The sequence below is a fragment of the Phragmites australis genome, chromosome 13, assembly GCF_958298935.1.
Source record: "Phragmites australis chromosome 13, lpPhrAust1.1, whole genome shotgun sequence".
NCBI lineage: Eukaryota > Viridiplantae > Streptophyta > Magnoliopsida > Poales > Poaceae > Phragmites > Phragmites australis.
This window is the reverse complement of record NC_084933.1, coordinates 1032087-1104175: the sequence shown is the minus strand read 5'-3', so window position 1 is coordinate 1104175 and position 72089 is coordinate 1032087. Positions and strand designations below refer to the sequence as shown.

Genomic DNA, 72089 nt, shown 5'->3' with positions numbered 1-72089 from the left:
TACATAAAAGAGCAAAAGAAAACACAATTGTACACAATATTACAAAAGAACCAAAACTTCCCGACTCAAAATGGGAAGCAATTGTGAGAGAATGACTTAACACTGGGGTTAGTGAAACATGGAGAACACCAGTGCTGAGTCACTCAGGATTAGTACGATGATACTTATCCTTTCTCATAGGCAGGGAGCGAGCACCACGATGGGGAAAATGTGGTTCGCCAAAGCCTTGAGACTCAAAGCCACGGGCACGTGAGCCATAGCCATATAGAGCACGACTAGGTCCCCGCTGGGCAAAAGCACTACCTGCAAACATGTGACAATTTCTACCACGAGGAGACTGAGCATCTTGGTTATGGTTAACCTGGTGAAAAGGCTCATGTACACCATAGGCAGGGTAGTACATGTCCTGGTTGTTCTACTCAAGCTCACGTCTCTCGTGTCTCTTGCGCCTGAAACAAAACTCTACTAGATGACCCTCACGGTGACAGTACTCACAGTGATATCTAACTTCTCTCTTTGGTTTGGGGTTCACTCTAGGAGGCTCTTTTGGCTGTTTAGGCTTGCCTTTGTCTGGAATTGGTGGAACGGTGTTAAGCCAGTTTTGATACTTGTTAGGCTTAGGTGTCCATATATGTTTCTTGGGAGGAATTTTGGGTGGCTCAGCTGGGATAGACTCACACTGGTCCTGGGTGTTGGTGGCAGTGGATTTCTCACAAGCACTCACTCCAGAGGCACCACACTCCCCAATCTTCTTATACTCGTAAGGCACTTTGGTGCAGTCATGCCCAACGCCAGCCCTATCCTCCAATCTAAGCATTTCAGCTTGACAAGTATGCAATTCTGCCAACAAAGAGGAACATGTATCACAAGCAGGAATAACAGCCTTAGAGCTAGTAGCATTAGCTAGTTTCTTCTCGAAATCCTTAAGCTTAGCACAGTTCTCAAAAAGCTCAGATTTCAAGATTGGGCAATTTTTGCAAGCTCCTAGCAAAACATGCCTAGATTTATATTCTTCTAAAACAAGCTTAGCTTCTCAAGTTCATCTACCATAGAAACATGCCTAGTTTGTAGATTAGACATTTGAATCATGTAAACACAACAAGCATCACACTCTGTCTCATCTACAACTGTGGGAGTAGATTTTAGCAATTCAAGTTCCGTGGTAGCATTTTCAAATTTCTTTTTGTATTCTCTAAGCTTCTTGTGGAAATCCTTCTTGCGGAAATCCTTCTTGCGGAAATCCTTCTTCAAAGCCTCATGATCAAAGTGCTTCATCTTCTTGTACTTGGGCTTGTCAGCCTCGGCCTTCTTCTTCTTCTTGGGGGAGTCGGCGATGAAGTGGTTCAGATCACCGCACTCGAAACTACCCTTGGTGTTGCCTCTCCTTCGGTTCCTTCTGTTGTCGTAGAAGCGGTTAAACTTCTTTGTGATCAGCGCTAGCTCCTCATCTTCAAGAGTATCCACCTGTTCTCCTGTGATAGAAACCAGAGATGACAAAGCAAAACTAACATGTGAGATGTTAGCAAAATCAGAACTATCACTCGACTGGTCACCTCCCGAAACCAAGGCTATACTCTAGTGGTTTGAAGGATTTTCATATTTGGCTCTAGTCTCATTGTCAATCTCGGTAGATCTAACCTTGCTATACAACTCATCGACAATGAGAGTCTCGTAGTTGGGGGACTCAATGATAGCAGTGACTTTGACCTCCCAAACCTTGCGATCTAGACTGCAAAGCAGTTTTATGGCTCTCTCATGATCATCATAGGGAAGTCTACCATTCGCACTCATCTTGTTCACTATCCCCTGAAACCTACTAAACATGGACTCTACACTCTCACCAGGCAATTGTTGAAAGTTCTCATACTCTCTTCGGTATGTATCAAACAACCTAGCCTTGACCTGTGTAGTTCCCTCATGGAAGTTTTGCAATCTTGTCCAAATTGCATAAGCAGTAGTAAGATCAGAAACACGATCAAACTCAGAGCGGCTCAAGCTAGAGAAGAGAATGTTTCTCGCCTTGCTATTAGCTTCAAACTCATCAACTTGAGCTTGGCTAATATGAACATCGAGAGCCACAAATTGAGCGCTCTAAACTATGCTCCACACTGCAGACCCTTGGCTTTTAAGATACGATCTCATGCGAGTCTTCCAGTAGGCATAGTCGGAACCATCAAAATACGGAACTTTGCTTCCTCATTGCATTGTCACCTTCTTGAATCACAAAGCAGATAAAGGTATGGTGATCCTTGACCAAACTCTGGTACCAATTAAAGGACCGGAACGATGACTAGAGGGGGGTGAATAGGAGCCCTTTAAAATTCTTTTTGAAAGAACAAGGCCTATGTCCAATTAGAAGCCAACACACCTTAAGAACGAATCACAACTAAGCGCAACACAATTTACAGCGAAAACAACACAAATCTTCACTCACAGCGAACCCCGAAAGTTTCGATGTGAAGAAAGAACTAACTACTGAAAACACTGTTCACCGGAAGTTCCAATACTGTTCACCGGAAGTTTCGATACTGTTCGCCAGAAGTTCCGATCAATCGGAATATCCAAAGATCTCAAAATGTGAAGCCTCTGTTTGAGAACCTTGATTTAATTGGAAGTTCCAATTATGGAACCGGAAGTTCCGATCCAATTGGAATATCTGAAACTCTCACAATTTTTAGCCTCGGTTTGAATACACTGATTTAACCGAAAGTTCCGGTATTGTTCACCGAAAGTTCCGATCTATAGGAATGTCCGAAAATCACGATCCAAAAAACACAAAACTTGAAGTCTCTGGTTACTGATCGAAAGTTCCGAGTTTATGATCGGAAGTTCCGATCAGTGCAAAGTTCCAGCAACGAAGAACAACGCTGAAAACAGCAGCTTAAAAAAACCAAACTCCAACTTGAAATCCAATCAAAAGGCGCTCGTGTGAGGGAGTTTATTTGGGATCACCCTAGATGTTCTCACACATGTCTCAGTGACCTTTTGACCTAACAAATTCACTCAAAATCACTGCCAAAAGCGAGGAGTGAAAAATTGACCAAAATATCAGGATAAAGAGGCTAAATGGAGGGAGATCAAAAGTATCACAAATTTGCTAAACAACCATGGAATAGAATTAAGATCTAGCAAGATTCATGGATACATATCTTGGAAGCCGCCCTTCATCATCCCATTCTTGATGAGAAGTCTAGAGCCTTAAACCCTAACCTCTCTCTCTTCTTGAAACCCTAATCAAGCCAAGCAAAAGGCAAAATGAAATTAGATCTTTGGGAGGTGTGTTTACACCAACCCTCTCCCATATATATAGGCAAAATGGATGTTTCCCAAAATACCCCTAAAGTCTAGTACAAGATTTACATCCCTGAGGGGAAAAATGGTCCAACTCTTTTGTTATCCATCGGATGGACTTGACGCCTTCACGACTTTGCTTCGTCTCCATGCAAGCTTCGTGATGGTGCCACTTCTGTTACACATAGCAGCTGGACCATGTACCATGAGCGGAGTATTGGTGGTGGAAAGGAAAGTGCCCGACAAGCGAGAGAAGAGCCAGTGACTAGTGTACTATGTCAATGAAGTACTCCACGGTCCTAAAGAGCGCTACCTGCAAGTGAAGAAGCTAATATAGACATTGTTGATGGCCTCTCAAAAGCTATGACACTATTTATAGGCTCATAAGATCACCGTACCATCAATATTCCCACTCAAAGAAATCCTCCATATCAAAGATGCAATTGGCCAAATCAGGGATGCCGAGCTCGAGGAATTTGACATTCGCTTCATACCTTGAATATCGATCAAATCACAAGTACTCGCTGATTTTGTTGTCATATGGAAAGAACTCGATCAACCCCAAGATAGTTGTGGTGACTTATCTGATGTATGGACTCTTTTCTTTGACACATCAATTATGCTTCAAGGCGTGGGGGCTAGAATTATACTTATATCTCCCATAGGAGAAAGCATGTAATATGCTTTGTAGATTGACCTCCCGGTCACAAATAATGTAGCCGAATATGAGAGTTTGCTCATCGGACTCCGAGTAGCTTCTGCTCTTGATATCCACCACTTCTTGTGAAAGGGGACTCACAGTTGGTGGTGAAGCACGCTAGAAGGAGTATCAAACCTGGGATAAGACCATGGAACACTACCTCACAGAGGTGAGAAAGCTGGAAAAGAAATTCATCAAACTCGAGGTGAAATATAACCCAAGGAGTATAATTGTCTCACCGATAGTCCTGCCCGCCTAGCATCCTCACGATCTCTAGGATAAACTGGGATTTTCATAGAGAAACTCTCAAAGCCATCCATGAAATCATCAGATGATACGGCCAAAGGATTGGTGGTCCACAACATCTATAGCCAGCTTGGGCGCTCCCAGGAATTGACACTCCAAAAGGAGTCGTGGGGGAACTCATGGCCTATGTTGCACGGATACTTCCTAGATGTGTCGTATCACCGTCCAGAAAGCGGGGATAAGGGGATACGTGGGGATATAGTGGGGATACGTGTATCCCCATGTATCCCTTACTTTTAATTTAAAATAAATACAAAATAAATGGGATACTTCGGGGATACTCCGTCGGCTTCAGGAGATCATGGTGCATCTCTCCATGGTGGGTGCATGGACGGAGATGGTCGGGGCCAGAGTTGTCGATGGTGGCTCCTCATGGTGGTGCTTCAATGGGGTTGATAGTGAGGAATCCCGATCTTACTCGATGGTTGTGGATCCACAATAGCAAGCGTTTAAAAAAGTGAGAGAGGGTGAGTTTTAGAGGAATTGGGTAGGGGCCTACCATGTGCAGTGAATTTTTTGTGATGAGGAGATTATGTCCAGCCGCTAGCACCAGGGAAGAAGATGCTGAGCCCAAGCTTTGCGGCTAGGAAGGGGGTGAAGGCGGTGTAGAAGAGCTCTAGGCATGCTGTGCAATGGCACTACCCTGTTCGTGCTCTCCGGTGACGAGCGGGCATGGGCCTCGGTCAGAGGAGGGGCGGGGAAGATGCAGCACATCTCAGGGCAGCTGTGCTCAAGACGACAACAAGAATGTGGAAGAAAGGAGCAGCTACTGCTCCTTCATTCCTACTTCTGATCTTCTAAATTTTAGGAGATATTAGGAGGGGAAGATTGAGTTCTTGTCACTTCTTGATGAGCTTAGCATGTTTCTTTATCCTATATTTCTATGATATTATTATGTTATATTGTTATGTAATGCACAATTCGACTATGGTTATAGTATTATATTTAGAGTTTACCGTATCCCCATATTGCTATTTTTTGAAAATGTCATATCCCTGTATCCTCATATCCGTATCCCCGTATCTGTATCCCCGTACCATGCAACATAGCTGATGGCTCAGCTCAAAATCGAAGATTCATGGATGATCCAATCCGCGGGTACCTTCAAGATCACTATGTGAATAAAGGCCATGTGTGACGGGTGGTAACCGTCATTAGTTACGGGTCTTGCACCCGTCACCCTGAATGCATCACAGAAGAGTCGTCATTGGTGACAGGTTTAAACCCATCACCAATGAGGTTATAGGTGACGAGTCATAACTTGATCCATCACTAATGAAGGTCATAGGTCACAGGTCGTAACTATGACCAATCACCTATGACTGAACATAAGTGACGGGTTATAACAGTGACCCGTCACTTATGACTGATGAATATTTTTTGTACTTTTAAACATGAAAAAAGTGAAAAAAAAAATATTTTTTTCACCCGAGGCACCCCAACACAGGAACCCATCGCATATGCCCCACAAGCCATGCTATTTTCAAACTGGTTTCAGTCTTAGCGTTCCGTGGGAATCGAACCCACGACCTCCCCTCGCGCGCAAACTCCCTTACCACCTCAGCTATCACATCATTATGATGAAAACTAGATATTTTATCCTTTTAACCTTCATTGCTGAAGGTCATAGGTGATGGGTGACCCGTCACTTAAGACAAGTCATAGGTGACGGGTCACAGTTATGACCCATCACGAATGACTGTTTTTGCCGAATTGTTGATTACTGAATTATTTGATACTAAATTTGGTGAATTGTTGATTTACATATAAATCTTTTCTTCATCCAAAGTTGTATAAATATTTTATTAATTTCTGAATATCTCATGCCAACTATCACAATTTGATAGGTAATTCGGAGTGCCTTCGGTAAAATAGGCATAACTTTCGCATACGGACTCCGATTTTGATGTTTTTTTTACTCTACGGATATTTACAGAAAAAGTTATATCCATTTCTCTCCGAATTTGTTGGGTTTGGTGAATTTTTTGAGGCAAAAGTCGACCTGAAAGATTAAGTTCTCACCCCTTGAAGTTTCTTCACCATTTTTGGAATGCACGTTTGTGTCCATAGCCCCCACACCTTACAAACTTATGTAGAAATGTACAATGTTTCCTATTCTAGTGCTGCTGAGGTGAGAAAAAATAAGAGAAATTTAAAATAAAAAATATATAGCATAATGCTTATTGTTCCTATTCATGTCAGAAGCTCTGTTCAAGTTGGTCATTAGCGACAGGCACAACTTGACCCATCAGTAATAACTAGCCTAGTATGACCCATCACTGATGAGTTGGTCATTAGTAACGGGTCATATCTTAACCCGTCATTAATGACTGGCTAGGATGACCCGTCACTGATGACCCATCATAGGTGACAGTCATAACCATGACCTATAACCAGCTAGGATGATCCGTCACTAATGACCGTTACCTATGACTGGCTTAGGATGACCCGTTACTATTGTCACAAGTGATGGGTCATGTTATGACCTGTTACTAATTTCGTTTCTCATTTATCTATTTTTTACGTAGTGGATCAAGTTGTGCCTAGAGACGATGCACTATCCAAGCAAATGTCACATTGATCCAGGATGTATACCCTGGTAGACAACATTCGCTATCAACAAGACACCCACAAAGTACTCATGAAGTGCATCTCTCAGAAACAGGGTAGAGAACTACTAGAGAAAATCCATGGAGGGGTGGTCAGAAAGGCCTTGAGACAAGGACTCTATTGGCCTACAACTCTCCATGATGCAAGTGAGTTGGTAAAAACATGTACCGGCTATCAATTTCATAGCAGGTGCATACACCAACCAACCCAAGCCTTACAGATGAAACCCTTGTTGTGGCCATTCGTGACTTAGGGGTTGGATATTCTGGGGCCCTTCCCGGTAGCATCCAGGGGCTTCAAGTTTCATTTTCATCGCAATCGATACCTTCACCAAGTGGATTGAAGCTGAGCTAGTCAGCAAAATCATCTCGGCGGAGACCAAGAAGTTCATCATGAAAAGCATCATTATAAGATTCGACATCCTGAGTTGGATTATCACTGACATTGGTACCTAATTATCAAGTGTGGCGTTCATAGATTACTATGAAGTACTAGGTACTATGGTTTGCTTTGCATCAATAGCTCATCCGTGAAGCAACGAACAGGTCGAGTGGGTCAATGGTCTGGTGCTCCAAGGAATCAAGATCCGCGTCTTCAACCGCTTGTTCGCCCACGCTAAAGCCTGGACCTTAGATTTGCCTAACATACTCTAGGCTCTTCGGATGACATCCAGCATTGAGACAAGTGAAATACCTTTCTTCCTAGTCTACAGGGCCAAAGCCATGCTACCCTGTGAACTAAAGATAAAATCCCCCAGGGTTGAACCATACGTTGATAAGGATGAAATCCCAAGAAGATAGGATGACCTTAATGTTCTCAAGGAAAAAAGGACTCAAGTATTGATAATATCAACACAGCACCAGCAAGCTCTACGACACTACCATGACTAGAACGTCCGAAAGAGATCCTTCAAACCTAGAGATATGGTTGTACAACTCATACAGAGCTAGAAAAATAACAAGAAGTTGTCTCCGAAGTGGGAGGGTCCTTATAGGTTGGTCGCATCTAATTGACCAGGGTTGTATAGGTTAGCAATGGAAGATGGTTAAGTCCTTAAAAACTCTTGGAATATCGACCAGCTTCGTAAGTTCTATTTGTAAGTACTTACGATATATTTTGTGATACCAGCCATCACATTATTGAATAGATCACTATGACTCATTATTTTCTATTTCAATCAAATGCCTTAAGCTAGGATAAGTCACTATTCTGGTGCTTATGCCCATGAGCAGCACTCGGTGTTTTAGATTGTCCATCCGAGAATTTTTTTTTCTGATAATCAGTTGGGGACTTCATATGTTTTTGGGGCCAATGGCTGTAAATACTTGTCAGGCGTGCAGCAAAATGTTTTCTGACGAAAAGGGATGACAATCTAAAACCACTTATTTAGGGACCGTGAAGATCCTTGTCGAGTCCACGAGTGCCTAAAGGCTACAACGCTTTTCGCTCAAGTCTGACCTAGGGTAATCCATGATGAATATCCCAACAAGTGGTTGCAAAATTCCCCAAACTAATCAGGAGACATGATTCAAAAGACAAATGCATGTTTGCAGTTCCGTCTATTCATGAAGACCCACAATCGTACACATGCAATGCAATAGAAATAGATTTTTTTTTTCATTTAACAAGATTTTGAGCGCTTTTTTTAGATATGCATAAGAGAATCGAGAAAGCCTAAAAGAAGTCCTATGACCTAGCTGGATGTCAGGCAAGTGGAGGAAGAAAGAAAACAATCAGGGAAGCCTCTCCTTCCTCCTTTTTCTCCTTGATCATTGCCGTCATCGTTGACATCATGGAGGATGAGAATGGAGTGGAAGTTCTAACCCCCCCTCCTTAGCCATCATCGTCGGTGTTGCTCGAGGATGAAATTGAAGAAGTCGAGACCTTGCTGTCTATAATAGAGACACTGCATTTGGTGGCCTTCTCCTCCTCAGCAGCCACCTCTTCTTCCCATATCTCTTCCTCCAAGAGGTCCCAGTCCACCTCCTCTTGGCATGGGGAAAATCCCTCGGGAGCCAGAGCCCTACCATCTTTAACAGAGACACTGTTGTCTGCCTCTTCCTCTTCTACCTCCTTGTCGGAAGAGATGTTGAAAACCTTCACAACGGAGTCAGACTTGTTTGGAGATGGTGGTGGCACTAGGAGGAGATATTTTGGTGGTGAAGGTGGAGGATTTGATGAGGACGGAGGCTCCACAGCTAAGTTTGGAGCTATTGTGGCACAGGTTTGCAACTCGTGGCTTATAAAGGCCTCAAGTCATGCGGCAACCGTGCCTTTTGTCTTCAAGCGTTGAATGGTGGATGAGGCCACATAATGGTTCGCAGTAAACCAAGCACCCATCAGCCATCAATGTCATGTCTTTTGGGCTGGCTCACGGAGACAAAGAGGCAGCCTCTCGCTGTCAACATCGCGTTGGTTTGACTGGCTCGCGCAGACAAAGAGGTAGCCTCTCGTTGCATTCAAATAACTGGTGTGTTTTTTAAAGAATACGGGGCAGTTGAGAAGACGGAACACTACCTTGCCATACTCACATAGTCCCCAGGCATCATCATAATACTTTTGTCAGTCAAAGAATCTATTCACCTCCACGTAAAACCTCTATTGCGATGATTCAAATTTGAAACCTGGTTAGTGGTAAGTCCTCCCCCCCCCCCATCTTTTCGAAAGATTGGGATGATATTTTTTGGGAAAATTAGAATTCCTACTTAGAGGGAATACCTTCTCGAGGGCTCACTTGATTACTTGAAGATATTGGGAAATCCTGAGTGGATGACCTGAGGGTCCCGAGAACCCAGTTAGATGTATCACCCCAATCGAGGATTCGAGTTCTACTCAAGGACGTGGTCGGTTAAAAGGTTTATCTTTGTTGACCAAGCCTTTGATCCGTCGAAGACTCATTTCACGTACTGGTGGGGGCCTTGACGATAGGTAGTGTAAAACTACCATATTCGGATACCCTGGGCTTTCCCTACATTCTCGGGGCATATCTTTATCCCTCGGAAGGAAATCCCTAGATGCATGGAAACTGTCTGCAGATATCCAGAATATCTCATAAACAAGGAAGTTTATCAAGAATAAAAAGGAAGGACTCCATAGGTCGTACGATGACCCTCCTATATATATGAAGCTAGGAGACCCCGAAGAGGACAAGTCCATACAAGTCATTAGAAGAAGACACAAACCATTAAAGCCTATGGAAGCTCTAAATCCATGAGCCTTCTACAGTTTAGATCTGTATTAGCATCTCTTCTTGACTACACACAAGGGAGCCATCCGACTAGGTTTATATCCATCTAGGCTAGCCACGACCCCTTGGTAACAGTCTAAGAGCATAATACAAGACCGACAAGACGTAGGGAAATTATCCTAAGGGAGACCTGATCCTGTATAAAAACTCTCTTTATATTCTATGATTCATCTACTCATAACATCCTTTACTAATTCTACAAGTTCGTAAGATTGGTGGTTCACTAATCGTCAACACTGTCAATTTTGATTAAGCAGCAGTGATAATCCATGATTATCACTGCCGTGTTCGGAACCGACAATGATAGTACTTATCATTGCCGGTTCATGGTACAAACCGGTAGTCATAACCCAACTATCACTGCAGTGATGTGAAGGGTCTCACTGCCGGTTCTATACTACAATCGGTAGTGATATCTGTTTTTTACAGTTTATTAAAATAGTATTTAGAGGCATCTTTTAACTTTATTCATGCAATTTATTAAATCATAGTATTTACATTAAAGCATGTCCTTAATATTTTGTACCATATTTTTTACAGTATTCATATAGTTTGCTAAAATATTAGTTATATTAAAGCATATCCTTAATTAACACAAAACAACATGGCATTAATTAATAAAATTTTTAGTAAATCCTTAATAAATACATTAAAGCTTATTTAAGTTAATGATTAGACCTTCGTTATGATCACGGTGTATGTAAGTAGCTTCCTCGGTGTCTTATATTTGACTTAGGTCGACGTTCTCTCCAAAAGGAGGGAGGTCGTCGAATTTATTGTATTCTTTCTCGTTGATGACATTTTTAACTCTGACAATCCTTCTTTTTCCTTGAAGAACTACGTTGCGCTCCTTGTCAACCAGGTCCTTTACACAGTAAACTTGTGTAACATCATTGGCAAGTACAAATGTTTCTTCTATGTAACCGACGAGTTTGAAGCCAACGATAGTCATACCATACTTGTCGATGTTCACTTCTCTTGGGAGTTTGACCCATTGGCACCGAGAAAGAGAGACATTCAATGGTCCATACTAGAGCTCCTAAATCTCCTCTATGAATCCATAGTAGGTCACCTTATTGCCATTGATGTTGTAAGCATTGATATTTACACCACTATTTTTGGTTGATCCTCTTGTTATTTTGTGCTCTCATATAAAATCTATGGCCATTCATGTTGAATCCTTGGAATGTCATAATTGTAGTCGATGGTCTATGAGCAAGCAGTTTCAACCTAGCGTCATCTGTATCCTTACCCATCATGTGTCTACATGACCAAACTCCGAAATTATCTCTATGCTCTCTCACGATCCAATCATCTGATTTCGTTAGGTTTGTAGTGCACAGCATGTTCACGTGCATATTGACATATGAGCCCACTACAACTGATTGTTGCAGACCCGCGAAATGTGCTTGAGTGAATGAAACACGATCATCGGTAAGGACTGATTTCTCACCTATTGTCCATATCCTATGTAGCCTCCTTTCATGGCAAGATACATGCACACCAATTTGTTTGAGATTCATATAGTTGACATAGAACTCAACAACCTCCTCTATTCCCCATCATATGGCAATACAACTTTCCGACCGACCTTGGTTATGAACATATTTCTTCAGAACTCCCATCAACCTCTCAAAAGGGTATATCTGATGAAGAAATATAGGACCAAGGATCTTTATCTCTCTTACAATGTGAACAACAAGATGTGTCATGGTATCAACAAAGATAGAGGAAAACACATCTCAAGTCGGCATAGAGTATGGACGACGTCATCCTGCAGCTTTTCTAGTTTTAATGAATTGATGACCTCCTATGAGATCGTGTTGAAGAATGAACAAAACTTTATGATCAGGTCTCAGACTTTCTCCGGCAGAATACCCCTTATTAGAACTGCAAGCAATTGTGTCATTATCACGTGGCAGTCATGAGCCTTAATGCCAACTAATTTCAGATCTTTCATCGAGACCAGTCTCTTTATGTTAGCGGAGTAACCGAACGGAACTTTGACTTCATGGAAGCAATGGCACAGGCTGAGTTTCTCATCCTTGCTCAGAGTGTAGCAAGCCGTAGGAAGCTGCTTTCTCCCATTGTCTAGTTCTTTAAGATGCAGGTCCTTCTTGAGTATCATATTATTCAGATCCATCCGTGCTTGGAGTGTATCTTTTGTTTTGCCTAGTATATTGAGTAAGGTACCAATCAAGCTATCAAACAAGTTCTTCTCGATGTGCATGACATCGAGTGCATGTCAAACCTCCAGGTCATGCCAATAAGGTAGGTCCAAAAATATCGATCTCTTTTTTCACATAGGAGTTCTTTTTTCCACTCGGGAATTTTTTACTGCCTCACCCCTTTTCAAGGAAAACTTTAATATTATTTACCATATCAAATACATATTTTCCTATGCAAATCTTCGGAGCTTGACCAGTCTCCCTCGTCCCATCGAAAGATCTTGCCTTGGTGCAGTACGAGTGAAGCAGATGAAGGACCCTACGGTGACGCATGTAAACAATTTTTTGAGAGTTCTTCAGCCACCGACCCATTGTATCTTCCAAGCACTGGATACATCTATTATATCATTTTACCGTCTGTCCCAATAGGTTACCAAGAGCATGCCAATCTTGAATTGTTATGAACAGCATTGCGTGTAGGGTGAAGTTCTCACATTTGTACTCATCGCATACCCTACGACATCATTCCACATTATAAGAATCTTCAACCAATGGTTTGAGGTACACATAAATATCCTTGCAAGGTTGACATCATAAGGTACTTCTGCTTCATACACATATAACATGGAAGGTTATAGATATATAGAATCATATGCCAAGTGATATGACTATTGTTTATGTTGTCAAAAGAATTTATCTCATCTGTACCCAACCTGAACCTTATATTTCTCATATCATGTGTGAATGTCTTCTTGTATTTTCTATCATTGTTCCTCCATTATATGCCATCAGTAAGGTGTCTGAGCATTTGGTCTTTCTTACGCCCTTCGGTGTGCCATCACATCAACTGAGCATGCCTTTTGTTCGCAAACAATCACTTCAAATTCGGGATTATAGGGAAATACCACACCACCTTAGTGGGGGTCTTACTTCATATGGTTAATCCCCACGTCATCATCATTGATGCACCGCTTGTACCGTGCTGCTCCGCACATTAGACATGCATCCAATTTTGCAAAATCTTTGCGATGCAGTATGAAGTCATTTGGACATATATGTATTTTCTCTACTTTCAATCCCAACGGGTATACAACCTGCTTGGCCTAGTATGTGGTTTCAGGTAACACGTTCCCCTCTGGTAGCATGTCACCCAAGAATTGTAATAACTTGTTGAAACTCTTATCTAACCAACCATTGCTAGCCTTCAATTGCAATAGTATCAGCATTGTATGTAGCTTTGAAACTCTTATCCGACCAATCATTGCTAGACTTTAATTGCAACAGTGTCAGCATCATATGTAGCTTTGTGTGCTCATCCTTACAGTTTGCGAACAAGGGTGTTTTAGAGTCCTCAATCATACGCTAGAACTTTGGATGTTATCTCCCACTAGTGAAGTCCTCCTCCCCATCACGCGACATCTGATCTATGTAATCTTCATCATCATGGACCAAAGTATCTTTGAACATTGTCATATCATTGTCTTCATCAGCCATCATATCATTGCCTCTGTCTTCTTTGACAGTGGATTGCCCTTCATGATCAATCTCCTCATCTTCACTGTGTTTGGTCCAACGGGTATAGATAAGCTTAAAATCCCTCCGAAGTAAGTGTGCATGGATCTGCTCTATGCTTGAAAATTATTTCTCATTTTTGGCATTCAGTACATGGACAACATATATAGTCACAATTATTTGACTTGTACGCCACGGCAACACGCAAAAAAGCTTACATGCCATTAAAAAACATTGGGCTACTACGGACATTATTGTACATCCATAATCGGTCCATCTGCAATGTTATCGATTAATATAAATTCATTGAATTAATATGAAATAACTATTAATTTAATTAATTGTTACCAAAAAAATAGAATATAATGATAAATAAATTCATACCTAGAATATGAAAACTTAAAATTGATTATCCTAAATTCACTAAGTCAATTGGAGCTCTAGCTCCTTTAAATTCATTATGGGATAAGCAACTGTTTTTAAAATCTAGAGCAATCTAACAAGTAAATTTAAGTAAAAATGAAATATAGATATCTTACTAACCTAGATAATGTATACTAAAATTGATTATCTTAAATTCACTAAGTCAATTAGAGCTCTAGCTCCTTAAAAATTTACCATCATGGAATAAACACCGATTTTCAAAATCTAGAGCAATCTATCAAGTAAATCTAAGTACAAATGAAATTTAGATGAACTTATTAACCATGGAGCACCTAGGTCACGTGAATTCCTCCAAATTTTGAATCCTCGCCGCACAAGGTTGCCACAAAGAGTCAGCGCCGAGCAGAACAAAGGAGCTCCGGCTTGGGAGCCAGACAAGTGATTATATACTGTAACATATCATTGCTGGTTCTAGGAACCAACCAGCAATAATACTTCTTTATCGTTATCGGTCCACGACACCAACCAGCAGTGCTTCATCACTGCCGGTTTTAAGAACCAAATGGTAGTGATAACAGAAGTATCACTGTCGGTTTTTAAGGACTCAATGATTGATCGGTCATTGGAGCTTATGAACCGACAATGATATCTTATCATTGATGGTTATTTTCAAATCGATAGTGAAAAAGAAGAACGGATGACTCATTCTATAGTAGTGTGTTGTAAACATCACAAACAAAGAAAAGGTGTGGCATGCGTCTGTCACGCTCCATTCAGAACTTTGGGGGGAAAAACATCTGATCTCCAGCATTGCTAGCTCGGTCTTTTTGTAGCTCGACCTTTCCTAGCGTGGACAGCTACAAAAAGGTGGCCAGCAAGCACGAAGATATGTACTCCGTGGCTGCTTCGTTTCCTCTATTTTTTTATCCATCGCAATGCACCATTGAGATCTGAACAGTAGAAGCTGGCAACAAGGTGCGAGGATGCAGGACAGGGAAATGGCCAGGCCTTCACATTGTACGCCTGAAAAAGTTTTGCTGGTAATTACTGACAGGTTTGTAAGAAACAACTGTATGCGAAAACATTTAGATAGAATCGTTTAAATCTATACTTAGTTCATCCCGTTAAACATTTTAATATATAACCTTGCTCTCATCTTGACCTTGCAGAAAACACATCGTAGAGTATCTATTTCATGGTGTTTTCTCTTCTTTCTTCCTTTTAACTATTAGGGCCCGTTTGGCTCCTCTTAATTGGAATAAATATCTAGAAAGTGTTTCCAATTCTATTTTAAAATTGAATCTGAATATAAATCTAGCGAATTTAAATTCCATTTTTCATGTTTGGGGCGCCATTTGGAATTGAAAGTTTCCCCTGAAAAATCAATACGGAATACGCAAATGACCTAATCAAAAGCACTAACTAATCTATTCTATTTATTCCCTGATCAACAAACACAGCCGAAATCCCGAACTAATCTGAAACAATGAAACTCACCAAAGTGCACGGCTGCACTCCAGACTCCTGCGGTTGCCGAGTGCCAACTTGCCGTTCCTCCAACTCTCCAAACTAGGTGAATCGCCGCACGCCGTGAAGCCGAGACATCGAGTCACGGAGTCAGATTGGAGTGGCGAACTGGCGGTGCATCATGCCATGCTGCTGTGGGTGGGCTATAAAGTACACCGTGTTGTTCAGTTGTTGGCCTCTTCTGCTGGTTGACCTGATGGCCCAATCAGTTCATCGGTTGCCTGGTTCTCCAGCAGCTGTGCAGTTCGCCAGCTGATACATACTATATACGAATCCCCCCCCCCCCCCCCCCCCAAAAAAAAGGTATTGAGCTGAATACCCTTGAATCACTGTAGAGATCATTGATGCATACTTCATGAAACAATGGCTCGTACACAGTACACACTGCCACATCTGTTCTAATTGGCCGGAGATATCATTGATGCATGTACTTTACCACATCAGGAATTGTAACCTTCTGATAATCAAGAATTGGTAGCATACCTTGATTTAACAGACCAAATAGAGTTGTGAAGCAACACTTTAATTAGGATGCAAAACAAATGTTGTGCTCCAGCATGTTAGCCTTAGTATATAGAATAATAACAAATCATATTGTTGAAAAGAATGGCTAAGTATTGTCTGGAAAGTCGAGTATATCTTATATGAAATCTATTTGGTAGCATATTTCAGCCGATATACCTCACTAAGGGTATAGTCACAGATGTGTTGGAACCAACAGTTTATTTCAGCAAGGTATGAATCTAATGCAGGAGTAAATACAGGAATCTAAGGTAAGCTTACTATAGGTATGATGCAAATGGACTGATCTGCTTGTGGAATCACTTGGTAAGATGTTGAGGGGTCGCCATCAAGGACCCTCGACACCTCCTTGGCTCCGTCAGTCTACGTCCAAAGACCATCAGACTCAGGACCCATCTGGGACCCCATGGCTCCGGAGGGGTCCTGGAGACCATGCCTTCGAAGCCCTCCAGACCCTCGGAGCCATCGGCCCTTTAGAAAGATTAACCAGGAGGGGGCTCGCAGGTCGAACCCCATATGCAGTGTAACACCCTGATTTTCAGATTTCTCAAATTTCTAAAAAAAATTAAAGTATTGAATAGCTTCACTAGTAGTATAGGTTTAAAACCTATTTTCTTAATCAATCAATCAATATAGGTTATTATTTTCTGTACATTGCATGCCGAGTTTTGTTAGGAGCCAGGTAAATGCATTAGAGTTCCTTTTCTTTTTCTTTCTCTTTGGTGTTGTGAGTGAAAAAGATTTTGAAAAGGTTTTTACAAAACTCAGTAGTGAATAAGTTAAGGATCTTAATGGTTGGAATTCAAAGTCTTTGAATTCATCATCTATTCAATCTTTGATCATACCCAATCCTTCTCCAGGTCGATTCAAATCTTATCCAAATCCTTGTTTGAAGTCAATCTCTTCTCTTTCTCAAATTCTACCCAAATTTAAATTCAAATTCCTTATCTACTTCTATTCTTGTTCAACCTCAATTTTTCGTTTCTCTAAATTAACTCCAAACTCAATTCAAATTCAAACTTTATTCAAATTTCTTTGAAAAAGTTCTTTTCTAAACTCTAGATATACCTAAAGTATTTTTGGGCTTAATCTTGCTCAAGTCCAAACCCTTAGCCAAGTCTTCTAGATGGCCCAACAAAGGATCCACAAAATCTACAAATTTTTGCGGAGTTCTGGACAGCCTCATCTTCTCATGACGTTTCGGAGTTCAAAACGTCCTCAAATGCAAATCTTGACAATACCAAAGTTGTAGGTCGCGTCAAGAGCTTCGATTTGAAGCTATGGAAGTCCTATTTTGGATAATGGAGCTAGGAGTTATGGCCCTCGAAATCAGTGCTGCGAAGAGAAGTCCGAGTTCAAACAGTTTATCTTGTGACGCATTTTTGGAAATCAATATGACATTTTCAGAAGATCCAATGACTACCAAAGTTGTAGATCTTTTCGAGTACTACAATTTAGAATCAAGAAACATCAAATTTGGAGTTCGGAAGATAGAGATATCTTCCTCGGAATACAGAGCTGCGAAAAAGGAAATCGTAACCGACTCAAACTCGAATCCGATTCGTGTTCGGTTTGGACTCCACCTCAACCAGCCGCCCCAAGCCCTATATATATGAGTTGCACGCCCTCTCCTACCTCTATTCCATGCCCCCAAGCCCTAGAAGTTGCTACTGCCATGTCCGTGTGTCGCCGGAGTGCCGCCGTTCGCCGGAGCTGGAGCCGCCGCCGCCCGTGATGCGCTACATCATCTTCTCCGCGAATCCTTCTTCCTCGACCATCAAAGCAAGGTGAGGACCCCTTCTTATCCTCTCTTACTACTGTTTTAGCATCATACAAAGTCCCTAGCCAAGCCCTAGCCCCGGCCAAAGCCCGATCTATGCCGCCACGGTCGTCGCCATCACGGATAGTCGCAGAACAGCCGCGCTGTAGCCGATTGGCATCGACGTTTCCGACCGACCAGAGGTCAAATCACCAAGCCCTTTCACCGGTGCATGTCCCATGATGTTCCCCACGCCCTCACCAACTGGTTTGGCCAGTAGATTAGCCAAACTATCGAAATCAAGGTCGACATACCCGCTGTCCGGTTTCTGGACGCGTTCTGCGCGCGCACCGGATGTGCATTCGCGTCCCCCATCAATCCGAAAGCCGTATGGATGCACCAACCACGTCACAGCGTGTCCCATGGAGTCTTCTACGTTACCCTAGGAGCCCATCCCCATTTGTGCAGCGACACGACCAAGACGTCATTGCTAACCACAGCATGTCGCAGCCATCACCCGTTTCATCTATGCTGATCGTTCTTCCTCTCAATGGATGATCTACCAAAACTCATGCTATAACATTGTGTTCCTGGGATATATGAACATCTCTATTCAAATGGTTCCTCAAATTTCATAGCCAATCTCTGGGAACGCGAGCATCTTTATTCCTGCATCTATTCGCGGTCACCACCAAACCTAGAAGCAATCATCGCTGTTTTTCCGCTACCTCGGATGACCCCTTCCAAAACCAACCATACCACTGAGTTAGTCTTTCCGCGTTCTACGCTATGCTTCCCTCGTTTCACTAAAACACCACTGAAGCCGACATTGATGCCTGTGGTCATGTGCCCGATCGCCATCTTCGACGAAACCCGAACCACCACCGCTACATAGAGTGACCAGTAGTATCCTTATCCTAGAAGCGCAACCTTCGGCCTTTTTGATCCATCATAGGTGGTCGATACTAGATCTCCACGTATCCCTTCTTTAATTCAAGATGGTACTTGCATAGCATGTCAAGTCAGCACCACATCATTCTCCTTTGCCTAGTTGGTGAAGTCTAATCTGCCCTACACTTCTTGAATCTTGCACAATGATGTTGTCAAGCCTAACACAGTAATTGTGCAATAAAACATTTTCCATAGGTAGATAGTTCCGGAAAATCAACATTTCCTTTTTCAGTCTAATCCATCTCTCGAAAGCTGTTCTCTTTTCATCTTAACTCTGATTTAGACAATTCTTGCGTCTAAATGTTTCTAAAATCATCCCTATCCAACCATAGTGTTTTTAAAGTGTTTTGATGATGTTTGGTATATTGTTCTTAGTGTTTTCCTTTGTGTTGTTTGTCGGTAGTTCTCGCGATTAGTCGATATCGTTCCGGAGCAGTTCGCGGGACTTCAAGATCAAGATTTCGACAACACTGAGCAGCATTGGGAAAAAGGCAAGTGCCCTTGATCATATTGAACCTATGTTTTTAAATGTTTTGTATTACAAAATTGCATGCAGAGTCAATATGATGGGTAGTCACCTATGTTTTTTCCCTAGATTTTCCCTTATCATCCCTTGGAACCTAGATGGTTTATGGTTAGGTGTCTTTTATGGGTAGATTGCTTAGCCATGCTTTTGGGATGTTGAGAAGTGTCATAATCTTGACTAATGAACATATGCAACAATAGTGGTTAATGTGATAATGATTTAGCAACATGGAACCTTAGGTCTTGAGCATAGGGATTTTGCTGATAGTTGTCATGGTTATGACGTTGGATTAGTGTTTGCTCAAGTAACCTAAGTAAGGACCGGTTCGTGGAGCGACAACCCAAGAAGTAACGTACCAACCACGAGGCTGATATGGGTAAGGCGTGACATACTGATTAGAGTCTATCCAGTGTGTGTTGGGTCAGCACAAAAGGGGGCTTCTGGGTAGGAGCTTAGCTTGCGTAAAGCCTGGCGATGAAACCTAGTGGGCAGATACATACTGGATTAGTCTCTGGTTAGTGGAAAGTGTCATACAGTGATTCTTGGTGACACACCACTGGCGTGTGTTAAGTGTTTCGCGAACACGGCAACATGGAATTCACTGACTCGTGGGGAAAGCTGGACAACCTCTGCAGAGTGTAAAACTGTTATAACAGCCGTGCTCACGGTTATGAGAGACTTGGATCCTCACATGATTAGTGGGTTCTGATTATGGGTTGTGGTTATGAGTTTGGTTGAGGTTTTGGTTATAGTACAGGGAGTACTAGACGGTTATGGTATGCAAGGTGGGGAGCCTTGTATGCTAGGTGTTGGACTGTATGGGTTACATTCACTTAATAATTGCTTAATGCTTTTGAGTCCAAATATATTTTCATTACTCATATTTACGTAAATATACCATGTGTTAGCCTATTCTTGATATAAGCCTGCATATCATTACTTTCCCTCACTTGCTAAGTACTCTATGTGCTCACACTTGCTATTTTCCCTACACCATGCGACATGTATGCTGCTGCTTAGTGAGTAAAGATGTTGAAAACTATCAAGACGAGGTTGTGACGTTCTAGGCGCGTGTCTCCCGGTCAGTTGCCTGTGGTGTTGTTGGGCACTAGTGCTTCTGTTCCGCTACAGATATCTTCATAGAAGACAATATATGTCAATTGCTGTAAGAGTTTAATGTTATTTAATAAAAGTATTGCTTTTGTTACTTCACCTATGACGTCCTTATGTGTGTTAAACATCCTGGGCACACATAAGCCGCATCTGGTTTTGGCCGTTAAAATCGGGTGTGACATGCAGTGAAGTGACCGGCATTTAATAGCAGTTAAGTGGTGGCCGCCTGACACATTGGTGCAATGCAGCACCGAAATAGACAACCAGCCACTAGAACATCACCTCACCAGCCAATGATTTACGAGGCTGCTGTCGGAGGATTAACTCCTATCGCAGGGATCCCGAGAGACCCCTTTTTAGAGATTCGGCCGGGGGGATGATCCTGAATAAGTTCGTCGGAGAAATAAATGGAAGTGAAAGTAAATGCAACGGCCGGTGGTGGGGGATGATCGACCTAGTGCAAAGAGAAGTAAATGCACCGGAGTTTAGACAGGTTCGGGCCGCACGGGGGCGTAATACCCTACTCCTGTATGGATGAAATAACTGTCCTGAGGGAGGTCCCCCGAGGATGTATCTTGTTACAGGAATATTGTGTCTAACTAAGAGCTTGATGCTCCTTGTTTCTCGGCAGGAGCTCTGCTCAGGCTAGCTCACAATGTCTTCGTCCGTTGGCTTGGTTCGTTGTGGGGTTCGTCTTCTTTGTCTGTTGCGGCACGGTCGACTGCTTGGGCTTGTTGGTCTCTCTCTTTTTCTTCCTGTGCGCCGACCCTTTTATGCACTCGCCGGCCGCGACATACCCCGAACGGGAAGGAAGGGGCACAAGTTCCAAGACGCCACGACTGAGAAAGGCATCATCATTTCCTCTGGGCGAAGTGACTGGGGCGGTCGAAAAACGCGGCACGCGTCTGGTCACTTGTCATTGTGGACGCCCTGGCAACGGGCGCCATTGAGAGGGCCCACCGAGCAGCCACAGAGCCACCCAGCGTGCCCGCCCTATCTTGTTCCTCTGCCACGGCAGGGCGGCAGGCGGAACGCCTTGATACTGGCAACGTTATCCCAAGATACACCGGATAATACGGGACGGGACCCGTGCAATTAATAGCCCCACGCCCCTCTACCAAAGCATGGCAGGAACTGACGCCGCGGCGGGAGCAGTTGGATATGTCAGGCCACGCGCGCTCATTTAATGCGGCCTCGAACCTCTGACGGGCGGACACTTCATCTGTGGGCCCCTTGGGGGCCTTTCTGGGTCGCCGGGGCACCAAGTGCTCGGGGGTACTGTTCGCCTCCCCGAGCACTCTCTCCCGAGCACTCTTGCACGAACCTTCAGGGAACCGAGTGCTCGGGGGCTGCCACGTGCAGCCCCGAGCACTCTCTCCCAAGCACTCTTGCACGAACCTTCGGGGAACCGAGTGCTCGGGGGTTGCCACGTGCAACTCCGAGCACTCTTGTACGGATCTTCGGGGAACCGAGCGCTCGGGAGCTGATGCACGCAGCCCCGAGCACTCTCTCCCGGAACTTGGCTCTTTTGATCGTCGGGGGACTAGGGTGCTCGGGAGTGAGCGGACACCTCCCCGAGCACTTTCTTCCCGGTACTTAGACTCCGTGGATCATCGGAGAACTGGGGTGCTCAGGGACCACTGATTGTGGCCCCGAGCACCTTCTCCCGTGACTTGATCTCTTCTCATCCCGCAGGAGGGACCTCGCGGGATGGTGACATGTGGCAGACGGCTGGCCTGGCCTCAGGACTCAGGGACCCCCGGTTCCTGATACACCGACAGCTGCCCCTATGCCTTGTGGTAAAGTAAAGAACTTGTATCTCTACCAGCCTCATATGGGCATATTTGTACATTTACACTCTGAATATCAGTATAAATACAGATCCTTAGCCACCAAGCCAAGCGGGGCAGATTTCCTTGAAAACTCGTGGTGTTCTATCCATCTCCACTTCTCCTCCAAGCTTGAGTCATTCCTGTGAATTAGCTCTCGCCGCACTTTATTCGTGGAAGGCATTTTTTTTAACCAACAACTGGTGTCGTCTGTGGGCAGAGAATACACGTAGAAACACTAGGAGAGTTAGGATGCCACCAAAGAAGAAAATGGTCAGCGTGGCGGCCCAGGCGGGCAACTCCCCGGCCATGCCTGTGCGAAAGTCCACACGGCTGCCGCGACCAAGCTCACGCTACGCCGACGCCAACCCCTCAACTAGCTGAAATGAAAGCCCCATGGCCATCGACGATCCAGCCACGACCCTGGTTGTGGTTGACGCTAGAGGCCTCGCTGTTCCAGAGGCCCTTCAGCAGCAGCAAGGTGAGGACCTTGTTGTGTCCCAGGGGGTTGTGGCCGAGGCCATAGCTACACAAGTTGCCGTGACCAGCCAGCAGACGCACGTGGTGGCCCTCTGAGCTAAGCTGGAGGAGCTGCAGGTGGCCCTGCGGGCCACATAGCTGCCTACCGACATGATCGTTGTGGCACTTTTAACAACCAACGCTGCGCTAGCCCAAGCTCTGCAGGTCAGCGAGGGCTTCGTCTTCATGATGCATCACCATCGCGCGCCATCCGCGGTCGACCAATAGGCAACAGAGCCCCTGGCCCACTCCGACTCTCCTCTTCAGGTAGACCTATAGGCCGTACCCTTCCCGAAAGGGTTTCGAACCCCCAAGCTGCCTAAATCCAAATGTGATTCCGACCCGGAGAGTTCACTCACGAATATGCCCTCGCCATCGAAGCCAACGAAGGTAGGGTAGGCCACCATGGCCAGGTGCTTTCTTCTCGCTCTAGAAGGAGTAGCCCTCTAATGGTTCTAGGTGCTAGAACCCGAGTCTATTTACATCTAGGCCCAGCTTAGGGACACCTTCTGCAACAACTTCCAGGGTACCTTCATCGAGCTGGTGACCTCTGGGAGCTTGTATGCCATTAAGCAATAGCCAGTGAGACCCTCCGATAGTACTTTTGGAGGTTCGCCCGAACCAAGGCCCGGGTAAAGGGCATTTTTTAGTCATTGATCATTGACGTCGCCACCCAAGGTCTGGCCTCCGGACCCCTCTTAGATCGACTACATCTATGCCTGATGCACTCAGTAAGCGGCCTCATGTGCATGTTTGAAGAGTACGCACGTGCGGAGGAGGAGCGGCTTCGTTGGGGGGTCGTGCATATCACCACAACCCCCTGCGTCGTGCTCAAGAAAGATGCTCCACAGCCTTCCCCGAATGGCAGCGTGCCCAGAGCCGGTAGCCAAAAGATGGATACTAGTGCACTATGCATGGGGCGGGATGTGCCCACAGCATTGAAGGCTGTCGGACCCTCATCACCTTCCGAGAGGAGTACCTCAAGAGGCAGGCAGCACGCACGGCAGAGGATAGGGCCGGTGATGAGCAGCGCGGGGGTCGTAGGCTAACTACAGGCCACCAGATTAATCACCTGGCCCTACCGAATCCTTCCCCGCTAGCTCTACCTCCTCCGCCGCCGCTACCCATGGTACAACACGTCAACAAGGGGCACCATCCTAGGCAAGTGGTCTTGGCCATAACAGGAGGAGGACCCACCGGTGGCTCCTCAAAGCGGTAGTGGCGAGACTATGCGTGTGGGGTCAACCATGTCGGAGCCACCAACATCCACCACCAAGTCCCTGGATGGGCTGAAGCCCCTGTAACCTTCACCCATGGCAATGCTATGGGAGTAAACTTCCCCCATACCAACGCGCTGGTCATCACGGCCAACATCGCTGAAGTCGAAGTCCAAAGGTGCTAATTGATGGAGCAAGCTCCGTGAATATCCTATTTGTACATGCCTTCGACTAGCTCCGCATTCTATGGAGCTGGCTCTCTCTAGCCCGAAGGCCCCTTCAAGGGTTCAATGGGGCCCCCCTCGTTGCCTTAGGCTGAATAGAGCTTTCAGTCGCCTTCGGCGAAGAATCCACTATGCGGACCGACCTGATCACCTTCAACATCATAGACATGCCCTATACATCCAACGTCATCCTAGGCTGGGGAACTTTAAACAAGTTCAGATCAGTCCCCCATCACAATTACCTCTGCATGAAGATGCCTGGGCCCTCGGGGCTAATCTCCGTGCATCGTGGTCACTTGGCTAGGCGCATCGAATATGGAGACACTGTCCCACTCGATAGCTGCCACGTGCATAATGAGGTTGAAGGCCCCCTCGAAGACCCCTCTCCGTCGTGCCTTGAGCACCGGGCCCCTCCCAGGCCACAACTAGAGGGGGACGTCAAGCACGTCCCATTGGGAATGGGGAACCCTGGCCAAACTTTCCAAATCAAGGCAGACCTCACTCCAGAGCAGAAAACCCAGCTCATAACCATCCTAAATGACAACTCTGATGTATTTGCATGGTCTCCACATGACCTCCCCAGAGTCGATCGCTACATCATTGAGCATGCCCTTTGGGTCAAGCCGCAGGCTCAGCCTATGTGTCAAGGGCAGAAGCCGCGAAGGAGTAAGTCTGGAAGCTACTGGAAGCTAACGTCATCCAGGAAGTAATCCACTTAGAGTGGCTGTCAAACCTCATCCTGGTCAAGAAGCCTAATGGGAAATGGCGCATGTGCATCGACTTTACGGCACTCAACAAGACCTGCCCTCGGAACCCTTACCCGCTCCCCTACATAGACCAGCTGGTGGACTCCACAGCTAGCTGTGAATTGTTGAGTTTCCTAGACGCATATTCCAGATAGCACTGGGTGTGGATGATCGTGGAGGACGAGGGCAAGACTAGCTTTATTACCCCCTTTGGGGTATACTGCTATGTTCAGATGCATTTTGGCCTCCAGAATGCTAGAGCCACCTTCTCCCGCCCGGTGCAAAAAATCCTAGAACAACAGTTAGGCCGCAACATGGAAACCTACGTTGATGACATAGTCATTAAAAGCAAGCTTGAAGCCGACCGCGTTGCCGACCTTCAAGAAACCTTCAATAGTCTCTCGATCACTAGCGTGTGGCTCAACCCAGTGAAATGCGTCTTTGGCTCAAAAGTTGGAAGATTACTGGGGTACCTCATCTCTAGGCGTGGCATGAAGGCTAACCCCAGCAAAATCCATGCCATCACGGAGATGGCAACCCCCCATCACCTCAAAGGGAGTCCAGTGCCTGGCCAGGCGTCTGGCAGCCCTCAGTCATTTCCTTGCCAAGTCCGCCAAGCACAACCTTCCATTCTTCAAAATGTTAAGGGGCTTCGAGCCATTCACGTGGACAACAAAATGTTAGGTTACCTTCGAAGCCCTCAAGGCTCACCTTTCCGACCTCAAGACACTCGCTATACCCCCTTCCAGGCAAGGGGCTAATCTTGTACTTGTCCGCCTCCACCTCCGCTGTAAGTGTTGTACTCGTGTGGGAGGAGGAGAAGGAAGGCCACTCTATTCAGAGGGTGGTCTACTACATTTTGAAAGCCCTAGTCAAAGCCAAGACGCACTACACGTAGCTCGAAAAGGTGGCATATGCCCTTCTGATGGACTCCCGCAAGCTCTAGCATTGCTTCCTCACCCACGCCATCACCGTACCAACCTCATACCCTCTATGCGACATGTTCTGGAATCGAGAGGCAAGTGGGCAGTAGAATTGGCACCCTTCGCGGTGAAATTTGTGGCCCGTATGGCCATTAAGTCATAGGTCCTGCCTGACTTTGTCGCCAAATGGACACCCCCATTAGGAGGGCCCATGGAAATCCCACCCCCAGATATATGGATGATATATGCTAACGGAGCATATGGATCCAACAGCATGGGGGGCGGAGTTGTCCTCATCTCCCCGGTTGGCTAGCAGGTGGCATTCGCTGCTCGCTTGGAATTCAAGGCAATAAACAACATCACCGAGTACGAGGCCATCCTCCTGGGGCTCCGCAAGGCTCGAGCCTTAGAAGCCGCTAGAATCATCATCAAAATAGACTCATAGGTCATTGCTGGGCATGTTGATAAAAGTTTCCAGGTTCGGCATCTGAAGCTGATGAAGTACCTCGAAGCCATCAACAAAGCCAAAGGGTTCTTCAAGGGCATCTCAGTGCAAAGCATACCCCCACGTGGACAACCACCAGGCAGATGCCTTGGCAAAGGCCACTGTCGGAAGTGGGGTCCTCCCTTTGGGGGCCTTCCTCGAAGTCCTCCATAAGTCAACAATGGATACCTATGACGAGGCCGCCGCCACTATCCTACCCATCGGGCCTTCTGACTGAAGGGCCTCCCTCTTCTCCTTCCTAAAGGGAATGTTGGAAACCGACGACCCGGTCAAGCTCCGTCATATTAAGCAGCGTGCCAGGGGCTACCTCTTGATTGATGGAGCCCTTTAAAATACCAGAGTCTGCAGCCCCCTCCTCCACTGTGTCACCAAGGAGCAGGGGGCCAACCTCTTCAGAGAGGTTCATGAGGGGCTCTGTGGTAGCCACCTCGCACCCCACGCCCTCACAAGCAAAGCACTCCGCCAAGGGTTGTATTGGACAACCATCATGATCGACGCCAAGGAACTCATTTGCACCTACCGAGGATGCCTGTGGAGGGGACGCCGGAGCCACTGCCCTTCGACCCTGTTTCAATCAATCACTCTCGTCTGGCCACTGGAAAACTCCCTCCTTGTACAGCTTAAACTCGATGATCTGATAGTTCCTTACCCTGCATGCTATTCTCATGTCTTCAATCTCATCCTCTGTGGTCCTCCGACCTTATAGATAAGCTAGTAATGGTGTGCGCCAGTCTACCTCTGTTAATACTGCCACATGCGCTAGGGGTTCTTCATGTGTTCTTGCTGGAGCCTTGAGATCTTCAAAGAATACCTCTAGGGGTAAAGGGGTACACTAAGCCGCAACCTTTGCAAGCATATCGGCCTCTTGATTTTCACCTCTCGGGATGGCCTTCAATGTGAAACCCAAGAAATGTTTTTGCATTCTTAGCACTGACTAGAAAAACTTGTCTAGCTCCGCATCTCAGGTTTGGAAGGATTTGTCAACCTGGCCCGCGACGAGCTACGGATTAGTATTTACCAAAGCACACCTGGCCCCCAAAGCCCTTGCCTTCTGAATGCCCAGTAACACTACTTCGTACTTGGCCATGTTGTTCGTTGTGTGGAAGTGTAGCCTCGTTGCATAAAAGAGCTTGAATCCACTAGGAGAAATGACCACCGCTGCTGCACCTATGCTCAAAGCCCCTAATGCCTCGTCAGTGTAAATGGTCCACACAAGATCAAGCTCTGACTCGGCTCCAGCACGCGACATCCAATCAACAACAAACTCAACCGAGACTTGGGACTTGATGGCCGTGCGCGTGATGAAGGTAATGCATAGAGGGGAAAACTCAGCAATCCATTTCTCGATGTGCCATGTGGTTTCATGATTCGTGAAGATGCCCTTTAGAGGATATGAGGTTGGGACCATGATTGAGTGAGCCATGAAGTAATGCTTCAATTTTTTAGATGCCATGACCTTGGCATATGCCATCTTATCAATCTCGGTGTAATGCTTCTTCGCACTGCCTAAGGCCTCAGAGACGCAGTACATCAGAAATTGTCGAAGGCCATCGTCAACCCTCTTTTCGTGAATCAACACTGCACTATCTATGAAAGGTGAAGAAATGATGTATAACAGTAGGCTGGCACCAGGCTCTGGACTATCCAAGGTAGTGAGATAACCAAATACTCTTTTTGGGCTTCGAAGGTTGCTTGTTGTTCTTTTGTCCATCAAAATGGATCTGAACTTCGAAGAACCTGGAGGAAGGGTAAATTCTTCTCTATGGATCGAGCAATGAAATAATTTAATGTCATATTTCCATTAAAATGATGTCTATCCCTGATAGACTTGGGGGTGTTGTGCCCATGATGGCTCATATTTTCTCTGGGTTAGCTTCAATCCCCCTCCAGGACACCAGAAATCCCACCAATCAGCCCGAGCAGACCCCAAAGGCACACTTCTCTAGATTTAGACGTAGTCCTATTGCTCGGAGGTTACGGAAGGTCTCCTCTATATTTGCTAAATGGTCTTCCTTGCACTGGTTATGGACAGTTGTATCATTGATGTAGGCCACGACATCGCAATCTAGTTGGGGCTTTAGGACTTTACAAACCAAATGCGTGAAGGTCACCCCAACATTGCAAAGGCCAAATGGCATCTGTACATAGAAATAGGTCCTGGAGGGTATGATAAAGCTTGTATTTACTTTGTCTTCCTCGGTCATCCACACTTCATGGTATCCAAATTATGCATCAAGGAAGCTCATCATCTCAAATCCTACAGCAACATCAACTAGCTGGTCTATTCAGGCCAAAGGGAAATCATCCTTCAGGCACACCTTATTAAGATCCATGAAATCAACACACATGTGCCACTTCCTGTTGCTTTTCTTCACAACCACAGAGTTTCCCAGCAATTCTATGTGCATGACTTGGTGTATTACTCCGGCTCGAGGAGTTTCTTCACTTCAATCTTGGCAGCTTCTTGGCGTTCTTGGGATATCTTTTGAAGCTTCTGCTCTCAGGGCCTTGCCATGAGTGTTACACTAAGGTGGTGCTTAATCAAAGTGTGGTTCACCCCCGATTGGTCTCAAGGCGACCAATTAAAGACATCTTCATTGGCGAGAAGGGTAGATAGTAAATCAGTTTCGGGCCTAGGAGCCAACTCTCCACCAATCTGAACGCACTTCACTGGACACCGTGAGTGCAGCGGGACTTGCTTTGTGTCACATTCTAGCTTGGCTTTCGGTACTTGCTAGCATTGGTCCTTCGAGTTAGCCTTAGACAGCACAAGAACATTGTGTTGCCCTAGAATTAGACCCATTTTTATCTTCTGACCTATCTTTTAATCCCCTCAAATGGTGGTGACTCCTTCTGAACAAGGCATCTTCATACATAAGTAGCAATGATGGATCACCACACCAAAGCTTGCCAAGACTCCTCTTCCAATGAATGCACTGTATTGATACGAGACCTTCACTACATCAACATTATCTCCTCCATGTGCACCCTCCCTCCATTTTTTTAGGGTGACTAGGAGGGAAATCCATCTAACAGCCTCGATAGGTCGGCCCCCGAAGTCTAAGAATGGGTCACTGCGGGTCGGAGGCGGCTCCAAACCATACCCATGCGACTGAACACTTCAACGAAAAGCAAATCTGCCAAACTCCCACTGTCAATCAATACTTGGTGCACTTCGGACCACAAAATGATTGTCGTGATGATGAAAGCGTTAGTATGCAGGTAGTGCAAGGCTGCATGTCTTCTTGGGAGAAAGTGATTGGGACATGAGACCATCAAGACTTCACAAAAGGAGGGTTGGTTCCAACATGATTCACTATTTGCATATATTCTCTTTGCTGCCTCTTGAGGTTGAAGTCGTAACTTGAGCCTCGAGAAATTTCCAGCACCACGTTCTGGGTCCCCTTTATGCTTTGAACTGACCAGGTTCCATCAGATAAAGCTTCGATGGTCATGCAAGGTGGTGGGGTGGCAACTTGGTAGGCGGAGGATCCTACGATTGGTAGCTTCCAACCCACGATGAAGAATGCGGGTCATACGCTAGAAGTGGTGCTAGAGGAGATGTCCTGAAGGCTCACTGGTATTGCGACTCGCTACTGACCTGTAGGGGTTCCATGTTGTATATTGCCTAAGGATCGAGGGCATGGCTGGAGTCTGACAACCATGAAGTCTACCTATGCAGGCCTTCCTTCAATGCCACAATGTGTGGGCACATCTTGGTGGTGTGGCCGGCATCTTCACCATGCACTGCATAGTAAAGTGCTCTTGTGTAATCGCTTTCAAGCCCCAACCCCTCGATCTACCTCTATCCTCCGATCGGCCCCTCTCCTACCCATCATCGATATTGGATACATTTATCTTCTGGCCCTTCAGGTGGGAAAAGTGTTGATGTGTTCTCTATTTCTCAAATCCTTCCTCTCCCTGCCTAGGGACTTAGACTCGTCCCTAGGCTTGTGTCTCCAAGGCACCAAAGGTTGGTGGTTGGTATGCTTTCACAAATCATCTTCTTTTGCCCTGGAATACTCCTCTATATTAGCAAAAAGTTCATCCACACTTCTAACTAGCTTTAGGGCTAGACAAGAAGCCAACGGGCCTTCCCAAAGCCCCTGCTAGACCGCATCAATTACAATGTCATCACTCAAACCCTTCGCGTTGGCATTTCACTCGCACAAAGCGATGGATATACTCTTTCAAGCTCTTATACTCCTTCTTCTTTTACCATGAAAAAATTGCCCACAGTGAAAGGCTCAACATAGTTGCCTTGTTTGAGAAAAATGCTTCACAAAGCTGCTCCAAGGAATAAATTCTTCCCAGGGGCAATGAAGTGTACCAAGAGAGGGATATCCTTTTGATGGCGAGGACAAAGGTCTTGGCCATAGTGGCGTCATCTCCTCCTGCCGACTCAACTTCAACTTCAAAGCTCATCACGAATTCCTTTGGGTCAGTCTCGTCACTGTACAAGTGAAGGCGTGGCACCTTAAAGCCCGGAGGCCATGGTCGTGCCTACAGTTCCAGAGACAGTGGCAGTTAGGTCTACAGCTTGCAGTCGAGCGTTCTCTTCTGAAGCCTGCCTGGGCTCCACCTCCGGATTTATGTCCCCACTATGCCCCTCGACGGACCATGTTGACAAGCCATGGACTAACGAGGGACCTAATTTCTCCCTGAAGCTCATGTACCTGATTTGCCACCTCCTCCACATGGCGCTTGTATTCGGCTTCACGAGCTTCCTGGGCTTTGGTGTCTCTACAAATCTCCTCTACTCCTTCATCCTCCACTCACTGCTCTTGACTCGCCGAACAGTCTGTGAGTTCCCCTGCCTTCTTCCCCTTTCCTTTCCTAGTCTTTGGCGGAATGGCTTGTGATTTCTCTCTTTCTCTTGTACATGCACCCTAGAACTCTCAACCACGTGATTGTGTGTTCGATCCCCACAGACGGTGCCAAATGTTGTGATCATGGAAATCAGGATCACAACACAATAAATGAGTATATGTGGAACTAAATTTCATTATCCCATTACACCAAATGGGCTGCGTATTTATAGCCATACCCCAACAACCCAGGTTTACATTACATTGGCACCCCTATCTGTCAGGATATTCTATAAATATCCTCGGGATATTACTGTCATTGTACTAGTACAGACCGTACAAACATATGATTTTTACATTTATGTCCCTATGACTATCTTTGATCAGTGAGACCTTCGACACATCGGTTCTTCATCACTGTGGTCGCATCTACCTTTGGGCCTTCAGTAGCCGAACCTTCGAATCTTCTTCCGGCTTCGTTCTTTTAGGCTACTCGCTCCACATCAGCTGAACCTTCAAGCCTTACTAACTCCTTCAGTGGTCTGCGACCTCCCGAAGGTTTAGCCTTTGGGCTTTGCTACGCATCGACTAAACCTTCGGGCCTTACTGGCATTGGTCCTCGATCTCCAAGAGGTTTAGCCTTCGAGCTCCACTACTTGGCCATCCTTTGATTCCATACCTGGAACCAAAGTAGCTCGACGAAAGTGCTAGCGTCACCAATCATTTCATGTCTTTGGGTTGGCTGAGGCCGGCCAAAGTCAAAAGGGTCAACATGGTACCATTCCCCAACAATCATGAAGGGTCAAAAATATTGGATCCAACATACTGGAAGTAAAAGTCAAACTACTTTCTTTTTTATCAAAATCCTTATTTGATAACATCCTATATTATATAGTCTGTAATCTTAAACATTATTTATATGATGATGTTAGGAAGGTCCATACAAATGAGCAAAATAACTTCTCAATACAGGGAAAGACCCTCATATCTATGCATCACCAAACACGAGGTGAGAACTTTCCCTTTGAATCACCATATGTACTGAAAATGTAAAAGGTTGAACCTATGAGTTACAATGAAGCTCAAGAGGGATTTTCAGTCCTGCCTGGCCAACCATGGATAACCATGCCGGTAAATATTGCAGCGATTGTTCTTTAGTTTGTTCATGAAGTAGCTTCATCCAGTTGCACAGGGGTGGAAGGTGAACCATGGCCTGCTTACGTGGGGATGCTCCTGCAGGAGTGCATGGACAGTTCAATCATTAGTGAATGAGCGACCAAAGATACATTTTTTTTTTCTATATAAATCGTCATTTAGAATCATGTATTAACAGTGCATACCTCCCGAGTAATAAACGTCCACTTTGAATCACTTAATACTTCAAATGAGTTAGAAAGATGGTTTTGTTTTATCTAGAGTTAGCAGCTGCCCACCTATTCACAAGTTAGAGATGTTTGTTGTCAAACAGGACAAAAAGGTGTTAGTAATCCTAGCATATCTTGCATTTCTGTTTTGCACATGCATGCACACGAGGATCGCTCGGCATGAACTCGAGCATGCAAGCCATGGCCGGCCGTTGCGGCGCATGGGGATGGACGTGCGCACTCTGCGCAACCATGGGCGTCGTGGCTTGCATCTCACTGCCTTGTAATCCAATAAATAGCAATACAATCCCAGAAACCGGCGCGCCCTTGGCAGCACCAAAAAAACCCACCGTGTTCGTGTTTGTTCCTGCGTTCTTGACTGCCGCCAGCCGTGTCCAGCTCGCCGGCGTTCGCCGTAGTCCGGCAACTAACAAGTGGTACCAGAGCCGTAAGAAGGGACCTGCGCCGCGATGACATCGCCACCGCGCCGTGGCCGGTCGCCGCCGCGCCGTGGCCAGACGCCGCCGCCGATCAAGGTCGGCACGTCGGGGGGCAACAAGACCCCGTCACGCTCGCCGAAAGGCAAGACGCCGCAGCGCACGCCGACCCCGAGCCGTTCTCCACCGCGCCGATCTCCACCGCGCCGATCTCCACCGCGTCGATCACACACGCGCGCTGCACGTCGCTCGCACACCCGGGATGCACGCCGTCCGTGGGAAGTCGTCGTCGAGCGCATCATCCGTGAGGGTGGGAGCTCCGGCAGCTGGCCGCAATTGACGAAGACGAACTACCATGAGTGGTCGCTTCGCATGCAGCTGAAGATGCAAGCGCGCCACCTGTGGGACGCTGTCGAGTTCGCCGACGCCGACTACGACGACGACCGCAGCGCGCTCGACGCGATTTGCAGCGGTGTTCCGGCGGAGATGATCCCGATCCTGGTGGCCAAGGAGTCCGCCAAGGAAGCCTGGGAGGCCATCAAGACTCTCCGCATCGGCGACGACCGTGTGCGGAAGGCAACGGCGCAGAACCTCCGCACCGAGTACGAGTCCATCGCTCTCCGCGACGGTGAACCCATCGAGGACTTCGCCTTGCGCCTGACCGGCATCGTGCAGCGCCTGGCGACGTTGGGCGACCCGGAGCCTGACGAGAAGGTGGTGGCCAAGTACCTGCGCGTCGTTCGCCCACGGTATAAGCAACTGGTCATATCCATCGAAACCCTGCTTGACATTTCTCAGCTCTCCATCGAGGAGGTCACTGGCCGCCTCAAAGCCGCTGACGACGTCGAGCCCGCTCCGGCGCACACCGCGAGCGGCAAACTGCTGCTCACGGAGGAGCAGTGGGTGGAGAAGTACAAGAAGAAGGCGTCGGAGTCTGGCCATGGCGGTTCTGGCTCTGGTGGACGAGGAAGGGGCCGTGGCCGAGGCCGCGGACGTGGCTCCGGCGGTCGCACCTCTGCACGCCTGCCGCCGGATGATCCCTGTCCGCGCTGTGGCAAGAAGGGCCACTGGGCCCGCGACTGCCCCAGCAAGAAGAAAGAGGAGGCCACCCTGATGCTTGCCATCGATGTGGCCCAGGAGGAGGATAGCTCCCCTCCGCCGCAGCTGTCGCACTTCGCCGAGTCGCCGCCGCCTTCACCTGCGGCGCTCCCTGAGCTCCATATCCTGGAGAAGAAGGTCCACCCCGAACTCGACGATGCGGCGGACCGTGATCCAACGCGCTGGATCCTGGACACCGGCGCGTCCAACCACATGTCCGGATCCCGCGTCGCGTTCGCCGACCTCGACACCGGCGTCACCGGCGCCGTGCGATTTGGGGATGGCTCCGTCGCCCGCATCGAGGGCACCGGCACGGTGCTCTTCCACTGCAAGAACGGCGAGCACCGGGCGCTCGGGAACGTCTACTTCCTCCCTCGCCTCACCGCCAACATCATCTCCGTCGGGCAGCTCGACGAAGGCGGGTACCAGGTGCTGGTGGAGGACGGCGTGATGCAGGTGCGAGATGATGACCGGCGCCTACTCGCCAAGATCCCTCGGAGTCCAGGCCGGCTATACAACCTCGACGTCACCATCGCGCGCCCGGTGTGCCTCGCGGCGCGCACGGATGACGACGCCTGGAGGTGGCACCAGCGGTTCGGCCACATCCACTTCGCCGCGCTGCGCAAGATGGGGCGCGAGGAGCTGGTCCGCGGGCTGCCCGTCATCGACCAGGTGCAGCAGGTCTGTGACGCCTGTCTCGCCGGCAAGCAGAGGAGGACGCCCTTCCCTCAGAAGGCGCTCTGGCGTTCCACGGAGCCGCTCCAGCTCCTCCATGGAGACATTTGCGGTCCCATCACTCCGGTGACCCCGAGTGGTAACAAGTACTTCCTCTTGCTTGTTGATGACTACTCACGCTTCATGTGGATCTCCTTGCTGCCATCCAAAGACGCCGCGGCCACCGCCATCAAGAACATCCAGGCTGCGGCGGAACGCAAGAGCGACAAGAAGCTGCTGATGCTCCGCACTGACCGTGGCGGAGAGTTCGCCGCCTCCGACTTTGTCAACTACTGCGCCCAACTCGGCGTTCGCAGGCAGCTCACGGCGCCGTACACGCCTCAACAGAACGGCGTCGTCGAGCGCCGCAACCAAACCGTGGTGGGCACGGCCAGAAGCATGATGAAGGCCAAGTCTCTCCCTGGTGTGTTCTGGGGGGAGGCGGTGTCGACGGCGGTCTACCTCCTGAATAGATCCTCCTGCAAGGCGATCGGTGGGCGCACCCCCTACGAGCTCTGGAACGGGCACACACCGTCAATCCAGCACCTGAGGACGTTCGGCTGCATCGCCCACACGAAGGTGAACACGCCGCACCAGAAGAAACTCGACGACCGCAGCTGCCGCATGGTGTTCGTCGGCTACGAGCCGGGGTCCAAGGCCTACCGGGTCTATGACCCTTCGACGCGACGTGTCCACATCAGCCGCGATGTCGTCTTCGACGAAGCAGCGGTGTGGGCATGGTCTGCAGCGGATCCCGCCGAGCCGAACGACTTCACCATCGAGGAGCTGGACCAGCAGGACCCCTCCGTGATCATCACCTCCAGAACGACTACGGAGGTCTCCCCTGCGTCAAGCTCGGCGTCCCCGGCTCCATCGGGCGCGGCGTCCCCAGGTCCATCGGGCGCGGCCACGTCCTCAGTTTCGGGCGCGCCCATGGCTGGTTCACCGGCGATCCACGACACTCCACCAGCACCCGGCTCCTTGGCACATCCTCAAGTGGAGTTCGCATCTCCACCAGGAGCCGGGATGGAGGACTACCTCGATGCTGATCACGACGACGACGCTCCTCTCCGCTTCCGCCGCATCGACAACGTGCTCGGGGAAGCTGAGACGCCCGAGCTCGCCCACCGCGATCTGGAGGAGCGCCTGCTGCTGGCAAGCGACGCCGAGCCAGCCTCCTTCGAAGAAGCAATGCGCCACGAGTGCTGGCGCCACGCCATGCTCGACGAGATGACCTCCATCGAGGCCAGTGGCACATGGAGACTGGTGGAGCCGCCGGCGCGTACCAGGCCAATCGGCCTCAAGTGGGTGTTCAAGGCTAAGAAAGACGCCGCCGGCATCGTCACCAAGCACAAGGCCCGCCTCGTCGCAAAGGGCTACGTACAGCGGCAGGGCATCGACTTTGACGAGGTCTTTGCCCCTGTCGCGCGCCTGGAGTCAGTTCGGCTCCTACTCGCGCACGCCGCCTGTCAAGGATGGGCCGTCCACCATATGGATGTGAAGTCGGCGTTCCTGAACGGGGTGCTTCAGGAGGAGGTGTACGTCGAGCAGCCTCCCGGCTTTGTCCTCCGCGGCCATGAGAACAAGGTGCTCCATCTCGTCAAAGCACTCTACGGACTGCGTCAGGCTCCACGGGCGTGGTACGCCAAACTCGACGAGTCCCTCATCGGGCTCGGGTTTCGGAGGAGCACCTCAGAGCATGCCGTCTACCTGCGCGGGACCGGAGCTCGCCGGCTGGTGGTCGGGGTCTATGTCGATGACCTCATCATCGCCGGCGGCAACCAAGTCGACATCGACACCTTCAAGGACCAGATGAAAGCTACGTTCAAGATGAGCGACTTGGGGCTGCTCCACTACTACCTTGGTCTGGAGGTGTCCCAGACTGAGGCTGGCATCACCATCTGCCAGAGCTCCTATGCAGCCAAGATCCTGGAGACAGCAGGCCTGACGGACTGCAACTCCAGCGCGACGCCAATGGAGCCTCGCCTGAAACTCAGCAAGGTGAGCTCGGCCCCAGCTATTGATCCCACCATGTATCGCAGTGTGGTGGGCTCCCTGCGGTACTTGGTGAACACAAGACCCGACTTGGCGTACTCAGTGGGCTTCATCAGCCGGTTCATGGAGAACCCAACCACTGAGCATCTGGCGGTCATGAAGCGGGTGCTGCGCTATGTCGCAGGCACTCTGCACTTTGGCTGCCACTACAAGAGGAAGAAGGATCCCCAGCTTGTCGGCTACAGCGACAGCGACATGGCTGGGGACATTGACACGCGCAAGAGCACCTCAGGCATCCTTTTCTTCCTCGGCGACAACACCATCACCTGGCAGTCACAGAAGCAAAAGATTGTGGCGCTGTCTTCATGCGAAGCTGAGTACATTGCAGCGTCGACAGGAGCATGCCAGGGGATGTGGCTGGCGCGGCTGCTCGCCGAACTCAAGGGCGAGGAGGCCAACACCGTCACCTTGAAGATCGACAACGAGTCTGCCATCGCACTCAGCAAAAATCCTGTCTTCCATGACCGCAGTAAGCATATCGACATTCGTTATCATTTCATCCGTGAATGCATTGAGGAGGACAGGGTGAGGCTCCAGTCTATCGGGACAACGGAGCAGCTGGCGGACATTCTTACCAAAGCTCTAGGGCGTGCACACTTTTGTGAGATGCGTTCCAGAATTGGTGTTGTAGATGTACAGCATATACACTAGGATTAGGAGGAGAATTTGTTAGTAATCCTAGCATATCTTGCATTTCTGTTTTGCACATGCATGCACACGAGGATCGCTCGGCATGAACTCGAGCATGCAAGCCATGGCCGGCCGTTGCGGCGCATGGGGATGGACGTGCGCACTCTGCGCAACCATGGGCGTCGTGGCTTGCATCTCACTGCCTTGTAATCCAATAAATAGCAATACAATCCCAGAAACCGGCGCGCCCTTGGCAGCACCAAAAAAACCCACCGTGTTCGTGTTTGTTCCTGCGTTCTTGACTGCCGCCAGCCGTGTCCAGCTCGCCGGCGTTCGCCGTAGTCCGGCAACTAACAAAAGGAACTAAATATTCACTTATGTTATCGAATTGCATACCAGACAGATGACCCTGAAAGTATAGCATTGGAACCTTGTAAGAGTAGCTATAGACAACATGGAAATTATAAACATGAGAAGCATCGCTAGAGCTCTGGACCTGCAAAGGGAAGCACATCATGAATGGAGTGCAAGTTACTTAAGAAGTGGAGTTCAAATGGAGTACATGTGCTCATAATAGCCTTCAGCGCAAGACCCGAGTGACCGAACCACAGCCCATTTGAGTTGCTGCTACTTTTATATAAGCCCTTTGGCAAAATCGATGTCTATAAGAAAGGATCCTGAATATATGAAAGGTTAAATCAGAGGATGTGCTCTGATAAGATGTATAATCAGAATCTCACGAAAGACCAATTTTTCAGTGTATCATCATCAGGATATCTTAAAATCTGTTATAAATTCATGCCTAACGGGAAATCAAAATCTTCCCTCGAAAAAAAAGCAGGAAACAAGATCAGAATTAAGTGTTTCAGAGTGAAGTGAACTCGTGGCTCCGTCTTAGGAAGTACTCCCACTTACATAAATTTTGCTTTTCTCAGCATGTCATATGACACTCAGCAGCACGACTCAAAATGTGACGCAAGACCATAGACACATAGCCCTAGCAAACTACTAGTACTAGAACACTCTTTGACTCAATTGGACCCACACGAAGACACACCAACTGAAGCATCACCATGTCGATCGAGTTGGGCAGGAAGGGTACTCGAACGACCATCCTCCCCTTCAGTCGACCTCCTCCATCTTGCTCTCCTCGGCGGCGCCCTCGTCGAGCGCGGGCATGTCGGCGTCCTCGTCCGCGGCGGCGTCCTCGTCGATGTTGAGCCCGAGCTTGAGCATCCTGTGGATCCTGGCCGCGAACGTGTTGGGGTCGTCGAGGCTGAACCCGGAGGTGAGCAGCGCCGTCTCGAAGAGCAGCATGACGAGGTCCTTGACGGATCGGTCGTTCTTGTCGGCCTCGGCGCGCTTCCGCAGCTCCTCCATGATGCCGTTGTCCGGGTTGATCTCCATGGTCTTCTTGGAGGACATGTAAGAGCTCATGCTGCTGTCCCGCAGCGCCTGCGCCTTCATGATCCGCTCCATGTTGGCCGTCCACCCGTACTCGCCGGTGACCAGGCAGCACGGCGAGTCCACGATACGGTCCGACACCACCACCTTCTCCACACGGTCGCCGAGGATGTCCTTGATCACCTTGCAGAGGGCCTCGAACGCCTTCTTGCGCTCCTCGCGGCGCTTCTTCTCTTCTTCCGACTCCTCGTCCAGCTTCAGGCCCTCCTTGGTCGCCGACACCAGCTTCTTGCCGTCGTACTCCTTGAGCTGCCCCACCGCGTACTCGTCGATGGCGTCCACCATGAACAGCACCTCGTACCCCTTCTTCTTCAGCTTCTCCAAGAACGGTGAGTTCTCGACGGCCTTCTTGCTCTCGCCGGTGATGTAGTAGATGTCCTTCTGGCCCTCCTTCATGCGCGTGACGTAGTCCTTGAGGCTGGTCATCTCGTCGCCGCTCTTGGTGGAGTGGTAACGGAGGAGGTCGGCGAGCTTGGCGCGGTTCTGCGAGTCCTCGTGGATGCCCAGCTTGATGTTCTTGGAGAAGGCGTCGTAGAACTTGGCGTAGTCCTCCTTGTTCTCGGCGATCTCGAAGAACATTTCGATGCACTTCTTCACCAGGTTCTTGCGGATGACCTTGAGGATCTTGTTCTGCTGCAGCATCTCCCGGGAGATGTTGAGCGGGAGATCGTCGGAGTCGACGACGCCCTTGACGAAGCCGAGCCACTCCGGGATGAGCTCCTCGCAGTTGTCCATGATGAAGACTCGGCGCACGTAGAGCTTGATGTTGTTGAGCTTCTTGCGGGTGTCGAAGAGGTCGAAGGGCGCGCGGCGGGGCACGAAGAGGATGGCCTTGAACTCCAGCTGCCCCTCCACGGAGAAGTGCTTCACGGCGAGGTGGTCCTCCCAGTCGTTGGTCAGTGACTTGTAGAAGGACGCGTACTCCTCGCGGGTGATCTCCTCGGGCTTGCGCAGCCAGATGGGCTTCTGCTTGTTGATCTGCACCCACTCGTGCGTCACCTCCTTCACCTTCTTCTTCTTCTTGTCTTTGCCCTTCTTGTCCTCGTCGTCGTCGACCTCCTCGACGTCGCCTTCCTTCTTATCCTTGCCGGCGTCTTCCTCGTCCTCGTCGTCGCTGATCTCCTTCTCGGTTGTCTTCTCCGTCCAGAGGTAGATGGGGTAGCTGATGAACTCCGAGTGCTTCTTGACGAGGTCTTTCAGGCGCCGCTCCTCGAGGTACTCGAGCTGGTCGTCCTTGAGGAACAGCGTGATCTTTGTGCCGCGACCGAGGCGCTCGCCTGTGGTGTCGAGCGAGACGGTGAACGACCCGCCCGCCTGCGACTCCCATACGTACTGCTCGTCGTCGTTGTGCTTGGTGGTGACGACGACCTTCTCGGCAACGAGGTAGGCGGAGTAGAACCCCACGCCGAACTGGCCGATCATGCTGACGTCGGCGCCGGCCTGCAGCGCCTCCATGAACTCCTTGGTGCCGGAGCGTGCGATGGTGCCGAGGTTGTTGACGAGGTCGGACTTGGTCATGCCGACGCCGGAGTCGATGATGGAGAGCGTCTTGGTGGGCTTGTCGGGGACCAGGCGGATGAAGAGCTCCGGCTGCGCGTCCAGCTTGCTCTTGTCCGTCAGGCTCTCGAAACGGATCTTGTCCAAAGCCTGCATTCGCCATCGTATTGTTTGGTCACCATGAGGAACCATTCATCCATCCATGAAACAGAGCAAAGCAAGAGGCAGAGCAGACAGGAAACAGAGGAGGCAGAATCATACATCTGAAGCGTTGGAGATGAGCTCTCGGAGGAAGATCTCCTTGTTGGAGTAGAACGTGTTGATGATGAGGGAGAGCAGCTGGTTGATCTCGGCCTGGAACGCAAAGGTCTCCGTCTCCGCGCCGCCGCCCATCTGCACGTCCGCCGATGCCATTGCTCTGTTCTGCTGTGCTCAAGGACCCAAAGGCTTGGGTTGCGGTTGATGCTTTCTGAGCTTTCTGAGAGGCGATCAGTCGCTTGATGCTCTCTTGTTGCGATGGACAGGTAAGAAGAACAAGTGGGTGGCTTTATATCGTTGGATGGATCGACGCAGAGGGAGGGAGGATGGTTCGCAGGTGTTCCAGCGCCTTCGCAAGCTCTGTTTCGGGAGAGCGCGAGGGTTCCAGAGCCGTCTCTCTCTTTCTTCTCTGCGCGGGAAGGGGCGGTGTCCCGAAGCTTCTGCGGATCTCTGGACTCTGGATATGGACGGAGTTTTTTTATGTATTTTCTAAACAAAATAATTAGAAAAACATACTCCAGATGGGAAGGTTTACGGCAGTAGACGTCTACAGGTTTGCATTTTATTATTTTCTAAACAAAATAATTAAAAAATATACTTTTGATGAGAAGATTTACGAGACTAACGCCTACCGTCCTCTCACAAGCCTGCAGCTATTTCAGTGGGTAGTAAGCCGTTAAGGTACACTCGGCGCTATGGTGGCGGGTCCGTAGGTCTTACCGCTCTCTCAGGGGCGGGTAGCTAAGATTAGGTATATATTTTTATATAAAAATAACATAAATCCTAGAAACTATTTAAGATAAAAATATAAAAAATCTAAAAAAATATTTAAATGAAGATAGAATAAATACATGTAAGTGAAATAATAAAACCACATTAAATATATGTGTATATGAGATGGATACCTAGAATTTAAATATTACTAATGCCATATAGACTACATCTAAGATACATACAAGTCTTACGTAATAGACTAAAAATGATGAAACCACCTTGAATTTGACAAGTTCAACAATTAGTAATATAAATATTACAGACGAAATGGCTCTTAAAGTTGTTTGTGTCTTATCTCCTGGCCCATCCATTGGTAATTGTATTATGGAGATTTTGGTTTATGTGCTGTAGGTGTATACGGAAAATAATCAAAGTTAGGATCCTAGTCATCTGCCTGTCGTTAGAGAATTTGCAACGACGTGGAGTTCTCTGAGGAGTTGGCATGAAGTCATCATTGTCGGAACCAATCTATTCGGTTGTGGCGAAAGTGGTAGAAGCACGTCCTCTTGTGGTGGTTGTCAAACGACCATCTCTTTCATAGCGGCTCGAACCACCACCTCTTTTGCAAAGGCGTGGAGGTCTCGAACGACCACATCTGCGTCTCCAGTTATGTTCTAGTAGGCAGTCATCGCCGAAGAGCATATGCAAAAGAATAAAGTTCTCGATGGGTTTGTTCAGCAACTCTTCATCATGATGGAACACCTAGTATAGAAAAAGAGCATACGAAAATATAAACGTGTCTTAGAAGTGCAACCTAACAAATAGCGGGGACATGTAATAATGATAAATGTACCTTAATATGCTCCTCGTACTGTTGAGAGTGCATAAATATGGTGTGTGTGTTCGCTTGTTAAAACACTTTGCTATGTCGGCTAGTTCGCACACCCTGATGTATCTCTGACGGCACTCTAACAAGTGTGTCTTTAGGTTCATGGAGGTCATAGAGCTTACCATTTGCCTCCATTCCTCCATGGTGAAACAGAGATAGCGGGTCATGGTCTGTTATTTCGACAGCATTTTGTTCAGGTTCTCTTCCATGAACACATCATCATATTTTGCATAGGTCTTTTTCATAGTCTGTAGGGCTATCATTGAGGATTTGGATGTCCACGAGAAATATCTACTTGTCGAGCCAGCCATGGTGTGGTATAGGGTACCAAATGGTAGTAGTGCTTCGAAAAACTGCGATGTCATGACCTTCTCGTTGTCTCGACCTCCCATTTTATAAGTAGGGACCGATGGAGTATGGACCAAATGTAGTTATGTAATCTGGAGATAGTGCATGCATTGGATGCCTTCCTACAGCGACCGGTCACTAGACTTTGAGTAGTTGGCAGTGTGCGGTCACATTGCTATAAAAAGGTGGCAACGAGCATTTTCATCAGTCTGAAAAAGCTGACAGCGAAGGGTCACATCTCCGTGAAAAGGTGGCAGTGTGTGGTCACATGAGATTAAGAAATACATTAATGACATGATAAGTAGTAACGTCTGAACATGTAATACATAGAAAGTAGACATGTACGAATCGAAGAGCAGATGACTAGTTTGTGAATCGAGGATGCATCATAAAACAAACATCTAAGTTACAAAAACAAAGATAAAATCTTACTACTATCTCCCCCGCTGTTGTCGACTGTTCTCACCATCATTGTCCCGTCGCTGGTGCCGCTGGATCGCCGTCACGTGACCCCTAGAGTAGGTCAAGTTGTCCGGTGGAACAACCTGCCTAGTAGGCCTCGTAGCGATCGCGGGCATCGAGACCTCCTCCTAGGTCTGCTACGTTGGTAGTGGAGCACCGGGCAACTGGGACCCCATGACGACGGCATATTCCGAGGTGCCCCTGAAGAAGTCCCTCACGATGTCGAACGTGGGGTCTGACCCAAGCTCATCCTCCTGACTCAGGTATGATGACTGCGATGTTGCCGCCATCGTCCATGTATAATTACTCGTGGGGCCTACTAACAGATGAATTTATTAATTACAGTAAATGTGAAAATAAATATATTAGTAAAAATACAATGTTGTGCCTTTATGGTATGCAGGGGCAGCTGTAGATGGCCCAGCCTGATCACCAAAGTAGGGTGTGAATGATGGAGGTGCATATGCACATATCCCAACTTCATAACCGTAGTAACATGAGGATGGATAATTATATTAGATATATTGTTGAATATATTGAATAAGATAGTATATTGGCTCTCATTACCTAAGAGGCCAGTGAACGGTGAAGGTGCCGGCACTGGCCATGGTCTAGGTGTCTGTGTCGTTAAGTGTGCAGGTGCACCTAACATATTTTTTAAAATAAATGCATCAGTAAGAAAAGAATAACTTGAACCGATGTGCATATAAAAAAGGTGTACCTATTGTTGTCGGCCCTGAAGCGCATGGTCGAGGTGGCGGTGTCGATGCCAGCCCCTGTGGAGGTTGTTGCACATCAGACCTCTTGGATGACTCTGCATTGACCCCACTGGACCTGGAAGGGGCACCAACGAAGTCTGCGTTGGATCGGCATGAGGTAAGTTTCAGGGCCCGCACGGTTTTGTCAAAAACCCGCTTGACAAATCCCGCTACATCCATCGCACTAAGTTGCATCCCTTGCCTGAGGCGTCCCATGGCTCCAGCTGCGTCCCTATGGATATCGTATGTGATATCGGACTGTTGAAACAAATGTGAAACATGATTTTCAGTTTATAGCGGTTCATATGGGATTATATGTTAACAAAAATGATAAGTTACTTAAACAAACCGTTAATACATCATCCTCGTCCCAATGGCCCGGTAGGCCTCTGTAGTCAAAGCGATGTGCTGCCGAACAATATATGAGGTGTAGGTGACCTATGTATGTGTGCGCGGGACATACCATCATAGGTACTCCTCGTAGCTCGGGTTAGAGAAAGGACGAAGCTCCTCAATGACATCCTCAAGGGCATAGTCCCATGTCGAGACGTATGGCGCCAAGCAATCTGCCTAAAGGGTGAACCCTGTTGCCCCTTACGTGAATACATGCATATCAACCACATCAGATAGACTATAAATGATACAAATGCTATGAAGTATATATTAGATTTTAATTACCTGTGAATGTGGGGCTAAATAGTGCGAACGTTGATGAGAAGGAAAGCTTGGAAGCATCCAAACTGCCTTGTCATGCGGTGAGGTGAGTACTCTCGACGTAGACATCAAAGACAAGTGGCTTCTTCGTAAGCCAATAGTCCTCGTCACGGCTGCACAACGGAGATAGACCAAAAGGCGCACGCTCATGCATCTTCGAGTGGTTGTAGGGGTCCGAACCACGTCATGTAGACCTAGACGGTTGAATTATGCCCTAAAAAGCTAGTACACGTTGTGGGCCTGCTCGTGTGCCCCGTACGGCTATGGAGAAAAATAGTATGAAGCCTGATTAAAAATATTAGACAAGTAAAATAGGGCTATGTTCCCTACGTACCTAACATCGACACCACATCGAGCCCATGGTGGGCTCATCCTTCTCGGGTTCTCCGTACCATTCCTCTGGGTACGGGGATGGGTCTACAACGGGCCAGCCAATCGCGAACCGCTCGTAGGACCACAACTATAGGAGTGAGTACCCAGCAAATGTGGCTAGCGGTTCCTTCATGCACACGTCACATAAGGATTGATACGTCACTGCTAGAATAGCGGAGGCCCAGCTGAACTGGGGGACATCATCAAGCTCTGCATCTACAATCTCCCTCGCGTATGGAAGAAGGGTCCTCGACACCCGGTGGCCTTGGCCACTGGTGAACTTAACCCAGCCGAACAACCAAAGAAGGTAGGCCTCAGAGTGCCTCACGACCGAGTAAGGACTGGCGTCTGGGTGGATGTATGCAGGCTTGAAGTAATGTAAATCCTGATGAGTAAAATATCTTGGAAATCGTAAAGTAAATGGGAAGGTAAATTGCAAGGTACCTAAAACTAGAGGATCCACTTCTTCGTGGGCCCACACGAATCTGACAGGAACTCAGGCACATAGGTGGGTGCGACGTCCTTCCGTTGAATAGCACCAAACCCCTTGAGCATGATGTTGATCCTGTCTGCATCCACGTCGATGACTCCAACAGCAGCTCTGACTCAAGGTAAGCCTAACATGTAGGCTACGTCCTGCAACATTGGAGCCATCTGACCGTAGGGGAGGTGGAAAGTGTGTGTCTCAGGCGTCCACCGGTTGACCAGTGTAGCGATCATTGAGTGATCAAAATAGATTAGCCTCGTGGTTGCCTCGGGGTTCTATATCGCTCGGGCCTCCATCAAACGGCAAAGCAATAGGAGTATAGATGCTGCCAACCTATATCATTTGGAATGTTAAGTGAATGTAAAACATGCAACAAATAAATAATCAGAACTATATGCAAGTAACTATCGACATACCGGTACTTCCAACGATCATCGATTATAAGTAGCTCCCCAGGGCCACATGGTCGAAAAACTCCTAAATCGGTATGGTGAACGACAGACAAGAAGCAGCGGTGCTTCTTGTCCACTACAGGGTCAAGAAGCTCGGGGGTCAGTGGGTGCGTCATATCTACATTCAAAACAAATATAAATAGTTTGTAGAATACATATATACACAGTTACATGAACAATATATAACATACATGTACACACAATTACATGAACAGATTATAACATACAGGTACACACTGTTACATGAACAACATATAGCATACAGGTACACACAGCTACATGAACATATTATAACATATAGATACATAATCCACGAATACAACATACATAGGTTAGGCGGAAACCTCACAAATTTAACACATTCACACTTGATCACCGTCGTGACCCCATCTAGACAACAGGTGCATTTGTCAGAGAGTTCTTGTATGTGTGCCCAATTTCATCGCACTTGTTGCATCGTTTCACCCTTGGACCCACTTCGGATTCATCCATATCATTCCAAATCCACCGAGTTTGTCGACGTCCCTTACCATACTTCATGTTCTCTAAGTATAGCCCGAGATATTCGTGAGGGGCTTGGATCACTTGTAAACGTATCAACAATGTTGTATCTATAAAGCTCATGGTTCCATGTGTTTAATATCTGATCCTTCATAAAGTAGCGGGAAACATATTGTCGGGGTAGCATATGAGACTCCGACATGTAGCTATGACGTGTGTGCATAGCCTGTGTAGCAATTGTGGTTTCTGGCATGAACAGATACTTCTTCCATTTATAAGTACGTACTCTTGCACATGGCACTCACGTCTGCCACCCCTACGACCCTTATCCTAGCATGAGACATTCAACATGTGCTCCACAGTTCCCATCGGATTTTTGTGATGCATATGTGCCTTCTTATGGCCTTCTCCATAGGGAGTTGAACTTTCTCTGCTAGTTTTGGCTGCACAATTTCTTAAAAAGATTCATCAAGTGCTTGTTTTCTAATTGTCTATAAAAGTTTGCAGCCATATTCATGCACCACCTGCTCTTCATGTCTGGCCACTTAGCTCTTACACACCGTTGAACATTGTCGTATTGCATATCCAGCAAAGTCTGCAATAGGCCTGCATGTCTATCATGAATCAAACATACATTAGGCTGGTCTAGAACAATAGCATGCTTCACCCACTCAAGGAACCAATGCCATCTATCCCCATTCTCGCTCTCCACAAAGACAAACCCCAGTGGCATGACCTGGTTATTCATGTCTACCCTAATTGCATATAGTATCTGTTCTTTATAATTTCCAGTGAGGAACATCCCGTCCAAGCAGATGATGGGCCAACAGTGCCTAAATGCCTTGATGGTTGCTGCAAATGCAAAGAAAGCACATTGTAGTACGAGCAGTCCAGACACTTCACTTGAGGGGTAATGCTTAATGTCATAGTAACTTCTAGGGTTTCTCACACATATTGTGGCTAGTTGATGCGGTAAGTTATCATATGATGCTTCATATGACCCAAATCTCATCTCAATAGCCTTCTGTTTCACCCTCCATGCATTGACATAGCTTATTGATCATGGCTCATAATTTAGGTTGTTCACAATCTCTCCGTACATAATTATTTATGCGAAAAAGTGTCACGCCAAACACTGAGCACCTCGTGTGCAAAATGAACCGAAACTTCCAGCCCCGACTGAATATTCCGATCGAGACAATCGGAAGTTCCGATCAATAGTACCCAATGAGCAACACCTGGGAAATCTCAGTCGTGGCGCCGCACTGTTGGGCCTTCGTCATCACCCACGCTCGGGAGGTACCCTGTCACAGCGTGGATGGTCAGCAGCTTGTCCTTCATCGTCGAGATCAAGAATGGAGAGGAATGGAGATAGGAAAAGATAACTAGGGCAAAAAGAGGATAAAAATGAGAGAAAAGTAAATTGTATTTGTTCTATTGGATGTTCTATGATCTCAATTGGCCATGGCCTTTTATATTTATAAGGAGGGTTGGTTTTGCCCCGTTTTGAGTCGGAATCCATCAAAAAACATCTTCAAATCTGACTCTATTTCTTTCCAAATATCTCGATCTGATTCAGATCGGAAGTTCTAATTCCCCCGATCAGAAGTTCCAATCATGTCGGAATGTCTGATTTTCCCCAACATGGGGTTCTTGGTTTGGATTAGAAATATTTAATCAGAAGTTCCGAACCTCTAATCGAATGTTCCAATCTAGTCGGAAGGTTCGATTTTTCAAAGTATGGACCTCTCAGTTTGGGCAAAAATATTTAATCTCATGTTCTGAAGATAACATCGGATGTTCCGATGTGGTCAGAAGGTCCGATTTTTCAAAGTACAGGGCCCTCGGTTTGGCTGAAAATATTTAACTGGATATTCTAATCCAAACATTGGAAGTTCCAATTCATAAAAATTTCCAACTCCGAGATTGAACACCAGATGTTGCAATGAGGAAAAATTTCTAAACACCGGACTAATTTCTAGGAGCTCCAAAACTCTCTCAAATATGCCTTGAACTCGTCGGATGGTCTAATGCTTTTGCCGGAGACCTCATCCAACCAATTTCTAGGGGAATCTTTGCAAATCATTGCACTAACCTATTCTATGCACCGGATATTCCGGCGATCACACAACCTTAGCATTGGAACATCCAGTGTTCAGAAAAAACATAGACGTGCCATTTTTTGTCATCAACACATGCTCCCTTGTTTTTGGTGAAGCTTGCTTACCAAAAACACATCATCTTCTCTCCTACCTTTTTTAGGGAAATGATTAAAACATCGGCCATGAATAATTCTTAGGACTATGGTAATCAATACATCGGCCGTGTTTCTTTAAGCATCTTGCCACACATTAGGATAATACCTCTTCAAGTATCATCCATTAATAGCTTTGGGCAATTTCTCCCCTTGCGAAGTTTTTAACAAATAAGAATTTCCAAGGACGATACTTACAACTTTGTACGGACCCTCCCAACTTGGAGACCATTTGCCAAATTTGTTGTCCTTCAATCCAATAGGCATGATAGTCTTCCACACAAGATCATCAATCTGAAATGACTTTGCTTTTACCTTCTTGTTGTAAGCTTTAGCTACTCTTAATTTGTCTTTCTTGATCTCCCTCAAAGCCTTCAACCTTTCATCCGTCACTTTATCAATCATGTCCATCACTAAATCATAATAATCCACAACTGACAAGTAATTTTGTTCGGCCAATCTTAGAGCACCAAGATTCACTTCAATGGGTAATACAACCTCTTGTCCATAAACAAGTTCATACGGCATTACTTTAGTGGCACCGTGTCTAGATATACAATGTACCCACAAAGCCACCGATAGAACCTCATGCCATCTCCTATGGTGTTCCTCTATTTTCTTCTTAATAAGATTAATCAAAATTTTATTATTAGACTCGGCCTGACCATTGCCCTGAGCATAATATGGAGATGAATTGAGAAGTTTAATTTTCACTGACTTGGAAAATTCACGTACCTGATGTGACATGAATGAAGTACCTTGATCCATAGTTGAAGTCAGTGGAATATCGGATCCATCAACAATATGCTCTAATATAAAATCAATCACCTCTTTGTGTGTCATGTTCTTGAGAGGAACAGTTTCAGCTTATTTAGTAAAATAATCCATAGCAACCAAAATGATGCGATGACCCTTAGATGATGGAGGATGTATTTGATCGATGAAATCTAAGCCCCAACCTCGAAACGATCATGATTTAATAATATGATGCATCGTAGCAGGAGGAACTAATTGAATATCACCAAACTTCTGACATGCCTCACATCCTCTATAGCACCTGAAGCAATCATCAAGCATAGTTGGCTAATAGAACCCAGCTCTTTTTAATAACCACTTCATCTTGCGTGCTGATTGATATGTGTCACATATGCCTTCATGTACTTCACCCATAACAACTCTTACTTGATCCAAACCCAAGCACTTAAGAAACAAATCATCCACAATTGGACAATATAAATCATCGTTCAACAATGTATATTTGAAGGCTTGCCGCCGAATCTTTTTATCAACACATTTACTTGGATCCTTCAAAGAATCAATTAAAGGCCTTCTCCAATCTTCAGATTCAGCCACTTCAACCTTTTCTCCCGCTAGAGAAGACACAACCAAACCCAAAAATTCATGTTCGGCTACACAATGATTAACACTTCCAAGCATCGGTCTTTTAATTACAAAGAACTTGCCTCTATTAACTTTATAACCATATGCTTAGTGTGCTAAATCATTTGCTTTTAAGTTATCATCTCTAGACACATGATTATTAGCAAAATCATCTAAAACAGCAATGATGTCTAAACACTTATTAAAATAGCTATTTAATATTCATCGAAATATTAATAATTACCGGAAACTTGCTGCACAACTAATAACGAATCACCAAAAGCTTATATGTTCTTCACACCCATGGAACTTAAAATTCCTAATCCTAACAAGAGAGCTTCATATTCAGCTTGATTATTAGTACAAAAATAATGTAAACGACAAGATGTTTCAAAAACAGCACCTCTAGGTAATACGAAAACAAGATCAACACCTTGTCTAACCCTGCAAGATGAACCATCAAAATAAAGTTTCCATGGTTTAATAGATATATAGTCAACTTCTAAATCATGCTTATCATCGATCCGATGGTCAACAACAAAATTAGCTACAATTTGGCCTTTTATAGATTTCAAAGATTTATAAGCCAAATCATACTCTATAAGTGCATATGCCCATTTACCAATTCTACCACTCAAAATTGACCTTTGCAACATATACTTAACAACATTGCCTTGACATGCTATTATGCAAGTACTAGATAGCAAATAATGTCTTAACTTTGTGCAAGCATAATAGAGCAATAAGTATAATTTTTCAATAAAACATTCCTTGTCTCCACTTTTAAGAGACGTCAGCTTAAGTAAGTGATTGCATACTCCTTACCGTCAATTTCTTATATCAAAATAGCACTTCTAATATATTATAAAATGTAAAAACTTCTAATGTATTATAAAACCTAAAAACTTCTAATGTATTATAAAACCTAAAAACTTCTAATGTATTATAAAACCTAAAAACTTCCCAGCCGACACACCTATAGCACAATTGAGTGGATTCATTTTCAGACCATACCAACGCATCCTTTCAAAGGCCAAACATAAATTGGCTAAATGAGAATCATTGCAATCCAATTTAACAACTATGTCATCAATATATACTTCTAGTATAACACCAAGCAAATCATAAAAAATTAGATTCATAGCCCTTTGATAAGTAGCACTGGTATTTTTCAACCCAAATGTCATAACCACCCACTCAAATAAAGCAACAAAACCAGGACAATAAAAAGACATTTAGACATATCTTCTTCGGCAAAAAATTTAATTATAACCAGCATTACCATCAAGAGAACTAATTATTCTATGTCCTGACACATCATTGATTGACATGTCAGCTATAGGCGTAGGATATTCATCTTTAGGAGTAATTTTATTCAAATCTCTAAAATCAATACAAACTCGCAATGTACCACCACTCTTCTTCTCAACTAGGACAATATTGGAGATCCAATCCGTATACCTGCATGGCCTAATAAATCCAGCTTTCAATAATCGGTCTATCTCTTCTTTAATCCAATCATACATGTTAGGATTAAACCTTCTAGGTGGCTATTTATAAGGCCTACATTCTATTTTAATAGGTAACCTATGTTCTACCAACTCTTGGTCAAGTCTTGGCATCTCATGATACTCCCAAGTAAAGCAACCAACATACTATTTAAGCAACTCGATTACTTTATCCTTGTAATCGGCTTTCATGTTTTTGTTTATAAACGTCGATCTTGGTATAGTACAATCACCTATATCAACCTCTTCTAATAGATCAGCTGACGAGAAACTTTGACCTAACTTATCTAAATCATCTAAGTCTTCAATAGCCTCACAAATATCGTTCTTATTTGACCGATGTTGCTCCATACGCTTTTGAAGCCACTCTAAATTTTTGTCCCTACTTATTGGTACATTACATCATTTAGCCGATTATCACAAATCAGATTTACAATCACGGGTACAAATCCATCCTTGGAAACACTAAGAAAATCATAACATGAAAGATCAAACCCTGGTAAGCACTTAGATTGCCATATCTCCAATCGGCCGAAGCATCGATCAAAGCAACATAGGCCGAAGTATCTGTATGCATTATTTCCACTTCATCATCGACCCATTGAATAAAAAACTGGTGCAAGGTAGATGGAACACAACTATTTGCATTAATCCAATCACATCCAAGAATAACGCTATAGTTACCTTGCACCTCAATGACGAAGAAGGCGGTGGATAATGTCTTGCTTCTAATAGTAAGCTCCATAGAGATAACACATTTAGCCTCATTAGAATCACCCGCAAATCTATTGAGCACCAAGTTCATCTTCATTAATTCATTATCATCTCTACCAAGCTTCTTGAAAATTATGGCATCAAATTAACTGCAGCTACACCATCAACAAGCATTCTCGAAATTAGCTTCTCATTAATATGACCTTTTACATATATAAAGGCTTCAAATGTCAATCCGTCTCCTTAGGCTTTTCAAAGATAGCCTCTTTTGGACCTAAATTCAACTGAGCCACTTCACCTTCATCCATAGCACGAAATTCCGAAGGTAACATAAAAACCATATTGACGTCCATACCTTCGGTCAATGAGGCATTATTAGCAAGCGCCGATGAATCACCATTATCAAGTAGCTCTTCATTTTCCTTGTCATCTTGCATAGCACACTGGTGTCGTTGATGGCAAAAGAGCTACCGTATGAACTGTTATAACATTTATCTTTGGTCTCCACACTTGCTTTACAGGTTGCATTGGTTTAACCTCGTTGAAAGTAGCATCCCGCAAATTTTCAGCTTATTGCTCCATCAATTCTTGCTTGCGTAGCCGTTGCAATCTTCTCTTTTTTGTGTGAGATAAGCATGAGAGACACCACCTCGGCTAGAGGTATTTAAAAAGTGACTTACTACTACTTGCTTCATGATCTTTGGGCTTTGAATCAACTTGGATAGCAGTAGGTATATGTTTAGACTTGACCCAATTATCACCAAAGGCAATCGGTCCTTTGCCAAGCTCTTCAGTGACCACTTTCATTGAACCAATTTCAATAATATCAGCAGCAGTGGTCCTTGCCTTATCAACATTAGAATCTAAATTTTGAGCAGAAATACAACTTCCCCTGACCCGGTATACTTTCTTTACAACTTTAGCTTGTTGAACATCACCAGACTAATTTGTATGCTCTAATCGTTCATGGACATGACGTGATATTCTATCAAATACCGAACTCTGTGATGCTTCCCATCCCGGAAGAAAAGGAGGAAATTGCATAGGAGGAGGCATTCACATACCGTTATAACCTCACGTTAGGCAAGTAGGGAATGGCATTGGAGGGGGGGTCCCATAACCATGGTGCCGATGGACCAAGCGGCGGGTAGATATTAGGAGCATGATCCTCCCTTAGTTGATGATGATTGTGTACTCCTTACCTTGGAGGTGATTTTGGTCGCTTAACTTCACTTGGCCGGCTCATATTTGCTTGGACGGCTCATATTTGCTTGGACGGCCTTGTCTTTCTCATATTCAGACAGTAGTTGCTTGAAAGTGGGCTTAAACTTTTCAATCTTGTCATGTTTCTTTGCTTCATTGATCTTCCACTTGCCAACCTCCGGACTTTTTAGTTTGATCATTCTTGTCTTAGCATTGACATGCCTCCCGGGAATTGAAGTGTTCACTACAATCTTGATTGATTCTTTACTTTTGGGAGTCTTCTCAAGTATCACCTCTCTTAACAAGTTTTTGTTCCCCCCCCCCCAAAGGTTTAGGCATTTATTCACCAATGATTACATTCTTATCTTTAGACAATTCGGCTTGAGTTGACCGAATTATGATGCTCTTATCGTGTAGATCAACCATATTAATCGAGAATGGTTGTTTGTCTACTTGCATCTCCGCAAATTTCAATCATCCTTCATTAATAGCCAATTGAATCTGTTGACGAAAAATATTACAATCGTTAGTAGCATGAGAATAAGAATTATTTCATTTACAATAAGCTCGCTTCTTTAATTCTTCTGATGGCGGAATCATATGATCATGAGATAACTTAATATGTTTCTCTTGTAACAAGTAATCAAAAATTCTATCACACTTAGCTACATCAAAAGTAAACTTAATTTCTTCTTGCCGATTGTTGGGATGTATCGGCTTAAGAGTTGAGAAAATGAATGGTTTAGACTTAGAAGACCAAGCCCATTCGGTCACACACACATCAACGTCACCATCATCTGAATTTTCAGATTCATACTCAAGCATGTGAACATTAAGACGATCAACCTTCATTTTATCACTTGACCTTTGAAAATTTCTAGATTCTTTAGCCCGACTTTCCTGTGCCAAAGCTCTTTGGAAGACTTGACTAACATCCTAAAAATCATAATCTTCTAACTTTTCCTTAAGATGAGACAGTAAGCCCGAATAAGCTAATTCAACCAAGTCTTTTTCAGAAAGCATCAAGTTAGAACATTGGTTCATTGTATCTTTAAACCTCATAATAAAATGAGCAACGGATTCATTGTATTTTTGTTTAACTGATGTTAAGTGGGAAAGCCTCAACTCAGTATTAACACTATAAAAATATGCATGAAACTTCTCTTCTAATTGAGACCACACATGTATAGAATTGGGAGTAAGGGATGTAAACCATGTAAAAGCAGTTCCAGACAATGACAAAGGAAACAATCTAATTTTCAGCACATCATTAGAACTAGTTTCACCAAATTGCAAAGAGATATGCTCCCTCATTGTTCTATTATCTCCCCCGATAAATTTCATGAAATCAGGAATTTTAAAACCACGGGGGTAAGGAATTGTGTCATAGTGCTCGGGATATGACTTTTGGTATGCACGAGATTTTCTTCTAACCTCCACACCGAATTGTTCACTTAGCACGGTTACTGCTTGTTCTCGCATAATCTCAGCATAATCGGCCACGAACCAAACGGGATTAACTACCGGCTCAAGTTGTGGTCTAGGCACGTTAGGCACATAAGATGTAACAGAAGGTGATGTGGTGAAGTTTTCTTCAGGTATTGGCCCATAAGGGATTCTCGATCCTTGCAGTGATATGGGTGGGCTACCATATGCTACGGTTTGGTAAAAATGTGTTTGCACATTGGGATAACTTTCGGCTCTATAAGTTTGAGCCCAAATTGGAGCATGATGCCTAGCATATGGGATTTGATATGGGTTTTATGTTATATCAGTTTTAATAGCATGAGAAGTAATATGATTAGGTGCAACACTACCCATATAATTTTAGTCATCATGAGGATTATTCAAATAAGGATAAGAAACACTAGGTGATTCCTTAGCAACAATAGGAGGAAACAAAACACTAGCATTACTAGTAACCGGCTTCTTCTAATTTTGCTCCTCGTGTATTTGTAAAACTAAAGGCTAAAGATTATCAACCAATGTATCATCAACCATCTTTGAAAACTAGACATAGTTGCACCAACAGATTGATCAATCATATTAGCAACATCTTCATGCAATGGATGGTTGGTACCTTAGGTTTTTGGTCAGTGGGCAGTGGAGAATCTTCTTTCTTAAACACGCCTTGCCGAGTCTTCATGTAGCACCAGAGGAACTGCTACCGATGTTGTTCCAAGTCGGCATCGATCGCCGTGCGCGCTTCTTTCGACAACTCATCATAGGATGCCATGATGATGGTGTCCTTGTCAATCTCTGAAGAAGACATATCTAGGGCTTCAAAATTCGGCTAGAGGATAGCTGAAAACTTCTTCCCCAACGGAGTTGCTAAAAAGTGTGTTGACGCGAAAAAAATATCACGCCAATCACTGAGCACCTCATGTGCAAAATGAACCAAAACTTCCAGCCCAGACCATATATTCTGATCTGGACGATCGAAAGTACCGATCAACAGTACCTGATGAGAAGCACCTAGGAAATCCCAGTCGTGGTGCCGCACCATTGGGTCTTCGTCGTAACCCATGCTCGGGAGGGACCCCATCAAAGCGTAGATGGCTGGCGACTTGTCCTTGGTTGTCGAGATCAAGAACGGAGAGCAATGGAGATTGGAAACAATAACTAGGGCAAAAAGAGAATAAAAATGAGAGAAAAGTAAATTATATTTATTCGATTGGATGTTGGATGTTCTCAATGGGCCATGGCCCTTTATATTTATTGGGAGGGTTGTTCTTGCCCAGTTTTGAGTCGGAATCCATCAAAAAACATCTTCAAATCTGATTCTATCTCTTTCCAAATATCCCGATCTAATTCAGATTGGAAGTTCCGATTCCTCGATCAGAAGTTCCGATCATGTCGGAATATCCGATTTTCTCAAACATGGGGTTCTCGGTTTGGATTAAAAATATTTAATCGGAAGTTTTGACCCTCTGATCGGATGTTCCGATCCAGTCGGAAGCTCTGATTTTTCAAAGTATGGACCTCTTGGTTTGGGCAAAAATATTTAATCGAATGTTCCGATGATAACATCGGATGTTCCGATGTGGTCGGAAGGTTAGATTTTTTTGCATTACAGGGCTCTTGGTTTGGCTGAAAATATTTAACCGGATATTCCAATCCAAACATCAGATGTTCCGATCCGTAAAAACTTCCAGCTCCGAGACTGAACACCGGATGTTCCGGTGAGGAAAAATTTCTAAACACCGTATTAATTTCCAAGAGCTCCAAAACTCTCTCTCAAGAATGCCTTGAACTCGTCGGATGGTCCGGTGCTTTTGCTGGAGACCTCATCGGATCAATTTCTAGGGGAATCTCTACAAATCATTGCACTAACCTATTCTACACACCGGATATTCTGGTGATCACACAACCTTAGCACTGGAACATTCGATGTTCAAAAAAACTTAGTCGTGGCATTTTTTGTCATCCAATAATATTGGCAACAAAAGCAGATGATAGGTTCCGATAGGAGAACTCTATTTTCTCAATGTCATAGTTACGCTCCCTAACTATTGAGCACTACCGGTGGTCAACCCACTTCCCCATGAATGCGTGCAGCCGCCACGGACAATTAGACACCAAACACTTGACGTCATACTCTCTTTTGCTTGACTTCACAACATTGGACTGCCTCTGAAGAGACAACGAGCAGTATTTCACTGCATCAATAACAGCCTCCTTACTATGATACATAGCACCCTGTGACACCTCATTCTCATAATATTCTCACGGTGTCTGATGACCCTCACTAAACACTAGCTAAGAAAAATCCTGATTCCTCCATTCTGCAGCAACAAGAGCACTTTCCTCCTCGTCGGATGAATCCTCATCGGCAATGGCTTCCTCGACCTCCTGATCCTCCCTCTCCATCTCTTCAATTATGCTAGAGATATACTCCCCCTCATCGACCACACCCCTCGGTTGCATCTCCTGCACATCCCCAACGTCCTGCTCATCCCCCACAGTTGTTGAGTCTACTTCATCCACCACAGTCTGACTTGTTCTTGCCATTGCTTCCCCAACATTTAGCTCTGTTGGATCCTTCCGGTATGCCTCAGCTAGCAGCACAAGAGGGAGACCACGTTCACATGCTATATCTACGTACTGTATCTAAGTAGCTATCGCAATAATCGTGACGAGATCCCCGAAGTACCCCTGAGTAGCACGGCTTATCACAGCTCCTAGCTAAAGTTCATGGTTCTGGGATCCAGATGAAAATAGCGTATCAACCACTTGCACATGCCCACTATGATCCTCTCATTGGCTCTACTAAGTCTTTTAACGACATGTTAAAATCCAAAGAGATCTACACCGCTAGGACCATAACCGATCTGACCTTCATCATAATATATCTAAAAATATTGCTTATCGAGCATACCTAGAAGCATCCAAAAATATATCCAACACTAATACCAAAACCATATACTTCTGATTATTGAAACACTAAAAAAATTATCGAGACAGATCATCTAACAATACGTTTAGTTCACTACAATCAATATTGCTCCTAAGCAAACTAACCACTTTCAACTAATTAAACTCCTATCTACTTAATATAATTTCTAATTATCTATAAGTATTGCATAAATCACTATTTTATAAAGTCTAGATAATCAAAACTACCGTACTCTAAATACAACTATACATCCGATGGCTATCCTACCATGTTGAAATAGATCTTTACAATATAATATAAAAGACACAAAAACCTCATTTTTTGATTTCTGTGCTAAACCCTAGGTCTCATATAATGTAACTACTGTTATGTCGCTAAACACTAGATCTAGTGGTTTTTTAATTACTAATAAAAATAAAAGTCTAGAAAAATTACCGGAAATTAAGATCTAAGACGTCCGTAGATCCAAAATAGTAGGGCTTCGCCGTGCTACCTCTCTCTCATCTCCTCCCCCTCTTTCTTTTTTCTAGATTTAAATTATCATTTAGGCTGAATTTCAACCTTTTATAGTGGAGGAGGGTGGCAAGAGCGGCTAACCGCCCCCTTAGAGGGCAGTAAGACCTACGTGCCCGCCACCGTGGCGCCCTGGTCGCCACTGTGGCACCCCGGGTGGCCTGGTGGTAGCTCCAGGACCAGACCAAGCAACAGGATAGGAAGATTTCTCCTAACACAGGGGTAAAACGGTCATTTGCTCCTGCACCAACCCCATAAGTTTTGTTAAGCTTATAAGGCTTTTGCTTCCAATTGGAGCATTTTGTGTTAGTTACCACTGGCCTTGCCCGCGCAGCATCCTCGAAGCTCAGGGAGTCTGCTGTGTTCTATCCCAGATCGCCGAGTCCCTCAAATCTTCTCATCCAAGATATATTTTTGTAATTATTTTTTTAAAAATATAAAAATAAAAAACTCAATAAGGAAGGGAGGTAGAACACAACCCAAGGGGATCAGAGCAGATGAGTTTGCTTAGGCAAGATCCAACGGCCTAGGCCCGACCGGAAGATAAAGGGCCCAGTTGGATGTGTGGACCGCATTGGGCTTAACTGGCTTACCTGTTACAATGAACATGAATTTTTTATTTTTATATTTCAAAAATCAAAAAATATCAAAACTAGGTGTTCGTTTGAAAAAATTGCAAAAATAGGTTACTGTCACCTGTTGGAAGGGTGATAGCAAGATGTCACACTTCCAACAGGTGAAACCTTTTAAAAAATAAAGATATCGCCCTTCCAATGGATGACTTGTTAAAAAATAAAAAAACAATGTGTTTTATTACTCTCAAAATTCAAAACACAATCGAAATAGTTATGAAAAATTCTATAAAAAATGTATGTTGTAGAGAATACTATGATCTAGCTTTAAAAAAAATTCATACAAAATTATAATATGTACAATGAGAAACAAAAAAGATAAATTTAATTTTTGGAGAGATAGATCACAGGATCCTCTACAACATACTTTAAAAAAATATGACTATTTCGATAGTGTTTTGAATTTTAAGAGCAATGAAACGTTGTAGTTTTTTATTTTTTACCCTGTCACTAGTTGGAACGGTGACATCTTTGTTTTTTTAAAGGTGTCGCCCGTTGATAGGGTAACAATAGCCTATTTTTGCAACAAAAAAAAAACTCAAACGGACGTCTAGTTTTGCAATTTTTTTATTTCCAAAATAGAAAAATAAAATAAACTCATGTGAAGATATTGTAATCTGTGTTGGTTAATCTCGTCACGTTTGCATTCCAATAGCTTATGTTTGTTTTTTTTTCAGTTAGTGCTCAGTTAGATGGAGGCCTCGACGAGCCGGTCGTGGAATGGCGCGGCAATGGTGAATCGAGGCTGAAGAATAGGGCGACTAGCACCACCACTTCTCTGTAATCTCTTTGATAAATAGTGAGAAAGAAAACAAAAATAGCAGAAAGTTTGCACGCTGCACAAAACCTCTGTCCACACACTGCAATTCTAATTGCTATCATGTGCGTTTGAGTTGTCTTCTGATCTGAGCTTGCACCAACATCTGGTACCAGAGCGTGTGGTGTTCGATCCACCTCTGTAGCCGATCAGTGTTGGATCCGTTTCAGCAATGTCGAGCTTAAATGCGGACGAAAGTGACAAGAACAAGGCGGTGGGAACGCCTCCACCGAAGGCGCCGGTCACCGGCGACGGCAGCAGCAACTTGCGCATTGTTGAGAGCGTGATCCGGGAGAGTGATGGCGCGGCGCAGTATCCACTACTGACGCACACAAACTACCCTGACTGGTCTCTCGTTATGAGGGTCCAATTGCAGGCGCAAGGCCTGTGGGAGGTGGTAGAGACCGGCACCAGCGACTACCGTGAAGATCTACGTGCTCTGTCCGCAATCTTGAAGGCGGGGCCGCTGGAGATGCTGCGAACCTTGGCGGTGAAAGACATCGCAAAATAGGACACGCTGAAGACCATGCAAAATTGGACACGCTGAAGACCATGCGGATGGGGTGCGAGAGGGTGCGCGAGATGAAGGCGCAAACACGGCGGAGGGAGTTCGAGGAGCTCAAGTTCAAGGACGGTGAGTCCATTGAGGATTTTTCATTGCGTCTTACAGGCATTGTTAACAACCTCGAGCTGCTCGACAATCCTGTCTCCGACCACAAAGCGGTGTTGAAGTTTCTGCGCGCGGTCCCGTGCAAGTAATGGCAGATGGCAATGTCCATCGAGTCGCTGGTCGATCTGAAGGCCATGACGATTGAGGAGATCTCCGGTCGGTTGATGGCGGTAGAGGAGAGCTACGACCTCAACAACGCAAGTCACACTGGCGGACGCCTCCTTCTCATGGAGGAGGAGTGGATGGGCCAGCAGCGTGCAAGGTTCATCCAGTGGCGACGACAAGAGAAGCAGAGCGCTGGCGAAGCAAAAGTCATCGGGTAGTGACAAAGGGAAGTCTTCGTCGAGCGGTGGCGGCTTCGGCGAGCGGAAGAAAGGGAATTGCCGATATTGTGGCATTCTTGGCCACTAGGCGAAGGAGTGCCGCAAGGAGAAGCGCGATCACGAGCAGCAGGAGCAGGCCAACCTCACGCGTGCGGAGGCGGACGACAATGATCAACCAGCCCTGCTCATGGCGCAGGTCTACACACTATCGCAGATCAGAGACGATGCGTCTCAGGAGGTGTACCTGAAAGAGGAGAGGGTGGTTCCAGTCAACACAGGCGACGGTGTTTGGTATCTTGACACCGGCGCCAGCAGCCATTCGATGAGACCATGCGCAGCACTCGATGACTGGAGACAAGCGGACGTTCACAACACTCGATGAGACCATGCGCAGCACGGTGCGCTTCGGCGATGGCTCGGTGGTGGACATATGCGGGAAGGGCACCATCGTGCTCCAGGGCCTCACCGGTGACCACCGCACCCTCTCCAACGTCTTCTACATCCCAAGACTATGCAGCAACATCATCTCCCTCAGCCAGCTCGACGAGAATGGCTGCAAGATCGTGATTGAAGACGGCATCCTCTGCATCCTCGATAGAGCATGCAAGGTGCTCGCTCGCGTGTTTTGGACGCGTAATCATCTGTACACACTCAACTTAAACCTGGCGGTGCCAGTGAACCTGCTGGCGCAGAAGGACAACGACGTCTGGCTGTGGCATGCCCGATTCGGGCATCTCCATTTCCGTGCTCTGCACAGCTTGTCGCACAAAGGGATGGCACAAGGGATCCCCTGCATCGAGCATGTGGAGGAGTTCTGTGATGGATGTGCACTTGGGAAGCAGCACAGGACCCCGTTCCCTCAATCCGTGACATACCGTACACGGCGCCTGCTGGAGCTGGTGCACAATGATCTTTGTGGGCCAATCGCTCCTGCAACAGCAGGGGGAAAAGGTATTTCTTGCTCATCGTCGATGATTATAGTCGGTATATGTGGCTTGAGGTGCTCAGGACCAAGGACGAGGCATTCCGCTTCTTCAAGAAGATCAAGGCAGCTGCAGAGGCAGAGCGTGAGTGCAAGCTGCTCGCGTTCCGCTCTGACTGCGGTGGCGAGTTCAACTCCAGCGTGTTCGTGGAGTACTGCGAGGAGAACGGCGTCAAGCACTACACACCCGCGCCTTACTCGCCGCAGCAGAATGGTGTTGTTGAGAGGTGCAATCAAACGGTGGTCGAGATGGCGCACTGCCTCATGAAGTCGATGTCGGTGCCGGGGATGTTTTGGGGAGAATAGTCAAGATGGCGATCTACCTGCTCAACCGCGCACCGATAAGGAGCGTGAGCGGCATGACACCCTATGAAGCATGGCACAAGAAGAAGCCCAGTGTGCATCATCTAAGAACCTTCAGATGTGTTGCACATGTGAAGAACCTCGGCCCAGGCTTGCACAAATTGGCAGATCGCTCGACGCCGCGGGTGTTCATCGGCTACAAAGAGGGCATGAAAGCCTACCGGTTCTACGATCCGGTGGGAAAGCGGCTATACGTGACAAGGGACGTGGTCTTCGAGGAGCACCGTGCCTGGAGCTGGGAGACATCAAGTGACGCAGAGGTAGCTGCGACACTGGCCACGTTCACCCTGGTCTACGCCACGGAGACCGACACGACGACGACGACATCTGCACCAATTCCCGAGCCTGTCACACCAGAACCTGAGCCACGAATGCCTGTGCCGTCACAAATGCAAGCACAGTGGGCCACACCGCCCACGCACGATGACACCTATGACACTGACTCGAGCCCTCGGCACTATAGGCATGTCGAGGACCTGTACAACACGACAGACGCGAACACCCAGGCCAAGGAGAGCGGCCTATGTTTCTTGGCGGCCGAGGAGCCGGCGGGCGTGGGCGATGCGCTCACCGACGAGTCCTGGAGGAGTGCCATGGAGGATGAGATGAGATCAATCAACAACAACAAGACTTGGGAGTTCGTTTCACTCCCGGCCGGGCACCGCACCATAGGACTCAAGTGGGTCTTCAAGATGAAGAAGGACGCCACTGGCAACGTCATGAAGCACAAGGCAAGGTTGGTCGCCAAAGGCTACGCATAGCACCAGGGGGTGGACTTTGAGGAATTTTTCGCCCCTGTGGCCCGGGTGGAGACGGTGCACTTACTGTTTGTGCTCGCCGCGCATGGCAAGTGGGAGGTGCATCACATGGATGTGAAATCCGTGTTCTTGAATGGCGATCTCGCGGAGGAGGTCTACGTACAACAACCACCGGGCTTCGTCGACCAAGCCAACAAACACAAGGTCCTGAAGTTGTGCAAGGCTTTGTACGGGCTCCGCCAAGCTCCTCGCGTGTGGAACGCAAAGCTGGACGCCACCCTCATCTTGCTCGGATTCACAAGGAGCCCGCTGGAACATGTCGTCTACCGCAGAGGAGATGCTTGCTCATTCTTGCTGGTGGGTGTTTATGTAGATGATCTGATCATTATAGGCACAAGTGCTCAAGACATTGTCCAGTTCAAGGCCCAGATGCACCAGATGTTCAGCATGAGCGATCTCGGTCTCCTCAGTTATTATTTGGGGATTGAGGTGCGTCAGGCTGACGGCGAGATCACATTGTGCCAAGGAGCTTATGCGGCGAAGATCTTGGAGCACACCGGCATGGGAGCCTGCAACCCAAGCCACACGTAGATGGAGAATCGGCTACACCTGAGTAAGCAGGACGGGAGAGCAGCTGTGGACGCGACAAAGTACCAGAGTGTGATTGGCAGTCTGCGCTACTTGGTCAATACTCAGCCGGACATCGCTCACGCGGTGGGGATGGCCAGCCGGTATATGGAGACGCCGAGTGTGCAGCATTGGGCTGCAGTGAAGTAGATACTCAGGTATGTTTAGGGGACACTGAAGTACGGATGCTGCTACAAGATGGGAGAAGGAGATGTTGCACTTGTCAATTATAGTGATAGTGATCTCGCCGGCGATGTTGATGACCGGAAAGCACTTTAGGCATAGCATTCTTCATCGAGAGCAGCATCATCACATAGACCTCGCAGAAGCAGAAGATCGTTGCTCTGTCCTCCTGCGAGGCGGAATACGTCGCGGCGGCGACCGCGGCATGTCAGGGCGTTTGGTTGAGTCGCCTCGTAGGCGAGCTCATCGGGCGCGAACAGCTGAAGTTCAGGCTGTTGGTGGATAACTAGTCGGCCATCGCTCTTTGCAAGAACCCGGTGCATCATGAGAGGCCTCGACGAGCTGGTCGTGGGATGGCGCGACAATGGCGGATCGAGGCTAAAGAATAGGGCGACTAGCGCCACCACTTCTCTGTAATCTCTTTGATAAATAGTGAGAAAGAAAACGAAAACAGCAGCAAGTTTGCACGCTGCACAAAACCTCTGTCCACACACTGCAATTCTGATTGCTCTCGTGTGTGCGTTCGAGTTGTCTTCTGATCTGAGCTTGCACCAACAATCTGGACGCACTTGAGATGCACTCGAACATCTTGCTTGTGCTGTTCGCCTGTTCATACGTCTCTTGTGCTTGCTATCCATGCGTTTCATCTTTCAGCAAGTCTAGGTGGAAATGAGACAGACCTTGGATGCATTGCAACTGCATGACCCTTCTCTCTCATTTGAATATAGCTTAAGATTCAATGCCTAGCTAGGCAACTCATGCCCAAAACGTTACTATCGTAACTATACAAATGGCATGCATGAGTCATTCGTACGTCTATACTCCATGTATGATTGGTGACCTTTATGGAGACAATAGTGATCGGAGCTCATCCTGAAGATAGGTGTCGACTGTCGAGTACACATACTATGCATGCAGTTGAGCAATAGAGCAGATTACAATGGTGTGCTCATGTATTGAACCCTGGCTTGTTCTTTGGTTTAATTATTCACGGAATCCCATTTAATTTTCCACATTCGAGTAGCTGGGTTATTTCTTTTCTTCACGTTTCAGTCGAATATTGTTACTGTACCGTACGTCGATTCATTTTCAACTGATCATGTCCCCGGATGTTATGCAGCGATTCATGTGTCTTGCCTATATATCGGAGTCTCTGCTTCAGAATTTATATGCAAATCTTAATTCGCTATAAAAAAAAACAGATGTCACTATGAGTTTAATTTCGAGTCGTACAACGATGGCTGCAAAATCTAAAATTGGAGAGGCTAAGGATGATCCCGCGGTCTCACCCCTCTTCTTGTAGGGTTAGGGTAGCTTTGTTTCATGATCTGCTCCATCTCGAGCGCCTCCCGCCGTCTCGAAAGAGAGTAGCAAATGACCACAGTGACGATGCCGGCCGTGGCCGCCACCGACCCAAGCAGCACGAGCAGTATCACCAGCCAGGACGACATTGACATGCTGCCATTCTCCCCATCGCCGTCGCTCCCCGGGAACTTGTCCACCGTGAACTCCCAATTCCGGACTCCGTGGATCACATCACGGACAGTGGCTGCGAAGAAGCCGACAAACGCGTTCTGTGTGGTGCGGCCGCCGGCGAGGTTGAGGGGAGCATCGAGGAGGGCCTTGAGAGGCCTTGGCTCGCCGGCGGCCGCGAGATACACCCACAGGTGGTGGGTCACCGCACTGTACTCGATCCACACGGTTCTTGATCTGGGCTCTGTGCCGTTGGGCGTGACTGTGACGTTGAGGCCGACGTCCGGAGACTCTGGGCCGTACGAACTTACAGCACCGACCGCGACGGCAGCGAGGTTGTCGGAGGCGTTGGGCGCGGTGGTGTCATTGGAGAACGTCGAGCTGTTGGCACCACGAAGCCCGACGGGACGACTCGCTAGCGGCGGGAAGCTGTCGAGGAGGACGACGAACGTGAGGGGAGAGGCGTCGTCCAGCGTGAAGCTCGTGTTGAAGGACGCCTCGCGGGTCGGCTGTGCCCCTGTGTCGGCACTCCAGAGCTGAACCGTGCGCGAGAGGAGCACGAACCCCTCGGAGCGGTTGAACTCCGGGAAGAACTGCGCGTCGAAGAGGAACGCGGCCGGCGAGATGATGGACGAGCTGGTGGCCACCACGAGGCTGTGCTCCGTCGTCCTGTCGTCGAACGCGGGGAATCTGTAGGCGACGGCATCACCCAACTGCGGCGAAGGTGGTTGCGGCGCCGGCGCGTGGGAGCAGGAGACGATGCGGAGCGCTAGGACAAGCTTCAGTAGTGACACCGCGGCAAGCTGATGAGCGTGCGGCATCTCGCGCGCTTTGCAGAATGACAGCGCCTTGCGTGCAGGAACTATATGGCGACGGATTTTATAGCCACCTCGAGAATAGAAGTGTAAATCTGCAGCTAAAATACTGTGCTGGTGGTCAACCAAACCAACCGGCACGAGTGCGTTTGGCCGTACACCTCAAAAGTCAAAATCATGCAACAGCACGAGTCAAGGCAAATCCAATGCATGTGTGGTTCTAATCACAGAGTTGGAAAGAGAAGGCGGTGCCGATGCATGAACGTCGACCACAAGAGAGAGTGGGTTTAGTTGGGTTGATGGGAAATGACTGTCCCAGTATGGATAGTGTTTGGTTGAATAATAGGTTGGATAGGACGGCCAACGAGATGGAATATACTCTTCTGATGTTGGACGAGCTCAACCAAAAAAAACTAGATGGAGCCAGCCACATTGTCTAATCGTGATCATTAATAAAATAATTAGTAATACTTAGCATGATGTAATACTTTAGTATTTATTATTGTGAGATTATGATTGATAAGCATTGGTATGTTGATTAGTGTACGAGTGGTGTATGGATTAGAGTATGATTAGTGATAATTGGCGTGTTTTATCGTTAATTAGTAATTACTACCGTAAAATTAGCATTGATAAGTGTTAGAGCATGTTAATTAGTGCAGGGTTAATTTGTTATTATTTGAAAGTAAGATACATAATTTAGTTCATTATTCTTGTCCTATCCACCCTCGTCGCTTAATCAAATATAAAATTGGATTATCTCATTCATCTAATAAAAAGACAGTTTGAATCATCCTATCATAAAAAATATAAATGGCTATGTCCCATCCAATCTTACCTTCAAACCAAATAGACCCTAAGCTATGGGCGAGTGAGCTAGGTACTTAAAGATAGCCGCTAGAGTTCAGAATACTCCCTCTATTTCAAAATACAGGGCGTATTAGAATTTGATAAAATCAAACTTTGTAATTTTTGGTAAATAATTAGTCAAATTATATGTATTTTTAGTGTATAAAAGATTATCGATAATTCGTATTTCACCTATCTTTTAGCAAGATATTTGTTTCATTGCAATTTATAATATATAGTAAGAGAATTTTATGGTTAAAATATACCTTAAAAGACTTTCCCGTATCATAATACAACCGATAAAAAAGAAAATGGAAGGAGTAATGTACAGTCATCCTCCACCATGGTTGACTTATTCATTTTTTTTTTTGGCTGGAATATGCCATTATGCATGATTTTTTTTCGCGCTATCATGGATGATGGGTGGATTGGTCAACGGATAATGCGCCGTACTAGTGATCCACTCTTCGTATGCATGCACGTGTCGTTCTCGCATGAACATTATTCGATCTCACCATTCACATCGATGTCAATGACTCAATGGTGCATCCATTGATCCATCCATCCATCAAATATTGGGAAAAAAAATACCAACCAGGGACCTGTTTATATTACTCCAGTTAGCTGGAAGATCGATCAGCTCGGTCGTCTCAGCTCAGTAAAAAACGGAAGACGTGCGTGTAGTTCATCTTCTTATCGTGTCCTGTTGACTCTGTATAAAGATGCACGGCCTGTTGACTTATTCGGCCCCAAAAAAAGATGATGCAATTTTTAGCTAAAAGAAAAGAAAAACTTTTTTTGCCAAGAAATAAAACGCCAGCAAACAATGAGGATGCAAAACCATATTTAGGAATATCAAAGAATGGATCAGCGAATCATGTGGACAAATGGAGTGGGTCTTAAGTATCAGGATGACACGCGTCCCTTGGTAAAATATGGAACGTCATTCTATAACAATGCATGGTAAATTGGTTGATCGTAGAAGAAGATAATTTTGATGTGCATGACAATAATGAAAACGCCGAAGCTCTGCTAAAAGAGAGTTTTGAGGGAGGCTCGGACGACAACGATGATGTTGCTGCTTTTAGAGTTGAAGAAGTTGAAGAATACGACGGGGGGACATTGATATTCTTGGATTCCATCCTTACAAAGAAGTTGCCTTTTTGGCTGCATCATATCACTCGGAGCAATAGCCTATCATTTGAATAGCTCAAAGATTCAATATTTGTGCAGCTCACGTCTAAGTCCAGAAAGTTACTATCGTGGCCATTCAAATAAATGGTGCATATGATAAGAGGCCTTCGTGTACACTAGCTCCATGTATATATGATCGGAGAGCTTCATGGTACAGCTCATCTTAAAAATTAGCTTCAGCTAGCCGTCAGGTACTACAATAATGCAGGCGGTTGAATAATAGAGAAGATTCTAATGTTATGTTGTGTTTGAGCCCTAGATTGTTGTTTGGTTTATTCATGGAATTCCATACACCAAACTTGATCAGTACTTGGGTCATCTCTTTTCGCTATGAGTCTTATGTACCGTGCCGTACGTCAATTAATTTTCAATTTGTTATGTTTTATGGATGCTTGTGCTTGGCACTTTTCGATCAATATAATATAATAGTAGTTGGGGAACCTCTCCCCCTCCTGAATTGCCAAAAAAAAAAGGATTGATCATGTCCCTGCATTTTGAATAGTTTTTCATGCGTTTGCCTATTGAAGTCCTTGCCTCAGATTCTATTTGAAATATGTTTGCAATCAGAATCTCCAATTAAGCAGTCTCGGCTTACGCTATATATCAGAATAGCCAAAGGCGATCGACCAACAGATGATGGCTGAACTATTCACCAGCAACGCCAGGGGTTGCAAGATCGTCTTCACGCCGTACGTCGTCCTGGATCGCCGGAGCAGCGCCGCGTAAATAAGCTCCGTGTCCTGTGTATCTGAAAAAATGGAAGCCAGGGAGTGAAGTTTGTTGAATATTAAACCTTGTTTGTTTTTTTAGTTTGGGTTTTTAGTTGTAGCTCTGACGTGTGAGAGTCCACGCGGGAGGGAGTCGTCCGTGTCTTGGACGTGGTCACCGCTGGATCCGGAGCTGTGGCGAGCGTGAGATGGCACATTTCGTTACCGAATCGTGGGGAGTTTCATGGCTCGAGTAATTAGGATCTAGCTTATGTCTTTGCTATTAAATAAACATGAGAAAAATAGAAAACGCCGTTGAGGTCTTAGTGCGGCACAAAAAAATATCTTGTGCTCTAGCGTATGCACAAGCTGTGCTTTGCTGGTGTTCTTATGTGTGAGGCTGGGATTCCAACAAATAGTATCAGATCTAGTGTTCGATCCACTGCCGAGGAAGCCATGGCGGCTCTCGCGCATGGCCTATCGAGGACTCCATGCATGGCAACACTGACCGCACTCGCCAACGCCTCTGCTGCGTCGACCTCGGCACCGAGATGACGATGGGCGCGAGGTGATCATGGAGCATGTCGTGAAGGAGACAGCGAGCTCGGTCGTTTACCCGATGCTCACGCGCACAAACTACTCCGAGTGGGCACTCGTCATGCGCGTCAACCTACAGACGTAGGGCCTCTATGAGGCAATTGAGCCTGGCGACGGTTGGAGACTTGGCGTTGTCGGCCATCCTACGAGCCGTACCACCAAAGACGTGGGCCACACCCGCGGTGAAGGACACGGCCAAGGTGGCATGAGACGCGGTCAAGACCATGCGTGTCGATGTAGAGCGCGTGCGGGAGGTCAATGCCCAAAAGTTGCAGCGGGAGTTTGGAGAGAATGAGTTCAAGGACATGGAGTCCATCAACAAATTCTCCATGCAAATCAACAACCTCACCAACAACCTGCAAGTCCTAGGTCACAACATTACGAACGCTGGGAGGGAAGAATTACTCCCTCCTTCTGGTGGACGATGCCAGCAGATACATGTGGGTGGTGCTGCTAGGCACCAAGGATCAAGCAACAGCGGTGATCAAGCGGTTCTAGACCTCGGTGGAGGTGGAAACTGGTTGCAAGCTCAGGGCGCTTAGGACTGATCATGGAGGCGAGTTTACGTCGGTAGACTTCACAGAGCACTGCACTGACATGGGAGTTCATCGCCAGCTCACCACCCCCTATTCGCCACAACAGAACACGGTGTCAAGCAACAAAATCAGTTGGTGGTGGCGATGGCGCACTGTATGATGAAGACGAAGGGGATGTCGGGCATGTTCTGGGTGAGGCGGTGACCATGATGGTGTCCATGCTCAATCGCATTCCCACCAAGAGCCTTGATGGGAAGACGCCATTTTAAGCCTGGCACAGAAGACGCCCAGCTGTGCACTTCCTGCAAACTTTTGGGTGCGTTGCACATGTGAAGATCGTCAAGCCCTATTTCAAGAAATTGGAGGACCGCAGCAAGCCAATGGTGTTCATCGGCTATGAGGATGGACCAAGGTGTATCGTGTCTACAACCTCGCCGGCAAGCGTGTGCATGTCACCAGGGACGTGGTCTTCGATGAGGTGGCACAGTGGTTGTGGGGCAAGTAGAGCGTGACAACGGATCACGGTGGAGAGTTGTTCACCATCTAGGTTAGTACATTGCCTGTACTGGTGGATGTACAGCTGCGACACAATGTCGCCGAGCCGAGTACGCCTACTCCAGCTACTGGTGCTTCTATTTCAGTCTCTACTCCACCACACGGTCGAGCGGGAACACAACAGGGGTTGACGTTGAGCCCACACCCAACGCCAGTAGGTGCGGTGCCAGTGAGCATGCAGCCTGTGTCTCCACGGAACCCAGCTGCAACACTAGAGTGCGTGCAGTCACCATCAATGGTGTCCACGGTGGGCGTCCAGTTCGAGTCACCTCCTTCGAACATCTCAACCAACTCGACGACGACCACGACCATGATGACTGTCCAATTTGCTTCCGCTCCTACGACAACATCATCGGGCCTGCTACACCACCGGGCTACATGATCAGGAAGCTCACTGCTACCGAGCTCCACGCAATGAGCGCTGAGGAGCCATTATCCCTTGCAGAGGTCGAGCATCACCAGTGCTGGCACCGAGCGATGCTGGAGGAGATGAAATCGATCAAGGAGAACAAGACATGGGACCTCGTCGACTTACCCGCTGGCCATCGTCTGATTGGCTTGAAGTGGGTATACAAGGTGAAGAAGATTGAACATTGAGTTGTCCTCAGACACAAGGCGAGGCTTGTGGTGAAGGGATACGTCCAGTGGCACGTCATTGACTTCGAGAAGGTGTTTGCGCCGGTGGCGCACCTCGAGTCTGTGCGGCTGCTCATCGCTGTTGCGGCGCAGAACGACCGGGAGATCCATCACATGGACGTCAAGTCTACGTTTCTCAACGACGACTTTAAGGAGGAGGTGTACGTCAAGCAGCCTCCAGGGTTCATCGCCGTCGAGCAAGAACACAAGGTGTTGCACCTGCGGAAGGTGCTCTACGGGCTTTATCAAGCACCACGTGCGTGGAATGCCAAGCTCAACGACAGTCTCATGTCGCTTGGTTTCCACAAAGCAACATCGAGCATGGTCTGTACACCCGCGGCGGCGGCAAGGCACGTCTGAGCGTCGAAGTGTAGTGTCTCCGAGCTTAGCAAGTTCAAGGGTGAGATGAAGAATTTATTTCGCATGAGTGACCTCAGTTTACTCAGCTACTACCTCGACATCGAGGTTCGCCAGGACAATGACAGGATCGCACTGAGCCAGATGGACTATGCTAAGAAGATACTGGAGAAGGACGGCATGAAAGGATGAAATTCATGCCAAGTTCTGATGGAGGTGCATCTCAGACTGAGCAAGGTTAGTACTGACACACCGGTGGATGCAACTCATTACCACAAGGTTAGTTCATCCCTGGGAGTTTGCGGTATCTCGTCCACACTCGGCCAGACATCGCTTTCAATGTGGGCCATGCCAGCTGATTCCTGGAGGCTCCTAGGGATGAACATCTCACTATAGTCAAGCATATTCTGTGCTATATCGCTGGCACAACCCACTATAGGATTCAG

The 72089-nt window shown here is 46.6% G+C and overlaps 3 protein-coding genes and 1 pseudogene across 3 annotated transcripts; all 4 read right to left on the bottom strand.

Moving 5' to 3' along the window:
• Window positions 1–32375: 32375 nt before the first annotated feature.
• Window positions 32376–38799, bottom strand: LOC133888340 (ubiquitin-like-conjugating enzyme ATG10; annotated as a pseudogene).
• LOC133888660 (heat shock protein 82) lies at window positions 38641–41162 on the bottom strand. Its single transcript, XM_062328986.1, has 2 exons — window positions 40908–41162; window positions 38641–40796 (listed from the first exon to the last, which is right to left on the bottom strand). The coding sequence occupies exons 1-2, from the start codon at window positions 41058–41060 to the stop codon at window positions 38808–38810; spliced, it is 2142 nt and encodes a 713-aa protein (XP_062184970.1). The 5' UTR covers window positions 41061–41162; the 3' UTR covers window positions 38641–38807.
• Window positions 41163–48975: 7813 nt separating this feature from the next.
• On the bottom strand, window positions 48976–52488 carry LOC133888339 (uncharacterized). The gene is given in 2 exon segments (XM_062328544.1): window positions 48976–49802; window positions 52428–52488. Coding segments are annotated over 2 exon segments (888 nt in total).
• Window positions 52489–65139: 12651 nt separating this feature from the next.
• On the bottom strand, window positions 65140–66236 carry LOC133889167 (uncharacterized). Its single transcript, XM_062329641.1, has one exon. The coding sequence runs from the start codon at window positions 66216–66218 to the stop codon at window positions 65190–65192; it is 1029 nt and encodes a 342-aa protein (XP_062185625.1). The 5' UTR covers window positions 66219–66236; the 3' UTR covers window positions 65140–65189.
• Between the last annotated feature and the right edge of the window lie 5853 nt (window positions 66237–72089).

Bases quoted from the DNA above. Each gene is read 5' to 3' on its own strand.
- LOC133889167 (XM_062329641.1), bottom strand. From the start codon at position 66,218: ATGCCGCACGCTCATCAGCTTGCCGCGGTGTCACTACTGAAGCTTGTC.
- LOC133888660 (XM_062328986.1), bottom strand. From the start codon at position 41,060: ATGGCATCGGCGGACGTGCAGATGGGCGGCGGCGCGGAGACGGAGACC. The intron at 40,797-40,907 runs GTATGATTCTGC...TGGCGAATGCAG, and splicing joins TCATCTCCAACGCTTCAGAT to GCTTTGGACAAGATCCGTTT.